The 70,973-nt window shown below is 43.7% G+C and overlaps 3 protein-coding genes across 8 annotated transcripts; all 3 read right to left on the minus strand.

The window, feature by feature from the left end:
- Positions 1-19,416: 19,416 nt before the first annotated feature.
- LOC121279257 (cytochrome b-c1 complex subunit 7) lies at positions 19,417-29,046 on the minus strand. 2 transcript variants are annotated; one of them, XM_041190351.1, is made up of 4 exons: positions 28,971-29,046; positions 22,131-22,202; positions 21,068-21,234; positions 19,417-20,375 (listed from the first exon to the last, which is right to left on the minus strand). In XM_041190351.1, the coding sequence occupies exons 1-4, from the start codon at positions 28,987-28,989 to the stop codon at positions 20,298-20,300; spliced, it is 336 nt and encodes a 111-aa protein (XP_041046285.1). In that variant the 5' UTR covers positions 28,990-29,046; the 3' UTR covers positions 19,417-20,297. The 2 variants fall into 2 exon arrangements, with proteins under 2 accessions (XP_041046285.1, XP_041046286.1); XM_041190352.1 differs by lacking the exon at positions 28,971-29,046 and adding an exon at positions 28,939-28,961.
- Positions 29,047-32,509: 3,463 nt separating this feature from the next.
- Positions 32,510-56,786, minus strand: mterf3 (mitochondrial transcription termination factor 3). 5 transcript variants are annotated; one of them, XM_041190279.1, is made up of 8 exons: positions 56,650-56,786; positions 51,416-51,765; positions 48,885-49,037; positions 46,828-47,017; positions 41,702-41,849; positions 38,727-38,798; positions 34,495-34,656; positions 32,510-33,571 (listed from the first exon to the last, which is right to left on the minus strand). In XM_041190279.1, the coding sequence occupies exons 2-8, from the start codon at positions 51,741-51,743 to the stop codon at positions 33,377-33,379; spliced, it is 1,248 nt and encodes a 415-aa protein (XP_041046213.1). In that variant the 5' UTR covers positions 51,744-51,765; positions 56,650-56,786; the 3' UTR covers positions 32,510-33,376. The 5 variants fall into 5 exon arrangements, with proteins under 5 accessions (XP_041046213.1, XP_041046214.1, XP_041046211.1 ...); XM_041190280.1 differs by lacking the exon at positions 56,650-56,786 and adding an exon at positions 55,473-56,480; XM_041190277.1 differs by lacking the exon at positions 56,650-56,786 and adding an exon at positions 55,415-56,480.
- On the minus strand, positions 52,125-55,257 carry LOC121278835 (tigger transposable element-derived protein 2-like). The gene has a single exon (XM_041189294.1). It carries the CDS (start codon positions 55,255-55,257, stop codon positions 53,461-53,463), a length of 1,797 nt encoding a protein of 598 aa, XP_041045228.1. The 3' UTR covers positions 52,125-53,460.
- Positions 56,787-70,973: the final 14,187 nt, after the last annotated feature.

The raw sequence follows: 70,973 nt of genomic DNA on the forward strand, positions 1-70,973 counted from the left end.
AAAAGACTTTCTTTCCTTAACGTCCCCTGCTGCCTATTTTTGACACCCCCGTTTATTTCAGGTTTTTCGTTTCTTTTTATTCATACTGTATTTTATGTTCAACCTCCTGGATGCAGTTTTTCAATACTTGCCCTGTGACACTTCCTTGCAATAAGGATACATCGAGCGAATGGGGTTTCTGTGCAGTTCTGCTCTTGTACACTGGAACTGCTGATAGCACAGAATGGACTTTAACCTGATTTCTGTGGTCTGGTCGCAAATTGAATTCTCAGTTATCAGTTTTACACCTGAATACTTGGGTGGATGGCCGGAGTTCTGCTCGTTGCCATTCGTGTTTTCAATCTCGAGAGCACAGATTGGCGCTTCCACGCGTTCAAAACGACCGAAAGAGTTCTGTGCACGCACATGAAGCGTTCAGGAGAACAGGGGTAAGACTGAGGATTTTTTATTAAAAATCTGAATTTGATACCGCACCCAAGTGTATGTGAGCAACCATCACATCTCGGGCTTCCTTCACGACTCGGCACCGCTCATGTTTTGAGTGAGCCTGGAGTTATACTGCCAACTTGTCCACTCAGCAGCACAAAGGACGGCGGCATGACCTTACACTTAATAACTTGCTGGGGCTTCTAACCTGTGCAATGGAACATAGCCAGTTTAAACAGATCAACCGAGACTCGTAGGCGCGGGACATTTACACGGCAGATTTCTCTGCATTTTCAGCTCTGATTGGACTTCACCAGACTTTGGGAAAGAACAGGAGATTGGGAATCATTAGATGGTTCTTCCAAAGAGCTGGCATAAGCATGATAGGCCGAATGACTTCCTACTATGCTGTGAGATTATATCATAATTACAGGAAAACGTAGAAGTACAAAATTGGTGCAAGGGGCCTGATGTGGTGGCGACTCTCCATTCTAATCCCATTGCCATTACCCTCTTCCCACATACTTTTATACTGGTCCGTTTCAAACTCTTAAACCGACTCCTTTTAAAATTATATTACATGCTCAAGACTCAGTTGTGGTGAAGCATTCTCTGCTCTAACCCCCTCGTGGGAAGGTATTGCTTCCAATTCCCGCCACCGTTTTTCCAGCATATTCTTCAGTCAGTCTGCCAGTGTCGCCAAATCGCCAACCAGTGGAAGCAATCTCACACTATTTGCTCCCTCGGAACTTTTCATCAATTTGAAAACCGCCTCCGACTCCCTCTCTTCAAACTTTTTTGTTCCGGTGAAAGAAGCCTTTTATTTTTAGGTTTTCTTCACAGCTGTAACATAAATTCTCGTAAATTTTAATTGCACTGCCATATGGTTTGAACCCCTCTCTTCAGGTCTCATGTTTTACAGCGTCAGCGATTATGACTCCAATTTTCGGGGTCTTTGATAGCAGCCGACATAGTGCTGTTCCTGTACTGTTCTGCTTCTTAAACTGTCCGTGTATTCCCTCCTTTGTCTCCCTCTTGCCCTGCTATCTTCCTATTATAGTGTACCCAGAATCGCTTATAATAGTATTCCAACTGTGGCCTAACCAATGGTTGCTCACACCCAATATTAATTTGTAACTTCTCTCAAACTAAATAGTTTAATCTAAAATGAAATTATTTTGCAATCAATTAATAAATCATTCGAACACTATTTTCCTATATTAATAATAAATAAATCTCTTGGTTTTCGTTAATAATTGTGGCGTTTCTGAAAAAATTGGCATCTGAGTACAGAGTAAACACCAGTGTACTTTAAAAAGGACTCTTAGTGGAAGCGATCAACTGTGAACAATGTGCGAATTTAAAAAAAAACTCATCGTGTTCTTTCTTAATGCCAATAGTTTTACCATAATCCTGATACATTTATTACATAGTCATCTTGGCTCGTAAAGCACATTGCCCCAAGCCCAGGCGTAGACGGTGTTGTGATCACAGAAGCCCACAGGCAATATTTAAACTGAATTACAGTATCATTTAAGGTGAATAGCTTGGGGTCTTGTCACATGGAACTGTTTCCTCTGTAATAGAACTAACTGCCTCGAACACCTACCAAGTCAGTGACTGTACGTGAGACGTTCATGCAGTGCTGTTCAATTGCAGGCATTTCTTTTGTACAACAACGTTTGCTGCCATAACGGCCACACCAACTCAGCCAATCCACAACAACCTGCATCCATACAGAGCCCGTAACTAGTAAAACGTCCACCATCTGGGAAAAGTTGAATTCTCCTCGTTCCAATAATATTTATTCCTGTTCAGTTATACACAATCCTTCACAGTTTACCATGATTTTAATTAAGGCGCACAGCTATATTCTGGTTTGATACCAATTCAGCAATAGAGGTATATTTAACATACATATACTTCCATATGTTAAATATGCCTGCACAGTTAATGTATTCACTGAATGGATAAGCACAAGACACAGCTATGTCGGATTTGTATCACATAAATGCATTTATATAGAAATATCCACGCAGCCCCAACACTCGGGTGCTTTGCCTAAAGCACAAGATAACCTACTTTCAATAGTTACCAAAGACTGAAAGTCAACTGGTTATGTTAACATCCGAATCCCAATGCCACCCTTCACTTAAAATTAAAATATATACTAAACTCGTCATAAAGTAGCCGGCATCATTTTGAAGTTAAAATAAACACGTTGTCTTCACCATCTGCGAAGAAAAATACTTTCCTCGACAATAAGTTTCCTCTGATAAAACAAAGGCCAATATTTCACACCAGCTGTAAGCCGAGCAGCAGATCAGGGAATGTTGGCTCTCCTAAGACTGGGAGCGACGGAGTGTGCAGAGGTATGGAATGTACAGAAGCACTAGGAAGGATCATGGGGTGTGGAACAGTGCAGTGCAGGTGGGTCATAAGTCATTTTCGTTTCTGGCATTAAACTGAATCATTCGGTTTACGTAAGCGACCAGAAACATCGGACCGATTTTTACTAAATCCTCAGATCTCGAAAAAGTGAAAACCATGAAAATTCCCTGGTTTGATAAAGACGTGCATGTTACCATTAATTGTAAAAAGAAACCATTTATGGCTGGCATCGACAAAACTGAGAGCACAGTAACTGAGTGCTAAAATGTACTCATACGATCAATATTAATATACAAGTATTGTCTGAGTGCCAAAATATTTGCCAAAGTATTACAAAAGTTACATTTGAAAATATAACTTCAGTAAAACTTTGGCAAATATTTTGGTACTCAGATAATACTTGTATATTAATATTCATCATTTTACATAATTACCCCATTCCCCCACCAGATATACACTCTCCACAGTCTGTGGAAGCGTGACTTCCGTTGTTCATATAATAAAGTTCAGACCGAAAAATACATTTACTGGCCTGTTCAGTTTCAATTCTCCAAATACAGCGCCTCGCACAATGACTTTACACCGATTCAAAACAACATGAAACGCATCCTTTTCTGCCTAAACTCGAATAGGTTGGCAATAAACTAAATGTGATTCCTGAGTGCAGCAAGCAAAGAGAAAATCAATCGTTTCCGGGCTCACTAAGTCGATTGACACTGATAGCTCCAGAATCCGATCTAAAAGTTGGCTGCGTCTAAAGTGGTCTCAGTCTGCAGACATTATTATCACAGCGTCTGCATGGTGACGCCGTAACGCTTGGGTACACTGACCAGCAGAGAGAAGCTGGTACAGTATTGAAAACATCCAGCTTCAAATCACTGGGTCTCTCTGTAGTGTCAGAATAAAATCCTCATTTTAGGTGTAGTAGGGGAGCTTGACCGCCCGGTGATGTCAGCGCATTACGTCATCGCCACGTCATGTGCCATCATCAGCTCTCTCTTTACCCACCCCCCCCCCCCCCCATCACCCCCACCCCACCCCCAACGACAAAAGATCAGGTTCATTGCCATCCGCAGATCAGGTGTCAAATTATGCAACACTGGGGTTGCAGTTCCCTGTTTTTCTTTGCAATGGCGTTAGTCACTATTTACACATCAACCTTTGCATGGAGGCCAAGTGGAAGCCAATTGGCTTGGATCCTGAAGTTAAACCAAAGCATTTAGAACTTAGGAACAGGAATACATTATTCTCTTTGCTCTCTCCCAATCAATGAGGTCATGGAAGATTTTAATCCTAACTCCACCCGCCCCTTTTAACTGCATTTCCTGAAGTACCTTTGGTTAGCAAAAATCTATCCATCACAGGTTTAAATTATTAATTCAGCTAGCATCTACAGCTTCTTTGTAGAGTTCCACACTTCCACCACCCTTTGGGTGAAGAGATGTTTCTTACATTCTCTTCTGAATGTTGACTCTTGATTTTAAACTTATGTTCTTTTCTCCTAGATTCTCACTGGTGGAAAAAAAGTTTCTCTCTACCTAACCTATCAATTCTTGTCAATATGCTAAAAACCAGAATCATATCAACCCCTAATCTATATATTATATTCCAAAGATTAGAAGGGAGGATGGTAATTTGATAGTTATGTTACTGGGCTCATAATTCTGATACCTGGATGAATGAGTTCTGAGTTGAGTTCAAATCTCACCACAGGAACTATAGAATTCAAATTCAGTTGATTAAATCTGGAATAAAAAGCTAGTAATGGCGATTATTAAGCTGTTGGTATAACAGTTTACCTGGCTCACCAATGTCCCCAGGGAAGGAAATCTGCCGTTCTGACCCAGGATGGCCTAGAGATGACCCCAGGCCTTTGCAAACTCTTGTCTACCCTCTGATATGACATAGCAAGCCACTCAGTCAAGTTTTGAAGACAGGTATGCACTCAAATTGTTAACTTCTCTGTTTCTTTCATGAATGCTCACTAATTTGCTGTATGCTCCAGCATTTTCTGCTTTTGTTTCAGAATTTCAGCATCTGCAGTACTTTCCTTTCCTTTACCATATAGTTTTGAATAAGGATACACACCTGAAATGTTTACATGTCTGTTCTCTTTACAGACGGTAAGTAACCTGCAGTGGGATCCCAGCATTTTTTTTGTTAAAATTCTAATTACATCAACAAAACACATATGGTAATTAAAGATTTCAAAATTCAACTCATTGACTTTTTATTTTAAAAAATTCAAATGAAATAAGGAAAGACACATTGCCTGAATAATGATTTTGAAATAGCTCCTCTATTAACCTTGATAATGCTCTGAGCAGGAACTGCTACAATCTTCTGTAAGTGCAGCTGACTGAATAGTACTAATGTATCCGAGGATATTAGGCTACATTTATTTAGAATACAGATTTAATTCAATTCACAGAGACACAGCACTTGACAACAATATCAAGTCCAAGCCTAAGCTCTGGGAGGAGGCTGAGAACTTTGTGTTAACAACTTAATAAAAGCATTAAAAGACAATTCAGTGGATAAATGCAAGCATTGTTTTGTTAAATAAAAATAAAAACTTTTAATGTTTTACTCTTTATTTTCAATGTTAGAAACTTCAGTTACAGGAAAAAAATAGCAGTTTTGTTCAAAAATGTTTAGAGTGATTTGTGAGAATCCAGTGGCAGGTTTGCACAATAACAAGGTCATATACTCTCACTATAAAATAGCAGCTATTGTGTGTAACATAGGATGTGACAAGTAAATGATACCTTTAACACTGAAAATTTCTATCACAGTGACATCTACAAGAGTAACAGGTACTTGAGGTATTTATGATTTGTTGTCTATGAAATGTGCTCCCATCCCACATATCATAAGGAATATCGTATACAGTACCTCAAATATCTATATTAGACAGCCCAACACAATGAATTCATCAACTGCTTTGTGACTGCTTCAAAGACTAGCACCTATGCAATGGCACACACCAGTTTTCAATGCACATTAATTCCCCACATAACAATGCCATTGAAATATTTTACTCTTTAAAGTAATAACCTGGTTAAGACTATAAAGTCTGAGACATAAAAGAAAAAATTGCATTTAAATAGTCACAACCACTGAACATCTCAAAGCACTTTACTGTCAATTAAATACTTTTGAAATGTAGTCACAGTTATAATGTAGGATGTGATATAATAAGATTCATAGGAACAGGAGTAGTCCATTTAGACCCATGACCTAATTCCATATACCTGCCTTTGCACCATTTCCTTTATTACCTTTGGTTAGCAGACATCAGACAACATCTCATTGAAAAATGTATAATTGATCCAGCATCAACTACCATTTGCGGAAGAGAGCTCCAAACTTCTACCACACTTTGCATGCAGAAGTGTTTCCTAAGTTCACTCCTGAAATGCCTGGTTCTAATTTTTTGGCCATGCTCCCTAGCCCTAGATACCCCAACCAGCAGAAATAGTTTCTCTTTATCTACCCTATCAGCTGCCCTTAATATCATGAAAACTTCAATTAAATCACCCCTTAACCTTATAAATTCCAGACAATACAACCATAACTTGTATAATTTCTCCTTATAATGCACCCCTGGAGTCCAGGTATCATTCTAGTAAAGCTACACTGCACTCCCTCCAAGGCCAATATATCCTTCAAGTATGATGCTTGAAACTGAATTCAGTGCTCCAGGTGTGGTCTACCCAGGTATTTATATTGCTTCTACCCTCACCCTGTGTATTCTGGACCTCGAGCTATAAAGGCCAGCATTCTATTAGCATTTTTCATTATTTTCTCTTCTATGCCCATGCTGATATGCATTGACCTCTGGTCTACCTTCGGCCTCCACTTCTTCTGACATTTCCCTATTTACATCAAAAGAGGATGATCTCACACTTGCCCATATTGAAATTCATTTGCCACTGTTTTATTCATTTACTTAATCTATTGATATCTATGTACTGTTTTGCTTCCATCTACAGTACACTGCTTACAATGCTACCTATTCTTGTGCCATCAGCAAACATGAAACTAAGTTGTTAATAAATACCATGAATAGTTGAGGGTCTGATACAGATCCCAGTGGAAAACCACAAGTCACATCCTGCCAATTTGAGTACATTCCTACTATACTTACTCTTTGTCTCCGGCCTCCCAGTCAATCTGGTCAATAATTTGCCTTCAAGTCATGAGTTTCAACTTCAACCTGCAGTCACTTATGAGGGATTTTATTGAATGCCTTCTAGAAGTCCATATAAATAACCCTGTTCACTACTTTAAACACTTCTTCAAAAAATCCAATCAGGTTCTTCAGATATGACCTATCCTTTACAAATCCATTCTGCCTCTCTCTGATCAACTGAAAAATTTCAAGATGCTCAGTCACTTCATCCTTAATTGTAGGCTCTACTAATCTCCTGACCACAGATGCAGGGCTATCTGGTCTATAAGTCCCTGGTTTTCCTTCCGTAAATAACAGAGTGACCTGTGCAACTTTCCAATCTAATGAAAAAGTTCCTGAGTCAAGAGAATTTTGGATGATAATAATTAGGACATCTGTAATGTTTAATATCTTGGGATGGAAACCACCTGGCCCTCAGGATTTGGCACTCTTTAATGCCATTTTCTTTTTCAATATTGTTAGTTTGCTCATTGTTAATTTTGATGAGTCCCTGTCCCTGATACAATATTAGTCCCTTTGGGATGTCCAGAATGTAATACACTTGCTCTAATGTAAATATTGATATAAAGTAATTGTTTAACATGCCCATGATTTCCGTATTTTTATTCATTTTATCACCAGTGTCAGATTTTAAGGGCCCCAGATTGTTCTTAACCAGCTTCTTTTTTCCTTACAATTGCAAAAGTCTTTTGTGTTCATTTTGATATCCCTTCCAAGTTTTTCCTCATACTTCCTTTTTTAACTGTTTTGACACACAATCTTTGCTTCCTATTGTATCTCACCCATTTGCCAGGATCCATGCTTTGTTCATTCTTACATGCTTTTGCATTTAGTTATATGACATTCCTTACCCTTTTAGTCATCCATGGCTGTTTTTTTTTCCTTTGGGAAGTAGAGTTCTTGACTCTTCAGTGTATAAATTAGGTCTGCATCGCATTAAATTATTTTTTTGAACATCTATTGATTTTCTGCTGTTTTACCCATTAACAGATTTTCCCACTTTACTGTGGACAATCATTGTTTTATCCTAATGAAGTCGGCCTTTCCTAAATCGAGAGCCTTTGTAGCTGTTGTGCATTTTCCCTTTCAAACACACTGTTGAATTCAATCACATTATGCCCACTCAACATTATGCTGTTTACTACATCTGGCACATTGCTCATTAATAAATCTAACATGGCTGTCCTCTTGTTAGTTGCAGGAAACTATCCTGAACACACTCCATAAATTTACTAAGTTCCTGACAGTTTTTCTGCTTATTCCAATCTATAAGGAAGTTAAAATCCCTCATTAAAACCACCCTGCCTTTTTTATATGCCTGACTAACTTCTGCGTTGGTAGATTCTACCACTTCACAGCTACTACCAGAGGTCCATACACAACTCACACCTCCACCTTAAATACTTTTCCATTTCTGAAAAAAAAGACATGCTGTCAATGTTTTTCACCTTGTACTCAACAGGACAGAATCACCAGGATACCAAATTTCAAAGGGAACCACAATTTAGACTGCATGAGAAAAGGGTGCTGATTGGTTGACCAGTGGACATTTGTGTTGCATCATTATTTCAAGGAAATCTAGATGTACTGCCATTGTCTGAATCTGTATTCATTGAGCCTATGAATTTAGCAATTCATGGGGCTGTAACTTGCTCAGAGTGGAAATCAGCATTGAATTGTCACTCCATGCCCAATTACTTATGTAATTTTTTTTCTAAGCTTGTCTTGTCCAACCTTCTGATTCAGGCCAGACAAGATCCAGGCAATGAGGCTTGTCCTCGATGACCAGTCTCAAAGTGCAGCTCCATTGAATTGAAGGAGGACAGACTGGCTGCCATAAACCAGGTAAGTTAAAGGTCCTATAAAATTTAATGGTCCTTGACCAGCCAGGTAGAAGGTAAGTGTCTAAGGTAAGTGGATAGGATTTGGGGGATGGGAAGGATTGGATGTCGGGGGTTACTAGAGGTCAGGCAAGGATCAGAAGAGGGTTGGGTTGCATCTTGGGGGAGGGATTGGGGGTGGTGGTTCAGACCTTGGGGGGGGTGTCGGATTTTGGAGGGTAGTGGAGTGGTGGATGGGGGGGGCGGGTGTTGTCGAATGTCGAGGGGTAGGTAGGGGGGTCAGATCTTGGTGGTGTGTGGGGTTGTGGGGTCGGACATTGGTGGAGGTGGGGTTCAGGAGTGGGGTGGGCATTAGGAAGTGGTGGGGAGGTGGTTCGGACCTGGGGGGTGCTGGGGGTGGGTCAGACCTTGGTGGGGCTGGGTATGGGTCATGTTGGTGGGAAGGTTGGGTCTGGGGAGGGCGGGGTGCTCGGGTATGGTTGGGGCTGTGGTGGAGGGTTCAGGCTGGGCCACGTCTGGTTGGGGTGTTTTTGGGCCTGCGCGGGTGGTGGTCCAGGGGCTTGGGTATTGGGGTTGCCAGGTCAGTCGGGCCTGCAGGGGGGCAGGGGAGGTCAGGTTGGGTCAGATTGGGCCTGCGGGGTTGGATAAGGGGGAGCTCAGTTCAGTGGGGGAGGGTGTTGAGCCTGCAATAGGATGCTCAGGACGGGTCTAGTATGGGTGGGAGGGTCGGGTCTACAGGTGGAGAATGCTGCGGGGGTTGGTTAGTTGGAGGCTTGGGGGCGGGGGTGGGGAGTCCCCTTGGGGGTGGGGGGGGGGGCGCTCAGAGATGTTGGGGGAGTCCCGTGGGGGTGGGGGGAGATCAAGGGGGGTTTCAGTGTGGTCTGTACAATAGTTACCCAAAAATTCAAAGTGGTTTTACTTCTTCTAACCTTTTCTGGGTAACTATTTGTGTAACACAGCTGGAACCACCTAACGTTTGCGATTTAAATTGCATTTTCGAATGGTTCCCAGTGCAGGGCAATTACCCAGAGGACATTTGCGCTACTGGGCAATTGCCATGCAAACCGTTACTTAGGAACTTCCGAACAGGATTCCTCAGCACATCTTTGGGGCGCCCCCCCTACCCAAAATCCGACACTGGGGAGCTTGAATGTTATGGCCCAGATAGTGTGGCCATGGACCCCCTCTAGGTCAGCTCTTGCTAACATTTTCATCACAAGAAAAGCCTCCTTCCTACTCCTTGCATATTTCCAATATGTAAATTATACATTTACTATATTTGAATCTGCAGCTGCATGTAAAAATTTCCTTTCACACATTAATGGGCTCCATCCCATGCTCAAATTCACCTTTCAAATGAAGGAGTCCAATGAGTTCCCTTTCTTCGATGTCTTGGGTGAGAAATCTGCCAATGGGTTTTCTACTACTGTCTACCACAAGCCTACCTCACTGGTAAATATATGCATTGGGATTCCTGCTGTTCCATGAGGTATAAGATTGGCCTCATCAGCAACCTTGAAAATATGGCCCAAGCCATTTGCTCACCATACAAGCTTGAAGCTGACATACGGCACATCAAAACTATCCTGCGGGATAAGGCTACTTCGATCAGATCACTGCGTATTGTGCAAACTCATGAATGAGGCTAAGACCTTTCAGCCCTGAAAAGTGCCCAGGCTACCCCAGATTACCCTGGAAGGGTAAAGTGTCTCAAAAATTTGAGCAACAGGTGAAGCTAGCCATTTTACACTGCTACAACGCAGTAACAACACATGTGGTATTCTCCACTAACTGGATGCTGCTGTCAAAAAATGAACTGTCTGTCCTACAATTAAGTAATGTGGTGAGTGCAGGTGTGATGCCACGTATGTAGGCCATACATCCCAATATCTGGTGGATCATATCAAACAGCATGTACTTCCGGTTGTTCACATCAGGCAGAATACTGACCATACTCAACCAGCCCATGCTTGCAAAAAATTGAACATAATATCCAACATTAGATGTGATTCCACGATTGGACAACACTTACTAAACAATCCCAATTGTACTAAGAATTACACTTAACAAACAATTTAAGATTATCAGTCAGGCTTACAATGTGGCTCACTTACCCATGCTAGAAGCTGCATATTTACACAGGACCTTGCCCTTTGCAAACAGAAAGAACATGTCCAGGCATTGTGTCTTTTTCAACTAAACAAAAGATTGGGGGACAACTAATCCCTGGTGTATTCCCCATGGCAATGCTTCAATCAATCAGAGTGGACTTGCCTGGTTTGAATTTACACAAAAGCTTGGCAGATAGCTGTTCCCTAGTGCATTCTCTATGGTAACACCTCTATCAATCAGAGTCCATTTGCCAACCAATCAGCATCCTTTTCTCATGCAGCATAAATTGTTGTTCCCTTTGAAATTTAGTATTCTTGCGATTCTGTCCTGAATGCAATATGAATTGCTTCGACAGCATTTCTCTTTCTTCTGCAATACTCAAGTCTGTGCTACCAAGCGATTACTTTTTCATTTCTTATTCCTTCCTATTGTTTTCACTGTTTGTTTACTTCTCCTTATGTCATCTATTATCATGGAAGCTATTTCATCCTTAACTGGTATGCTACTCCTCCCCTAGACCAGATTCTCTATAATTCCTATAATTCACAACACTAAAAAAGCAAAAATATATTATAAAGCAGAGAACATGGTATGGAACTTGATGGTTTATTCAAAGCCAAAATATTGAGTGACATCAGGCACAAAACTCAAAAACCCAAAGAGCAGGTTGAGTGTGAAGGCTTCATGTATTCAATGGTATCTTTCCTGTAGACCTCATGAGCAGACTTTGTCATTCATGCTCAACTTGTTCTTTGATGTTAGCTGAGAGATAAATATTGGCCAACACATGGAGTGAATTATGCTGCTTTAAGTGAATTACGCTGCTTTTCTCTGTAAAGTGCCATGAGATCTTTTATGCCCACCTGAGTGGACAGCTGGGATTTTAGTTTAATGTGTTATTCAAGAGGTGGCATTGCCTACACTGCAGTACTCCCTCAAAACTGCACTGGAGTGTCAGCTTGGCTTAAGGCCAGCTCAAGTGTTTGGAGTGGAACTTGAACTTGTCCATCTTTGCACTGTCTGCTACCACTAAGCCAAGGCTGAGATAACACTGCTACTATATTTATACAGTTATAGAGAATTATTTTAATATACCATATTTGAATTATATTGTTCTCTTGATTTTGTGGTACGCTGCCACTTCTGTTTTTAAATATTTTAGGGTTGTACTTCCGTGTTTTCTATGTTCATTTTCTTATTTTGTGATAAGCATTTTAGGATCACTATTCTATTTTTCATTATGGGATTGCACCATTTTACTTCATTTTCCTGGAATATTTTTGTTTATATACCAATGTCATTGATTCTCCTGAATAATTTGATACTATTTTAGCAACGTGTTAATTTGTTTTAAGAACAAAGCGAAACTTTTAGACCTGCAGTTGAACATGATACCCTGCAGAAACTTCATGATATAACCATTTTCTGTCAAGATCTCGATTAGTATTTTATGATATTGGTGTGGTCATTCTATGTGGGTCTTATAAACAACAGTCAGATTCCCTGCTGAAACTCTTCTACAGCAGAATTTCACCTTACCCGTTTCAATGCGGGAAGTAGAAGGGATGCGATTTATCTGTTGGATAGAAGTTATTGCTTTCCATCCGAATGTCCGTTTCTCCAACACACCGCTGTTCGAGAGAACAACATCTTTTCTATTGATTTCCAGATCTGTGAAATTAAATGCAGTATCAAACTGCAGGTGTATTGTACTAGTTATTTGCAGCCTTCTATTATTCGTACTGTCTCTGCAATGCTTTGCTTTTAACCTGTTTGCTTCCTCAGCTAAGCTGTCCCTTACGTGCATTTGACAGCTGGCTCAAAAAAGTGCGCACACGTTTTCTACACTCTTCTAGCGACACCTCGTGGGCAAAGCGTACTTAATACACGCTGTATCCCTCAGCAGTTTAAACTTCATTTAGCAGCTTTGATATTCTTTTGTGAGCACTATGTAATCAAATCATAAACGTCTCTTTATTTACAAAGTTTATGATTTAATAGCAAACAGAGAACGGGGGCGGGGTGGGGGGGGGGGGTGGAATCCTCCCCCAATGTTTACATTTTTAGCTATTAGTACTGTTGAAAGAGTTAGAAAACCGAGAAGACGAGATAACTTTCTTCGTCCTACAGTGAAACACCTGCATATTCTTTTCATATTCAGGTCCTGCCATAGCTAGTTTCCTTTCTTACCTCCAGAAAGATCTTCATCTAGAATGAAAGGATTTACTTTAATACCAATTTATATTCTACTCCTAATATGATTAAACCTTCCTCTAAAAGCTTTACTTTTAAATGATATGCTTTCCATTTTGTTTCCACAAGAACATATTTTGTTTAGAAACAAGAGGTTATCTGACCTGCATTTTTGCTGTATTCTACAATACTTGCAGAGACCACAGAGAAAAATCATTTTTTTTACTGAATCCATTTACAGCCTACATCAGTGGTCTTCTCCATCACTCTAATACCATTTAAGTAAAACATTTCCATCTGGCTTTCCTTTATCCTCCTAATTTTCTTTTTAAACTTGTGTTCTTTGGTACTTAAAGCATTCAATACATTAAACAATTTAACTGGACCAGTTTGTCAATTTATTCTCTTTGTTATCTTGAAAAAAGTCAGCAGGCTACCTTGAAATATCTTTTAAAAAACAGCCAATTTCTTTAACCTCTCCGGATAACTTAAAATTTCTGATTCTCAGAATAATTTTCTTTCACACCTCTACACACTTTTAAGCACATTAATAGTATGACTATAAGGTAACCTGAAATGCATTGGATACTCCAGATGGTGGCCAATCAACTCTCGTGCAGAAATAATAATTCCTGTTTTGATTTTTACTCTATCCCTCAGTTTTTTTTTACTTCCAATAAACATTTTACTGATGGTTTCATTTATTTATCTTCTGCAACAGATGTTTTTCCTTACTAATATGCTGCATACTGTTCCTTTTGAAACATACTCTCTCATGTAATTTCTTGCTCTTGCATTAATTACTTTACACTTATTCACATTGAAATGCACCTGTCACTTAGATCTACATTGCTGTGAATATAGTTGCATTGCTCTTCATTATTTGCCCTGAAACCTATTTGCAAACTTTGACAGTTTGCTTGTTATATCTTCACCAAGTCATTAATACTACATACGTAAAAATAAGAATTCAAAGCCAGTACTTGAGATACTCCGTTCTTTCCGGTTTGAAAAGTTCCTGTTCATGGCTACCTCAGTTTTCTATCCAGCTATGCATTGCCCTCTATTCCATGAATCCTGAACTTAGTCACGAATCATTAATGTGAAACATTGCCTTAACCATTCTGAGAATTCAAATATACATTATCAGCTGCAGGACCCCATGTCCATTATGTCAGTAATGTCAGAAAAAGTCCATCAGGTTAGTTAAATGTTACCTTCTTTCTTGAATTAATGCTAACTGTCAACATTCCAACACGTGGAATGAGGGTCGTAATGTTGCCTCCACACTCAGACAGTAAGGAAAGGGATAGAGAAAAGGTTTTACAGTACAGAGACTGCTAAGAAAATAAATATTGGTTCATGTTGTGTTTTTCCAAGTGAGTACATAATAGATTTTCCCATTTGATAATCACAATGACTTCTGTTATGGATAGGAGGGGGGTTAATTTAAACAGCTGGTTTACTTAATTCCTCCTCTCACCACCCATCCATAAACAGAAAGGTGTTTTGATTTGTTTCCTGCTTTATAGGTAGTGGTGTATTTCTTAACCCCTCACCTTTTGTGTGACCCAATTTTCTATTAATAACCCCACAGCAAACTCGAGATAGGATGAACTAAAAAAGGATTAGTTTGTTGCACGCATCCAACACGTGGAATGAGGGTCGTAATGTTGCCTCCACACTCAGACAGTAAGGAAAGGGATAGAGAAAAGGTTTTACAGTACAGAGACTGCTAAGAAAATAAATATTGGTTCATGTGAGTTCCAGAATCCAGAATCAAAGTCCAATTAGATATTCATTCGCAGAGGTCAGTGAGCTGAAAACCAGTGTTGTATAATTCAGTTTTCTGGTTGTGTGGACTTCACAAGATGGGATAAGCACGCAGTGATGAATTGGTCTTGTAAGTGATGGTACAGAATTTCCAGCAAAAGCATGGTAGATGGGGCCAGGTGTCCAACCTGGGCCAGAGCTCCTTTGGTGTGGCCTGCTAGTCAGATGTTATAAAAAGCAGACTAAACTTTTCAGTTCAGCAAGGCAATTTTACTTGTTCCACAAACCAGAGGCCCATGTCAAATGATTCCAAATGCTCTACCATCTTTGACGAAGATGTATCCATTGTCTGGATTCCATTGACTGTTAAATGCCTCATCCGTTAGGAATTGAAAGGAAGGTTGAGGGGTCTTTGTCTTAGCAGATGATCCATCTCCTTCTGCCAGCCTGGGTTATCAAATGCAACTGGCCTTTGTACAATTCTCTTTGAAGTTGGGCTGTAGAGTCCACAAGAGGTCGTTAGTGACTCCTCAGAGATAAGAAGGTGTGAATTTTCCTAAAAGTGCTAAGCGGCTTCTTTTATTCAGGGATCACAGACAGTCACAGTTTCAGCCATTTTAAAGCCTTTGTTCAGTTTCAACATTTTTAGAAATAGCAATGGACATATCTATATATATTTTATTAAAATATAGTGTGAGGTCTTATCAATCACACCTCCTTGGCAAAATTAGCACAGGAAGAATTTCACCTGTTAAATCGGAGATTTTCTATTTAACAATATCACAACAAATGTCTCAACACTTTTTTTTAATAATTGAATTTTGTTGGGCAATACCAAGATTTTGATTCCTGGCTAAAACGTGAACAAAAGAAAACATTTCTGGCCATTTAGTAACAGAATATATTTAGTAGACTGCATCATCTTGCAAATCTATTTCTGATGACAAATTGAAGGCTTTCCTTAATCCTTCAATGAAAAGCAGTGTGTGAAAAGCAGAGAACAGTCTTTTTATGCTGGATGAAAGCTGATTCTATGGCATAACTCCCAGGGCTCTATACAATGCAGTAGTCAGAGGTCATGTGTGGCACCGCCTATCGCAATGTCAAGCTGACATTTTCATGTGTGCTAAGCACATGGCTTCTTATAATCACTCAAGTTAGACTTTATTCTTGAAGTTTGGGAGGAATGTTAATGAAGAAAAATGGTGCATGATGTGTCAATGCTAGGAGCCAGATTCATACTCATAGGGAAGTAGGGGCATCAATGCACAACATATGCAACACAATAAAAATACACAACCAAATCAATATGTTTATTGAAAGTGATGCCATCAGGAGTGGCAAGAGATCTACAACTCTATACTATGATTTCAGCCACCACAATCAATGCAGAAGTATAACAAGTATTAAAACATTGTTGAGTGTGTGACATTTAAATTGCAATGCTTTTTAACCATTAATAATGTTGTGTATGGTTCTGTAACAGCAACTGGAAAGTATATTTAATCATCTCTTGCTTGTTTAAAACTATCGTTGATCTTTTTCTTAAAGTTCTTATGTAACACATTGGGCAAAATCTTACTGCCTGTTTTTAAGCGCAAGCCAGGACCATTTCCAGGTCCTTGCTCCAATGGTTTCTGAAGTTTACCAGCTTGCGCAATATTCCCAAAGGCACCCAATTAAGAAGCTGCTTCTAGGTTGTCCAGATGGGAGGGCCAATGGGTGTGTTTGAGGCTCTGTGGGGGTGTCCCACCGGGAGAGATGGGCGCTGCCACCATGGATAGGGAAACCACAAGGATGTCTTAAGATCAAGGTGCTCTCTGAAGGATTTTAAAAGCTTAAACTGTGGCCACAGCTGCCACACCATTATGGAAGGGGAATCTTGTCACATGATTGGCCTGCAGCTGCAGCCCTCTGGCATCTGTAGCTCTGGGTGGATGAAGAGGGGTGGGAAGAGGCTCATATGGATTTTAAACACTAACATAGATTAGTTGGGCTGAAGAGTGTTTCTGTACTTGATTCCATGCAAGTAAACCAGCAAGAGGCCCGTTTCTCTGCTGCCTTAGCTAATGATCACACACCTCTCTGCTCTATCCTTGTAAATCAAACAATTCTAGCACACCTCTTAGTGATCACATCCTGGGCAGTAGTACAGGAAACTCTCATCCTCTCAGATGCTGCAGAGTCTAGTCAATCGCTCCTCAGAGTCTCTGTTCCCGAGTTTTTCAAGTTATCGCAAAAATGCTATCATTGGATCTACGATGGCGATTCGCACAAATCAAGAGCATTCTCTGCACTGTCATGCCAGAATGTGTGTCTAATTTGAAAACATAGTATTGGCCTGAAATGCACTAGCATCAGTCAAAAATTGTGCTCATTTTGCATAACAATGAATTATTGAAAACTAGAACTCTCTATTGTATTTGAAAGCTGAACTCCACACCCTTGGTTGAATCACTCAAAATGCTTTTTGGAAAATAGTAATTTTTTTCTGACATTTCTAAAGTCCAAAGTAAGTTTTAAATACATACTACACCAATTGAACTGATTTTTAATACCTTCAGATATTTTTTAAACTTTGGCTATTTTTTTTTTAAAAGTTGGACAGAGCTTTGAATTACTGCTGTGCATTCTGAGCAATTTGCAGAATTTCCTAGCAATCTCTGCATCAAACCTGAGGATAAGACATTTCTGCTTTTATCACAATACTCAGTAATAAAATGGAGATTAAATTATAAAAGCTTTATTTCAGCAAGATAACATCTTAATATTTGCGGTGTAAATTTAACATTTCCCAAGAACTCCTCACAGATATGACTGCGTTGCTTTTCTAGTGTTAGAAAGTGAAGTGCCTTGAGAGGGTTTTTAGAATTTTTTTTTAACGTTATTTGCCTGCCTATTTGAAGTTAAGTTTTAAAAAAAATTCAAACACTTGGAAACGGAAGTTTTCTACAAAAACTCGATTATTTTTTGAGGTAACTTCAGTTTCTTCACGGACATTTAAATCTATTAAAAACATGGTACAAGTCAGCAAACTCTGTGCATTAAAGGGAAATTTCCACCCCTTTCAAATATGCCAGGAGAATAAATCAGGAAATAGTGCAAGCTAATAGTTCTTCATCCATTTACCTGATGGTTCAAAAAGAAGCAAAAGCTGTTTTCTTCAGTTTTATTTTTATTCATTCATGTGATGTGAGCATTGCTGGCAAAGCCAGTATTTTGCTGCCCATCCCCAGCTGCCTTTGGGGAGGTTCTTACACATCATAGCCACCTGCCCCCTGCATGCTCTGTAACTTTCTTTCAATCTACTGGATTTCAGGACCTCCTCCTCTGACTTTGACCACTCATTCCCTGTTCCCAATATTTCTCCACAATTCTCTAGATGACATTCCCAGTACTCCCTGTTCCCCAGACCACCCCTAATGCTCCCAAACATCGAGACCTCCCTGCCCAATTCTCCCAGGACCCTCTTTTCTCAGCAATGACAGATTCTAGGCCATCCCCATATTCTCTCCGGCATTCCAAAGTTTTCACTATTGGTTTTCTCTATAACAGGGCTCCCTTCAATGTTGCCAAATCTCAAAATACCACTTCTAATTTCCTATAAATTCCAGAGCCTTCCTTGTAGTGTTCCATGCTCCCCCACCATCCCCATTACCTGGAGATCCTGGCAAACCCTCAAAGGCCGAGACCCACCCAAGTACGGTCAGCCTGTTTCCCAGTGCTTCCAAATCCCAGAACCACCACCAATCAATATTCTGACAATACCAAATGGCATAACACTTCTGTTCTTATGAGACTTCCAAAGCATGCAAGCTACTCCACTGGAGATCTGCTAGATTTTTTAAAGAACTTTAATACTTTATCATATCAATAAAGGTCAAATTATATTGTTTGAATTTATTAGGCTGTGAATAACTTGCAAGAGTGGAAGTTTCTGTGATCCATTTAAAGTCACTCATGTGAAAGGTGGCAGGGCTGTTGTGAGTCTTTAAATAAGAATTCTTGCCCTAGGAATACAAGGACTTAGGAGTAGGGGTAGCCCATTCAGCTCTGCTCTGCTGTTCAATAAGATCATGGTCGGTCTGATTATGGCCTCAACTCCCCTTTCCTGCCTGCCCACCATAACCCTCAACTCCCTTGTCTATATTATGTGGGAGAAAAATCACAGCCTGAATTTTTCAGTCCGTAGTGAAGCACAGGCACTCGTCAATTACCTCAAAGAAAGCTGTGCTGAGAAATCCAGCAACCTCTGTGGCAAGAACTTTAACATGCATGTTATTGATTGTAGCATTCTTCAATAAGGATTCCCAATGTCAAACTGCAGTAACGTCATCAAGCAGTACAAGCAGCCAATCACATGAAAAAATTCTCATAAACATAATAATCATCAAAACACTTCTTAAAAAATGTTTTACAGAGAGTGAAATAAAGATTGGGACATAAGCATGGATTTGAGGTAGAAGCTGAAATAACATGAACAAATTTTAAAAATAGTTTTTAATTATTTTTATGAATCAAATTAATCAATCATCATGGAGACATTTAAAAACATTCCACAAATTTTTTTTCAGGATCAGATCAGTTGCTCAGCAGTCATTAGTACTCATAACTGTTAAAAACCCAATTATGCCTTTACGAACATTGCTCAATCTTTTAAGGGGTTTCTAACATTAATGAAAGTGGAAAAGGAAATGCTCTGACTAATTCAATTGATTTTGTTGATTGCTGGCTTGGGGGCAGGAAGATTGGGACCTCAGCACAGTCTGTGGTAGGGGAGTGAATGACAGGCCACAACTTCAGAATTTCTTTGCTAATCTGCAGCACAAAATCCTGAAGTTGTAGTCAGATTCAGAGGCAATGATGGTGAACACAGATGGTTTGTCATCAAAAATCTTGCAACTCCCAGGCCAAAATTTATAGCATGACTTCACAATTGTAACTTGGTTACAAATACAAGTTGTAATTATTCGTTTAAAAATGTTCTTGAACAGTTAATTATTTTCTTAGATGAACCGATACTAGTTATGCAACGTAATACAAGTTGCTTTCCAAAAGCTATTTTTTTGTATTAGTCAAGTGCATGAGGGCAAAACTTCATTTTACTTTCGATTTATTTTTAAATCTACACAATTGCGAGTAAAACTGCCCATAACAGAAGTAATCAGAAAATGAGTTTTAAATTATTCTGTACATAAACAAAACAAATTGCACTAATATGGTTTTACAGCACAATTTATTTCTTCAAGAAGGGAAACTGTTAGCCTGGCTGCTGCCAAAGGCCAATAACAAAAGAATGAGTTTTAAATTTGCATGGCTAGATATTAACAGGGAATCAAATACCAAGTCAAAAACTAACATGCAAATCACTTCTTCTTCCATTCTTCTTTTTCCTTTTGTTCGGAGACAACTTCTTTAAGGTATGGCTCTAGGTAGCGTACATCCTGGAACATAAAAAAATCTGTTCGATTCAGACTATCAATTATAAATGTAAAATTTCTTATATCTAACTAAATATTTACATAAATAACTTATCTTTACTCCTTTAAGGAATATTTAATAATAAATTTGACAAGGTAAAGGTAGGGAAGGTGTTTCCACTTGAGGGAAAGACCAAAACTAGATGCTATAAAATATAATACATACATCAGGGAATTCAGGAGAAGCTTTTTAGTCAGCACGTGGTTAGAATGTGGAACTTGCTACAACAAGTAGTTGAGGCAAATAACATTTAAGCAGAAGCTAGATAGGAATAGGAAATTATGCTGATTGGGTTAAATGAAAAGGGGGTGGGAGAATGGTATGGAGCATAAACACCTATTTATGAAATAAGGCCTGGTTCTACGCCTATACATTCTATATAATGACACCCAGCGACAAGTTCCTGCAGGGTCGAGCCTACACCTTTCCCCATCAAAGGGCCGGAGAAAGAAAGAAAAACAAGATAAGTAAATCAATCTATTGCTCATGGGCATACCTAAGCAATAGGCTTTTGGCAGCTGCTTGGGTTAATGTCAACTGTCAAGGCACTTGCATGGCTGGGGGGACAAGAAACAGTGCAATGGATAGAGGGAAGAAAACCCTACTGTCGAGAATATTTCCCTTTTACAGAAGTCAGCACCAATGCTCAAATTACCTGCTCGTACTTTGTCCACATTTCTTTTGGAAGGATTTGATGCTTCATGCTCAGATCCAAAGCTCGTTTTATGCGGAATATTCTCTCATTGTAAAGGTTTTCAGGCAACCTTCGCACAGCCTCTTTCACGTCATCATCTTCAATGAGTGTGTCATCTCGCATAAGACCTGGAAACAAAAACGTACTTAAAGTATTTATTTCATTCATGATAAATTCAGAAAATGTATTTATCTAAACATAATTTCTTTAGAACCAAAAACCACCCATACTGAAGCAGAACTGATTTGCAGGACCAGAAAGGATAATGCATAATGAAAGCAGACCATAAACAGAAACTGGATCAGCCATGTTTAAAAGTTGTATTTTGTCATTGGCATGGCAGGTTTCCAGCAGGCTATATCTAGTAGTAGATTTTGCTTTATTTCAATTATTTTGGGGTGGTGTTTAAAAAAAAACATAGAAGTTCAGCAGTAGAAATTACATCATCCACAATGGGGTTAGCAAAAAAGGAAGAGATAACAAATGGTTTCTCGAAAGGATATTAACAGATGCCTCGGAAGAGACTGCTACTTATAAGTGCCACTTGGATTTGTAAAGTGCTGTTATGTTAGTGAGCTATTAATCCAAAAAAATGCAACTTCAAATCCCATTATGGCAGTTTGAAAATTTGAATTAAGTTGGAAAATCTGCAGTGTTTACTATCTACGGGATACACTACAAAACTTGCAAAGATTTCATCAGCACTTCTTAAACTTGTGACCTCCATCACCAGGTGAGGTGATTGGAAACATGAACACCTCATGTTTTCATTCAGCTCACACACCATCCTGACTTATATTATTTCATCATCATCGTTGGGCCAAGATCTTAGAAACTACTATTTAACAGCATTGTGGGAGTATGTTCACCCTGCTAAATGAATGTATTCAAGAAGGTGGCTTACCACCACCTTCTAAAAGGCAATTAGGGATGGGCAATAAATACTACCCATAGCAGCAATGCCTATACCCTGAGAATGAAAGAAAATATGGAAAAAAAAGTCAGAATATAAACTAAAACTTACCATATTTGTTGAACCCTGCAGCATTGTAGTACCACTTCCGTAGGCTCTGAAGCAAACTGCTTGTTGCTTTGACTAGGGGAGGGAAAAGATACAAAACACATTACTCACCTACAGAAGAAAAACTCCAAATTGGATTACCAAATTTTTGACTTAAACTCAGTGCACACAGAAATACTCACTGGAAGAAAATCATCTAGCCAGACCACCTTTTTAAAAATTTGTTCTTGGGATTTGAGGAATAGCTTCATTTTTTGCTGTTAGTTTGGGATTTCTGATAGCATTTTTCTACAAATGATTTGGGAATGATTTACGCTCAAGGGTTTCAAAGGTTGTAATGTAAAGTGAATTTAGGGATCAGCCCTGGCTTATCCCCAAAGTAGTAGCACTCTTGCCTCCACCAGATAATTGTGGGTTTAAGCCCCACTCCAGGGATTGGTGCACAAAGTCCAGGCTAATACTTGGAGTGCTGCATTACTGGAAAATCTACCATTTGATAGCGATGTCAAACCAAGCCCGGATAGTTTTCTAAAGTGGGCATAAAAGAACCCATGGTGGGGACGCAATGTCGTAATGGTGTTGTTGCTGGATTAATAATCCAGAGACCCAGGGTAATGCTCTGGGGACCTGGGTTCAAATCCAATCACGGCAGAGTGTGGAATTTGAATTCAATAAAAATCTGGAATTAAAAGTCTAATGATGACCATGAAACCATAGTTGATTGTTGTAAAAACTCATCTGGTACACTAATGTCCTTTAGGGAAGGAAATCTGTCATCCTTAGCTAGTCTGGCCTACATGTGACTCCAGACCCACAGCAATGTGGTTGACTCTAAAATGCCCTCTGAAAAGGCCTAGGAACTTAGAGGCAACAAACCACTACAAAGTCACAAAAAAGGAACGAAACCTGACGGACCACCCAGCATTGACCTAGACACTGGAAACGACAACGGCAATCGCAGCCCTGTCAACTCTGCAAAGTCTTCCTTACTAACATCTGGGGGCTTGTGCCAAAATTGGGAGAGCTGTCTCACAGGCTAGTCAAGCAACAGCCTGACAGTGTCATCCTCGCGGAATTATACCTTACAGATAAAGTCCCAGACTCTATCATCACCATCCCTGGGTATGTCCTGTCCCACCGGTAGGATAGACCCAGCAGAGATGGTGGCACAGTGGTATACAGTCAGGAGGGAGTTGCCCTTAGAGTCCTCAACATCGACTCCGGATCCCTAGTCTCATTAGGTCAAACATGGCCAAGGAAACCTCCAGTTGATTACTACCTACCACCCCCATGCCAACCCAACCTTGCAGCTGACAAATCAGTACTCCTCCATGTTGAACATCACTTGGAGGAAGCACTGAGGGTGGCAAGGGTGCAGAATGTTCTCTGGGTGGGGGACTTCATTGTCCATCACCAAGAGTGGCTCAATAGCACCACCACTGACCGAGTTGGCCAAGTCCTAAATGACATAACTGCTAGACTGGGTCTACAGCAGGTGGTGAGGGAACCAACAAGAGGGAAAAATGTACTTGACCTCATCCTCACCAACCTGCCTGCTGCAGATGCATCTGTCCATGACAGTATCAGTAGGAGAGACCACTGCGCAGTTACTGTGGAGACAAAGTCCAGCCTTCACATTGAGGATGCCCTCCATCATGTTGTGGCACTAACACCATGCTAAATGGGATAGATTTCAAACAGATCTAGCAACTCAAGACTGGGCATCCAAGAGGCACTGTGGGCCATCAGCAGCAGCAGAATTGCACTCGAGCACAATCTGTAACCTTATGGCCTGACATATCCCCCACTCTACCATCACCACCAAACTAGGGGATCAACCCAGGTTCAATGAAGAATGCAGGAGGGCATGCCAGGAGCAGCATCAGACATACCTAAAAATGAGGTGTCAACCTGGTGAGGCTACAACACAGGGACTACTTGCGTGTCAAACAGCATAAGCAGCAGGGCAATAAATACAGTGGTTGAGCTTCAGGTGCCTTACACACTGGCCCTGTACAACAGGAGTTATGTACTGGATATCAATGAGGGCAAGGAGAAAGACTGCAAGAAGGACAGTCACAACCCAGGCAAGGCACCATAGCTGGGGGAGGGAGGAGGAAGAGCAGAATAGTAATGATTCTATAACAAGCGGGATAGATACCCACTCTGCAGTCATGGACATGAATCCCATAAGGTGCTTTGCCTAGCAGTGCCAAAGTAGGGGATAACTTGTGATTGCTAGAAATTTGGAAAGGGAGGGAGATAATCTAGTTTCTTTCATTTGTTCATGGGATGTGGGTGTCACTGGCTAGGCCATTATTTATTGCCCATCCCCAGTTCCCCTTGTTCAGAGAGCATTTAAGAGTCCTCACTGCTGTGGGTCTGGAGTCACATGTAGGTCAGACCAGGTAAGGGTGGCAGAATTCCTTCCCTAAAGGACATCAGCGAACCACATGGATTTTTATGGCCATCAGCAATGGTTTCAGTCATCATTGGGCTTTTAATTCCAGATTTTTATTGGATTCGAATTCTACCATTCGAACCAGTCTCTAATAGATGTTTAACTATAAAAAAATCCAGTGAAATCATCCAAGGTAAACTACTGTAGCTTTAATAAAGGCATGCCACAAGACTTTTCTGGCTGACTGGATGGCTGATTGAAAGTGCATCCTCTCCCAGCCCACAGCTCCAGCTGCTACATCTCACAGCTACAATTCAGCTGCCCAACATCTATAGCAGCTCAAACAACTCCCTTAAACTCTCCCAGGTAACACTAAAATACCTTTTATCCCCCTTTCATCTTAGGTTCCATTGTTTTCACACCTTTTTGAAACTCAAATCTTTCCAAATATGAGATCTTTCATGCTTTCATCTTGCTTTACTTTTGGGTCAATAAAATATAATATCCCCACTTCCATTTACATATGAAGCTCCTGTAACATGCTTTTTGCACCTCTGACTCTCCTTTGATATTCAAACTCCCAACTCATCAAAAAATGCAAATGTTAGAGCTAACTTATTTACATGTACCTCAAACCTAATGCCGCTACCCTTTTCAAGTTTTAAACCCTCCCAATCTAGTAATCTCTGCCCAGCTTAATTAATTCAACACACACAGTCCTTTTCACAGGATAACATAATATTCCTCAAAAGTATTTTTAAAAAATCAATTTCTCGCAATATACTTACATATATAAATTCAATTTAAAAATTATACATTGTTCATCACAGATCTCAAGGATAATCATCTCTATATTATTGGTGAACAAAAGACCTGCTAACAAAGCTTTTCATCTTGCACTCTTCAGGATAACTTGCCAAGAAATTCCCAACTGTAGCAGGGGAACAATTTATATTGCTAAGTGTGCAGATTGGTTGGCAAGTGGACCCTGATTGCAGGAGACATTGCCATGGAGAATTCAACATGGGGCAGCTAACCGCCCAGCTTTGCTCAAATTCAAACCGGCAGGTCGATTCTGATTGACCAAGACACTGCACTGAGGAATGAACCAGAGAATGCCTGTTCCCTAAGCTTTTGTTTAGACGGAAAATGTGTAAGTTCCTTTTGTCTGCAGAGGGCAGGGCCGTGTGTGTGAATATATGTGGTTTCCAGCATGCATAAGTGAGCTACACTGCAAGCCCGACTGACAATCTTAAATTGGTTTTCAGTGTAATCCTTAGCAGAATCAGGATTGTTCAACAGGTGCTGTCCAATTGCAGAATCCCATCAATGTTGACACACTGTTTTGAGTTTTGCAAGCATGTTCTGGTTGGGTATTGGCAGTACTTTGCCTGTTGTGAACAGCTGAAGGGCATGCTGTTTGATATGATCTAATTGTTGGGACATATGGCCTATATACCTTACCAGCAGTGAAATTCATATACCACATTGTTCATTTGTGAAATAGGAAAAACATCTTTTTGACTTGATGGCAGCATCCTGTTAGTGGAGAATACCACTCATGTTGCTACTGCATATTAGCAGCATGCAATAGCTAGCTTCACCCGTTGCCCAACTTTTTTGAAACACTTTACCCTTCCAGGGTAACGAGAGGCAGATTGGACACTTTTCAGGACTGAAAGTGGTGGCCTTAAGCCTGTTCATAAGCTTGCGTGATATACAGCAAGTGATGATCTGATCAGAGTGGCCACTATACTACAGAATGGTTTTGATGTGCCCTATTTCAGCATCAAGCTTGCACGGTGAGCAAATGGTTTGGGCCCTATTTACGAGGTTGCTTACAAGGTCAACCTATAGTGCATGGAACTGTAGAAATCCCAATGCATATACGGAACAGTGAATGTAGGCTTGCAGTAGATAGTAGTAGAGAACCCTTTGGCAGATTTCTCAACTAGAATGTTGAGGAAAGGAAGTGTGTATGACTGCTCCATTTCAAAGGTGAATTTGGGCTCAGGAAGAAGCCATTAAGATGTGCAAGGATGTTTTTACATGCAGCTGCAGATTCAAATACAGCAAAAGTATCATCTACGAATTGGAAGTATGCAAGGGGTAGGAGGTTAGGTGTCATTCCATCGATGCATTTCTCGTGGAAGCCAACAAAGATGTTTGCGAGAGCTAAGCCTAGAGCGGATCCCAAAGCAACACCATCTATTTGTGCAGGCATGGTGTCATTAAAACTGAACAACCAGGCAAGTTGCTGAATTTATCTCTGGATTACTGCCTGAGCCACATGCATAATGACATAGAAACAGTCAGATCAGAAGAATTAGCATGGAACTGCAATATAGTGGCAATAACAGAGACCTGGCTCAAACAAGGGTAGGATTGAGGACTTAACGCTTCTGTCACAAGGTATATAGGAAAGAAAGATCAAACAACCTATTATAGCACTGCAGAGGGATGATATAGTTGGAGGTCAAAGATAGGGTCTATTTAGTTAGAATTAAGAAACAATAGGAACTATTATAGTACAGGGTGTATACTATGGGCCACCAAATAGTGGTCAAGGGGCAGAGGAGCAAATTTACAGGAAAATGCAAGAACTACAGAAGTGATAATTGGAGACTTCAATTAGCCTCGTATAGACCAGTATGGTAACAATGCAAAGAGGGGGAGGTATTCTTGAAATGTGTACAAGAATCTATCATGATTACTGTGTTTCTAGCCCAACAAGGGAGAAAGCTGTGCTGGATCTCATAGGGCATGTTTCAGTAGGAGTGCATATGGGCAAGATCATCAGGTTTTGAATAGATACGGAAAAGATGAAGGAATAATCTGTGTAAAAATATTTAAGGGATATGGAGATCAGACAGGAGGAAGGTGGAGTCAAGGATAAGCCTTGATCTTAAATGGCAGAACAGACTCAAAAAATTATGGTGGAATCTTGATCCTATGGTTTATGTTATGATAACTGGAGGAGGGCTTACTTCAGCAAGTTCAAAGGGGATCTGGCCCAGGTGGATTGGAATCGAAAATTGATAGGCCAAACAGAAATTGAGATTATCTGGTCATTATCACTTTGCTGTTTGTGGGTGTTTGCTGTGTGCACATTGGCTGCTGTGTTTCCTACAACAGTGACTGCACTTCAAAAAGCACATCATTGACTGTAAATCACTTTGAGATGTCTAATGGTCATGAAAAGAGCTATATAAATGTAAGTTTTTCTTTCTTGTTATTTCTCAAAGGCTGGTATGAGGACCATTGCACTTTGTGATATGTATAAATGGCCTGAACTTGGATGTATGGGGCATAATTTTAAAGTCTGTTTAATACATTTGAGTTTTGTGTGATCTGCAATGAGGAGGAAAATAACACACTTCAGGGTAACACAGACTGATGAAATGGACAGATACAAGGTAGATGAAACTTAAACAAAAAGATGTGGGGATATATTTTGGTAGGAAGAATGAGAAGAGAAATAAATGATAAAATTTTAAGGAGGATGTGAAAACAGAGACTCAAGGGCCACATGTGCACATATCTTTTGAAGGTTGAGAAGGTTACAAAAAAAAAATCAGGATCCTTAGCTTTATAAGGATAAGCAAGAAAATTATGCAAAACATTTATAAAACATTGATTAGGCCTTAGCTGGAATGTTGTGTATAATTCTGGACAACAGGAAAGGAAGGATGTCAAAACCTGAGAGAGAAGTTTACTAGAATTTACCTAGGATGAGAAACTTCAGTGATATGGAGAGAAGCTGGGGTTGATCTCCTTAGAATCAAGAAAGTTAAGAGATTTGATAGAGGTGTTCAAAACCATGGAAGAGTAAATAAGGAGAAAGTGTTGATACAGATTTAAGTTAATTGGCAAAATAACGAGAAGTGACGCAATGAAACAGTTTTTATGCCAGTTATCATCTGAAATACTCTATTTGAAAGTGGTGAAAACATATTCGATAGTAATTTTCAAGGGAGTATTAGATAAATACTCGAACTAGGTAAATCTGCAGGGCTATAGGAGTATTCCAGGATGTTCCACCAAAGATGCAGCACAGGCACGAGTGGCCGAAAGGCACCATTCAATAATTTCACGCAGGTCACCTTGAGCAACGCAGGCTGGATATAAAGACAAGATTTTCCTTTCCTCTCCACTACTGGGTCTCAATGTCAGAGAGACACAGGCCTCAGAGCGGGAGCCACGCCTCCTGTTAGAGTTCGTCACAGTGACCGGGCTGGAGCTCAGCCCTGAGTGGGCTCTCCCCACTCCAATGACCGGCGGCGGATCGCCCCATATCCCCTTCAAGGACAGGCAGACTCACCCACCCTTCACCTTCACCAGCAGCAGCACACCACCCAGGAGCCGCTCAAGAACCAACACAGGTTTTACCACGGCCGGACCCTGCCTTACCGAAACGACGATTAGAAACCACCAGCGCTCACCTGGTGCCCTGGCCGCCATCTTCCCACTCAGGAGATCAGTGCGGCTGCGCGGTGCTCACCGTCCAGAATAACCGGCAGGGCGGGGTGGAACGTAAAGACGTTGCGCACGCGTTTCCGCGGCACGGCGCAAACACGCGTGAGCGCGCGTCCACATGCTCGATGTCTGGAGTAATTACAAACCGCGTGCCCGACGTAGAACGCAAACACGTTCTGCGCGTGTCCGTGTTGATGGCAGGAATCTGCTCTTGATCTCTCCCCGTGCACTGAGGGAAGGTGCGGCATGCAGTTAGTGAATGGGTAAAGTGCAGGCTTTTTATTCGAGATTTCTCCACGTTGGCAAAGTCGGGAAGAATAACTCTCAGATAAAAGCAAAAAACTGCGGATGCTGGAAATCCAAAACAAAAACAAAAATACCTGGAAAAACTCAGCAGGTCTGGCAGCATCTACGGAGAGGAACACAGTTAACGTTTCGAGTCCATATGATCCTTCAACAGAACTAAGTGAAAATAGAAGAGGTGAAATACAAGCTGGTTGGGGGGGGGGGGGGTTGTAGAGCTGGATAGAGGGCCAGTGATAGGTGAAAGATAACCAAAAGATGTCACAGACAAAAGGACAAAGAGGTGTTGAAGGTGGTGATATTTAAAAAGCCGGTTTTAGTAAACACCTTGTCAAACACCAGGATAGAAATGGAAAGCAATGAAGATGAACAAGGCAAAAGAGAGATACGAAAATCCTGATAGAAGAACAAAACTTCTTCAAGGTGGGCATTCCTTGAAGAGAAGTATGGCAGCAGTGTTAGTGAGGAAAAAGGTGAAATTCACAGATCCGGCAGTGCCGGAACTGCAGTGCTCCGGCCACGAACTGCATCAAAGAAAACATAAATACAAACAAAGTCCACAAGCAGCATTATTGTCTTTGACCAGAGGACCGACATTCTTTGTGGAAGTGCGATCCCTATTTCCCTGTTGCTTGCCACATTAATTTTTCAGCTGATTCTGAACTCAGTCTTTAGCCTTCTACACTGTTTCAACAGGGGTCAATGCAAGGTCATCTGCTAGGTATTTTTGCAGCCTTCACAGTGACTTCTATAAATTCATACCATAACTCACTTTCAATTTTCTCTCCTGCCAGTAGAGACAGGAACCACCACAAAACACGAGGACAGACAGAGAAACGGAGGACTTTTCCAATCGTCTATCAACTGCCAGCTGCATAGGTGGTCGCGCTGCTCATCAGCAAAGTTTTGGCATTATTGACTGATGGGGAGGTCTCACAGCTACCTGATGACAGAATTAAATATCAGAAAAAACAGCCCTCTGGCGTACAAGTTACTAACGTTGACAATGTCAGCAGCCAGTGAAATGATCGTGCATAATAACCATTTAAAACATTTTTATGTTTACAGCTCATCTTTAATCTCCCAACTGGTCTTCAAAAGTCCAACAGGAGATGGTGCAGACTGACAACTCCTCAGAGAAGGTCACACATTCCCAGGGTGCACCGTCACAAGACTCACAGACTCAGATACTTTTACTTCAGTTGGTCCAGTAAGAAGATAGTTGGGTTTTCATCTTGTAATTCACATATCACAAATGAGCAAGAGCAGATGGTGGAGACAGGGACAGAAACGGAGAGTCCATGGCGGTGGCTGCAGAAAGCACCAAGCTTGGCCCAGCTGGATGCAAATGTTGAGTCTTGGGGCTGTCAACAAAAGGGTATACGTCTGGAGCAACGATGGGCAAAGTACTAGCAGGGGTTCCAGCTTCACAGTGCACACTTGCGGACAGATTTATAAAGCATCAAACATGGCCTTCACATAAGTGCATGCAGGCCTTCACCACTAGTTTCTGCACTATAAAGGCCACCTTAAATAGGATTCGTCAAACCCTAACCTTGGCCATTCATCACCTTACTGATCTGCAGCAAAATGCTTTCTTACTCATGTTTAGGTCTGACTGCTGCCAAGAAAATCAGTTTAAATACATTTGACAACTTGCATGTAAGTAGCACCTTTAAGAAAGTAAAGCATTCCAAGGTGCTTTACAGGAGATTTTTTGACATTGAGCCACATGAAGATATTAAAGCAGGTGGTCAAAAGGATCATATTAAAGGAGGAAATAGACATAGCGAAGTTTAGAGGAAGAATTCCAAAGCTTTACGTCCTCAGCAGTTGAAGGCACAACTGCCAACGACGGATTGATGAAAATCGGGAACGTGCAAGAAGCCAGAATTGGAGGAAGACAGAGATCTCGAAGGGTTATAGGGCTGCAGGTTACAGAAGTAGGGAGGGGTGAGGTTATGGAGAGTTGTGTAAACAAGGATGAGAATTTTAAAATTGTGATGTTGAATTGGCAAGCACAGAGGTGATGGGTGAATAGGGCTTTGTGAGAGTTAGGATACAAGCAGTACAATTTTGGATGAGCTCAAGTTTATGAAGAGTGCAAGGTGGGAAGCCAACCAGGAGAGCATTGGACTAGTCAAGTCTAGAGATAACAGATGCATGTGCCAGCTGTGGTTCAGTTAGTACTCTCACTTCTGAGTCAGAAGTTGTGAGTTCAATTCCCACTCCAGGACTTGAGCACAAAAATAAAGGCTGACATGCCAGTGCAGTAGTACTGAGGGAAGTACTGTCTTTCAGATGAGATGTTAAACCAAAGCCTGGTCTACCCTCTCCAGTGGATGTAAAAAATCCAATGGCACTATTTTAAAGAGCAGAAGAGTTGTCTCCAATGTTCTGGCTAATATTTATCCCTCAATATCACAGATGATCTTGTCATCATCATTTTGCTGCTTGGGGGAGCTTGCAGTGTGCAAAATAGCTGCCATTTTTCCTACAATAGTGATTTCACTTTAAATCAAAAGTATTTCATTGGCTGTAAAGTGTTTTGGAATGTCATGAAAAATGCTATACAAATGCAAGTCTTTCAAATCTTTATGGATGAGAGTTTTTGCAGATGAGCTGAGACAAGTGACGTTAGTTGGAAGCAGTAGTCTTGGTGATGGAGAGAACATGGGATTGGAAGCTCAGCTCAGGGTCAGAGCACACCACGTCTAATTCAGCCTCAGACAGTGACCAGGGAGAGGGATGGAGACTGGCTATGGAATGAAATTTGTGGCAATGTCCAAAGACAATGGAAGGCAGGAAAAACACTGGATACTGGGAATCTGAAATAAAGATCGAAAATGCCGGACATAGCGGTCTGGCAGTATCACAGAATCACAATGCAGAAAAGGCCCTTCAGCCCATCGAGTCTGCACTGCCACATGAGAAGCACCTGACCTACCTACCTAATCCCATTTACCAGCACTTGGCCCATATGTTAAAGAGAAAGACAGAGTTAATATTTCAAGTCTGTGTTCTATGAAAGGTCACAGTCCTGAAACATTAACTCTGTTTCTCTCCCCACAGATGTTGCCAAATCCAAAGACAATGACTTCAATCTTCTCAATATTTAACTGGAGAAAATTTCTGCATATTCCCTAATGGACAAGTAGTGTGACAAATCAGAGGCAATGGAGGGGTCAAAAGCTGCTTAACATAAATATCACAGTAGTTTATTCATAGGTTAAAAACCTTCAACTGCTGACTCTGAAATAATAGCAACCATTGGATAAACTGAGTAGGTCTGTCACAATCTATGTACAGATCCTGAGAGATGCTGTGTACTTCCAGCAGTAGTTTGGTAGATTGATTGCAAGCCAAAAATGTACAAAACTCAGGATTTATAATATTACTTGTAAAGTTATAGTCTATCTACATTCAGGGTTAATCGAGCAACACTGCATAGTTTCACAAAGATAAATGTTTGCAACAATAAACTTATTGCATCTTAATATGATGGTTCACAAAAGAATTTACATGATTTTCAACATCATAAGCAGAAATCCTTAGTCCAGTTGCCATGAAAATATTATTAGCAAATGTATGCTGTATTCACCACCCAGTCCTGTATTCAATCCTGCTAACACGGAGTGAATAAAGGTGGCAACTTTCTGGCAAGCACTAATGGCAGATATTAGTTCTAGGAAGATTAAATCCATTCCAATGAGGGTTGATTCAGAGCATACAAAACCTCATCTACAGTCAGATTCAGAGAAGTATCCCTAAAAGCACTGTGGATGTACCTATATCGCATAGGCTGCAGTGGTTCAAGAAGGTGACTCGCTACCATCTTCTCAAGGGCAATTAGGGTTGGGCAATAAATGCCGGCCTAGCCAGCGATTCTTAATCCCGTGAAAGAATTTTAAAAAGTACGTAATACAGGTAAAAATGATTTTTTTTTGTTCATTGTCAGATAGCTCTCAGCAAACCACAATGATCTGGAAGTAGTTTATGTAGTCATTGGATATACAGGAAAAATATTCATGACCCTACATCAGCGCATATTGAAACTTTCTGAAATAATTTAAAGTGTCTTTTGGAATGACTCAAAGTCCAGCAATGTGCCTTTTGCTATCTCTACACAGAATACACAATCAGGTGTTACAACCAATTTATCCAGCGAGATGTAGTTAGGCTGAGTTGGATCATATTGGGCTCGTCCCAAGTGTTCAAGAAACAGATGTCTGTCTTTAATTCTCAGAAACTTTGTATTAAATACCTAGGGCAAAAACAAAATTCTTTACTAGGTGCAGCAAGTTAATTCTCAACATACACAGTTATACGAATGCTTTTAGATAACTCAAAGGCACATTCTTTTATAATTAACAAAGTCAAAAAGTTAGTACCCAAGAAAATAATAATACTCAAGTCATCAGTTGAACTGTCCCTAATGTGACAAGAAAAGCTATCAATCCATATTAAATTTAGTACATGAAATATTTTGAAAACTTTTAAGTACCTATGCCACACACAGTAGTGTTATGATGTTAATGATAGAGGACACGTGTTCCCCCACCCTGTGGAATTGAGAGTTTTGTTTTTCATTCCAAAGACTTGGAAGGAAGCTGGGGCAGATAGAAGTGGAGGAGGAAAGAAAAGGGAATAAAAATCATTTCTGCATCAATACTGCACACAAGTCCAAGGAGAGAGGGAATCTTGATCACCCACCCAACCTCTCAAAAAGGAATTCAAACACAGACCCCAGTGAAAGATGCAGTGAAGAAACAAAAATATCCTGAAAAGTTCTATTTGATGACTGTGACCCTTAACCTGATTAGTTTTCACAATAATGTCAGGTTGTTCTTGGGAAGATTGCCAACTTCTTCATGCACTCCATCACTACAGTATTGTAAACTAAAATGTAACGAAACCTTTATTATCAGCATGTAGAGTCATATTGCAGAGTATCATCAAATGAGACACTGTATAAGGTAACTAATTTCGAAGACTGTTTTGGTACAATCCGAAGAAGAACATTGTGATAATGCAGTTTTAATTTTAAAATGTCATTGTAGGAAAATTGATCAATATTGACAAGCCAATAAAAAAAGCATTCCCAATAAAGATCCTGCATTAATTTGAATATTGCTAAGATCAATAACACTCTTAATATAAAAAGGTGAAATAAGCAGCTATATTTACCTGAGGAAATTTTGTAATCAGGTGGTGGGGGATACCCATAGTATTGTGCAAGTAATCAAACAGTCTAGTCACTTTTTTCTTACTCGCCAGGAGAAGTTTGGGGACACTGGTTACCATGTGCTGGATTTCATTTTCACGAAATCCCAACTCAATCCGGCAAACCTGAAAAACAACAAAGTTGCCTGTGGGAGAGGTTTGCAATGATAAAATTGGCATAACTAGATGGAAACCTAGCCACTACAGCCATTAGATAATAGTCAAAGCTAAACAAGTTCCATTTTAGTCTAAAAGCAGAATATTGCAGATGCTGGAAATCGAAAATAAAACAGAAAATGCTGGAAGTACCTCCTGAGCATTTCCTGTTTTATTCCATTTTAGTCCATAATGACATATAACTGGAAATAGTCGACTTGCTTTCCTTCTAAGTAAGGAGAGTGTACACCAAATATTTTTGAAACACAAACTATATAAAATACATTATTTAGAGCCCACTTCTTGCCAACTGTTTTCATTATACATTCCGATGTTCATATTTTTTAATGGAAACTGCCCTTGTAAGCTTAATTTTTATTTCCCAGAATGCAAGAAGATTGGCATGGCTGCTTTTATCGCCAAACCCTATTTGCCCTGACAAAACTTCTTAAACGTCCGCACATCTTGTGGTGCTTCCAAAATGATTAAGTTAGGGAGTTCCAGGATTACGAACCACCGACGAAGGAAAGGTGATAAATGTCCACATTAGGATGTTCTGACTTAGAAAGGAGATTGCAGCTAATGTTGCTACTCTTGTCCTCAGTGGTATTGGTTGCAACCTTGTTGCAGGGCTGCAGTGTTTCCTGAACATACTACATATTATTACCAAAATGCACTATCGGTGGAAGGATGAATCATGAGTTAGTGGCACAGGCAGTAATGAAATGGAATGTGTTATTCTAGGTAATGTCAAGCTTCTTGAAAAAATGCCATCACTTCTCACTTGAACTTTGCAGGTTGTGGAAGGCAAGTAAAGGGTCATTTGTCACAGACCAACTATTATCTCTTATCTGGAAGATGTTGATGGTGGGGCCTTGGCAATTGCCATTGAAGATCATGGGAAAGTGGTTATGTGTCTTCTTGTTGGAGACAGTTATTGCTTGGTACTTAAATAGCATAAATATTACTTGCCATTTGTCAGACTAACCCTGGATGCTCTCCAGGTTTTGCCATAGATTGTTCCATTATTGGAGAAGTTGTGAATGGATTGCCTACGCTATAGTTCCATTGGTGAACAATTTCATCCTGATTTTCTGGCCTAATGCCTTAGTGAAGCAGCTGAATTAGGTTGGGATAAAGATATTGCCTTGAGGAACTCTGGCAGCAATGCCCTGAGGTTGGCCTCCAAAACATGAACATCTTCTTGCATGTTAAGTGATTCCAGCCACTCCAGGCTTTTAGAAATGACCTCAAGTTTAGCTCTGGATCATTAGTGTAATACTCTGTTGAATGTTGTCTTATGTCAATGGTAGATACTCTCACTTCTATGGAATGCAGTTTTACATCCATATTTGATGCGGTCAGCTACAAAGCAGTTCTGACAGAACCCAGGCTGAGCACTGGTGTTAGTGAGGTGTCACTTAATAACTTTTTACATCAGGAGGTGGCTGATGAGTGAACAGGACAGGACAGGACACTGGGTAGCAGTTCTGGATGAGCCTAAGGTTGTAGGAAATGGGACAATGTCTAGGAATTTGGAAGCTGGGAGAAGGAGCCAGTGACTAAACATCCACAGTAAATATGACCAATGCCAAGTGAATTATGGCAAGTCAATTCTTCGAGTCTCTTAATTCCTGGATGTGGGATCACAGGCTATTAAATGCCTCATTCACATATATGAATATAAGAAATATAACCACGGCCATGGAGCTAAAAAACTTCAGAGTCCACAGGTAAGAGTAAAACCCTTCACCACTATACTGCATACACTCCAGGGGGAGCTGCAACTACAAGGCACAGTATTGCAGGGAGCAAATGAAGGGCTGATCAGTAGAGTTATTGGGCTGGGGAATAAGATAGTTGGGCAGGGAGGGAGAGAGCACAAGTGATAGAGTGACAGAGAGTGCATGTGTCAGAGCCGTTGTATGATTGTGATTGTGACTGATTCAAGTGTGTGTGTGTGTGTGTGTGTGGTTTAATCAAACTGCAGATGGTCAGGCTGCAGGATTTGAATCAGCAAAAGGGGTTAGATGTAAAACAGGCATTTGAAATGGAGATGGGTAAGCTAGGATGAAGTTTCAGGAGATACAGTGTGAATGGAATTTGCGTTTTTAGATAAGTTGAGAGGTTTAATTTTCAAAGGGACATGATTAGATGTTTGTAACTGGCAAAATAAATAAGGCAAAGTTATTAAGTTTATTTTTCCCCAAAAAATGCTGACCATAATAAAAACATGAAAGATTTTTATACTCTGGGAAAAATAACTTCCAAAGACAGGTTGAAACAATTGGATTTCCAGATCAAAAGGGAGAAAATATATTTAAAGAAAGATGGAAAGTTGGGTGGGATGGGATCTTGAAAGGTGTACTGTGTGAAACAGACTTGTGGGAAAAGACCCTCGCCACCGTGGGGAAGTTTGCTGTTCCAGTAACCAAGGATTTATTAAAAGCCATTGGAGTTCCATTTTTGAGTGAAAGGGAGAAAGAAGCGGTGAAATCCCTCCCTTACAGCAACAGTGAGTGCTTGTGGTAATATTGCTAGATATTTTATAGATTAAGTGTTTAAGTTACAGAAAGCAAATATTCTATAAAAGGAAAAATACTTAAATGGGTGAAGAAAAGCATTAATATTTACTTTCTACAATGTTAAGGAAAAGCATGATGACAACAGAACAGGGAACAGATAGTTTATCTATTTACACTATTTCTGTTGCTTGTGGAATCCAGACCTAGTAGACATAGCATTAAATTTAGAGCCAGGTGTTTTTTTTTTATTTGTTCATGGGATGTGGGCATCACTGGCTAGGCCAGCATTTATTGCCCATCCCTAAATGTCCTTGAGAAGGTGATGGTAAGCTGCCTTCTTGAACCCTGCAGTCCATGTGGTGTGGGTACACCCACAGCACTGTTAGAAAGGGATTTTCAGGATATTGACCCAGTGACAGTAAAGGAAAGACAATATATTTCCAAGTCAGGATGGGCTGTGGCTTGGAGGGAAACTTTAGGGTGGGGGTGTTCCCATGCATCTGCTGCCCTTGTCCTTCTAGATGGTAACGTTCGTGGGTTTGTAAGGTGCTAAGTAGTATTGATGAGTTTCTGCAGTATAACCTGTTACTTAGCCTTCTGGCTTTCTCAAATGTTAAAATCTCTTTGATACATGCATCTTGGAGATGGTACACACTGCTGCCACTGTGTGTCAGTAGTGGAGGGAGTGAATGTTTGCGGATGGGGTGCCAATCAAGCGGGTTGCTTTGTCCTAGATGGTGTTGAGCTTGTGAGTGTTGTTGGAGCTGCACTCATCCAGGCAAGTGGAGAGTATTCCATCACATTCCTGATTTGTGCCTTATAGATGGTGGACAGGCTTTGGGGCGTCAGGAGATGAGTTATTCGCCACAGGATTCCTAGCCTCTGACTCGCTCTTGTAGCCACAGAATTTATATGGCTAGTCCTGTTCAGTTTCTAGTCAATGGTAACCACCAGGATGTTGATGGTGGGCATTCAACAATAATAATGCCATTGAATGACAAGGGGCAATGGTTAGATTCCCTCTTGTTTGGAGATGGTCATTGCCTGGTACTTGTGTGGCACAAATGTTACTTGCCACTTGTCAACCTAAGCCTGGATATTGTCCAGGTCTTGCTGCATTTGGACATGGACTACTTCAGTATCTGAGGAGTCATGAGTGGTGCTGAACATGGTGCAATCATCAGCGAATATCCTCACATCTGACCTTACAATGGAAGGAATAAAGGAAGCTTCAGTAGTAAAGGCAGGAAACACTACCACACACAAAGGGTGATAGAAGTTTGGAACTCTCTTCCGCAATATGCTGGGACAATTGCTGATTTTAAATCCAAGACTCATTGGTTTCTCTTAACCAATCAAAGATCCGTCACAATCCCACAATAGCAGAACAGGCTTGAGGGGCAAAATGGCTAAGTGACTTGCTCAAAGGATCACATACTTTTATTTGGGACGTTGACAGGGATACTTGGTGTCTTATAAATACTTTTTCAGGAAAAATATCGCTGTTTCACCTACTTTGAGATTTTCTTTGACTGGCTCCAAGCTGCCAGTTAAGAGTTTGGGGAATCGGGTGACCAGATCACGAGTCTAGCAGAAAAAAAAAGACACTAAAATTACAATTTAAGGTAAAAAGAGAAAATAACTGCAAATTCAAAATTATAAGCAAAAACTGAGTCTCTGAAAACAAAGATGTTAACATTTCAGATAAAGATCCATCATCAAAACCCAATCTGGTGAAAGGTTAATGTTGAATCCCATCATTTTTTTAATCTGGTGGACAAAGACCTGCTGTGCATTTTCAAGTAGTTTTCTTTCATTTAGAATTAATGGGCAATGAGATCACTTGAAGTCGTCCTATAACTCTTCTCTAATTTGGTCAAATCAGTTCACTACAAATCAAACTAGCACACAGTGAGTGTTTCCAGCATTTTCTGTTTTTACTCCAATGTAACAGTTTTCTACATAGTTCAAGAGAAAATCTGAAGTCTGAACTTTATTGAATTAAGCACTAATACAAAAGCAAAGAACCATGTGCATGCCAGAAACCTAAAATAAAAACAAAAATGCTGAAAATATTTCATCATGCAGCATCTATGGAGAGAGAAAGAGAATCATCACCAACAGCTCCAGCAGACTCCAACTCTGATCTCTCATCGTCTGCCTCCTACAATCCTACAATTCAAGTTAAAGGAATAACACTTCATTTTTAGTATAGACACTCTATAATGTTCTGGACTCAATGTTGAGCTTAACAATTTTAGATCATAACCCCAACCCCCATGTTTTACAATGGTGGCTGCTGCTGATGATTCTGTGCTTCACATTTACACCTGCTCTAGACTCATCCTTTGTTCCTTTATTTTACCTTTTGCCTTAAACCACCTTCCCTTTTGTCATTTAATTTCTCTTGCCTTCCACTCACTCTATTACAGTACTTCCCTTTTCTTGTTCCCAACATCCCTCTTTTCCCTGCCACTGCAAGCTTAAAATTGGTTACATCTCTAATTTTTTGCAGTTCTTTTAAAAGGTCCACAGATTGAGAAACAGAGTTAACCTTTCAGTTCGTTGACCTTTTGTCAGAACTGCCTGACCTATGGAGGATTGCCAGAAGTTTCTGTTTTTATTTCTATTGAGTTGAGCCTGGCTTCTCTAATTCTGGCCTAATAATCTTGTGTATCTACAAGTTATCACACTACCATTTGCTGCCCAAGCCCTAAAACTTTGCAATTTCTTCCCTAAAACTTCCCACTTCTCCCTCCTCCTCCAAGATGTTCCTTAAAACCTACCTCTCTGACCAAGCTTTTGGTTACCTGCCATATTCTCTATACATGGCTCAACGTCAACTTTTGTTTGAAAACCCTCCTGTAAAAGTACCATGGGTCATTTTAGTACCAGTTCAATGAACTTTATATCTGTTACCTAAAAGAATGCAGAAGAACACCATCTACAGTCCCTCATGCAACAGAAGCAAACAGTTGCACTGATGAAGAATGGTCATAATTTCATTTCAATAATTGAAAAGGTATTTCAATGTATGATAGATTCACATAAGAGTGAGCTTGCAAAAAGGTTCAAATCTACTTTGCTTTTACTATCATAGCAAAACAAAAATTATTTCATTAACTGCATATTTCCTATAAATTATTAGTAAATTATGCTATAGTAATATAAGTTGACAGTAGGATCATAGATATATCAGCAACTTCTTTTTAAAATAAAAGCTACTTGCTCTGCAGTTCCAACCTGCTGAGCCATAACAATTGGGTGTAATTTCATATTCATGATTTTCCACATGTTGAATTTCACTCTGCTATGATGTTGGGATGCTTTGAATTTTGCAAGAGGGAGGGTGTTGGGAAAGGAGGGGAAGGTACTAGTACTCATTCCCTAAGTTGTTCTCACGCATCTAGAATGGTGATTGCAGAGAATGTTCTGGAGAAAGTTGCCTTGGAGCCTTTTCAACCAGATTCATTTTCCGGGAAGCAGAGGGAAGAGAGGGAGAGAGATCTCATTTTTTTTTCACCACTACAGGTATTTCAGGTAGCAGTTAAACAGCTAAATCTCAGGCATTTTTGTGTAGATTAATAAATGTTACACCATGGACACTTAACAGAATTTCAGCATGAATCTGTAAAAACAAGCATCTGTAACTAGTGTAAAAGGGAATTCTGTCTGTGAATCTCATTTCTCTGTGAATTTGTACTCCAGTACAAATAGAAACAGCGTAACTTTGCCCTCGTACAATGCCAGCTATTCACATCACAAGGGAACTGCTATCTCAAACAAAACACACTTATCTCGTGTATACCTTACTTGTCACAGCTGTAGTTAGGCTCAGTTTATAACATTCTCACCTTGGAGACAGAAAGTTGACATTTCAAGGTATATTCCAAAACTGAAGCACACATTTAAACTGGCAGTCCAGTGCAACACTAAGAAAGCCTTACATTATCAGAGTGCAGTCCATTTGGCTCAGCGATTTAGGTGCATTTTAAAGATTTCATGATGTAATGTGTGAACAGCATGGAAATCTTTTACCATACTGGTCAATTTTACTATACTGGTCAATCCCTCCACACCACCAAAATGACATTAATTAATCATCCATCTCATTGTTCTTTGTGGTATCTGTTGTGCATAAAAATGGCTGCACTTCAAAGAAATTCATGAACTATTCTGAAACGTGGTAAGGTGCCAAGTACAAGATTTTCCTCTTTCAAATGCCAAAGTAATTAAGCACCACTTTAAAATCTCCATTAATTGGCCATTCCAATTAAAAGTCTCACACCATGCTTAACATCAATGACTGATGGTAATGATCAAAGACATCATAAGTGGCACTGAGGTTGAGTTATTCTGGGTCTGTGACTGGCATACAAAGACAGCAGTTACAGAAAGTCTCCTCATCTCATAATATCAAGTCTCACCACATGCAGCTGCACTTCCCTCATGAGAACTCCACATTCATAGCACTGAATTCATCACATTACCTTCTGCATATTTAGCCCCAGTTCTTTCTGGTAGAACCCCAGCCTATTGTCCAGTCTTTCCACACTGAAGTTTAACAAATAAGGGGCCCTTGACACCATCCTTGAAATGGCTCCTTTGTTGAATTTCTTGGATTGCAGATACTGCACTCTAAAATAAAAAAAACGTGTTGAATTAAAAGACTTAAAACCAATATGTTACCAAATATTTGCTGTATTTTGCAACTATATTTGGATTGTAAAAAAATTCATAGAATATTGGGGAACATGTATAGCTAAGTATTCAGTACAATGACTAATGAATAAGGTTAGAGAATATGGAGTCAGGACAAGTGGCAGAATAGATTGTTAGCTGGCTTCAAGACAGAAAGCAGGGAGTGGGAGAAAGAGGTAGCTATTCAGTGTAATAGTAGGACAAAAATCAGGGTTGAGACCACTGTTGTTCACAATTTACATTAACAATTTGGACTTTGGAATCAAAAACCCTATTTCTAAATATTGGGATGATAACAAATTGGGGAGGAGGCAGGGGTGATAATAGTCAACACTGAGGAGTGCAACAAATTATAGGAGGACATTAATAAACTTGCAGAATGGGCAAACAATTGACAAATGAAACTCAAAAAAGATAAATGTGAGGCAGTACATTTTGGACAAAGACTTGCTTGGAAGGTGCAAGCCTAGGTGAGGTGGAGGAACAAAGAGGTCCCTCAAAGTACAAATTCACCAATCGCTAAAAGTTGTGCCACAGGTTAGCAAAGCCATAAAAAAGCAATCAAACACCAGGTTTTATTCCTAGAAGGATAGAATTGAAAACTAGGGAAATTACGATAAACCTGCATCGAACCTTGGTTAGGTCACACTTAACAGTACTGCATAAAAACAAAAAAACTGTAGATGCTGGAAATTCAAAACAAAAACAGAATTACCTGGAAAAACTCAGCAGGTCTGGCAGCATCAGCAGAGAAGAAAAGAGTTGACGTTTCGAGTCTTCATGACCCTTTGACAGAACTTGAGTTCGAGTGCAAGAAAGAGTTGAAATATAAGCTGGTTTAAGGTGTGTGTGTGTGTGTGTGTGTGTGTGTGTGTGTGTGTGTGTGTGTGTGTGTGTGTGTGTGTGTGTGTGTGTGTGTGTGTGTGTGTGTGTTTGGGGGGGGGAGACCTCACCATCCTGACTCAGAAATATTTCGCCATTCCTTCACTGTGGCTGGGTCATAATCCTGGACTCCCTCCCTAACATCACTGTGGGTGTACCTACAGCACATGCATTACAGTGGTTCAAGAAGGCAGCTCACTGCCACCTTCTCAAGGGCCATTAGGGATGGGCAATAAAAATGCTGGCTTAGCCAGTGACGCCCACATCCCATTAAAGAATAAATAAAAAGAGGCATTAGGACGACAAAAAACTTGCTCAAACACTTTAGGTTTAAGGGGCTCATAAGAGAAGAAAATGGAGGTGGAAAGGTTTAAAGAGGGAATTCTTGATGACTAAAGACATAGTAGCCAATGGTTAGGGCAAAGGATATGCTTAGAAGTCTGGATCCAGAGGAAAAGAGTTTGATGGGGTTTACAGTATTGGAGGTTACATGGATCGGGAGGGGTAAAACCATAGAGGAATTTAAATAAATGACAATTCTAAATTTGAAGCACTGGAGACTGGGACCCAAGGAAGTCACTGAGGTCCGGTGTGACAGGCGATCAGGACTTGTTATAGGAAAAGATACAACATTTTGCATGTGCCAAAGTTTACAATGTGAAGGATATAACTGGAACAAGAGGTCATTGGAACACATAAGTCTGCAGTTAATGAAGGCGTGGGTGAAGGTCTCAGCAGCAGATACACCCATAGTACTGGAGTAATTGAAGGAACAAGGTGGCCCTGATGACCTGCATCCTAGGTTTTTAAAAGAGGTAGCTGCAGAAATAGTGAATGCATTGGTTTGGACTTTTCAGCATTTCTTAGATCCTAGAACATTTCCCAAGAATTGGAAGGTAGCAAATATATCCCCACTATTTAAGGAGGAAGAGAGAAAAAGGGAAACCAAAGGCCAATTAGCCTAACATCAGTAGCAGGAAAAATGCTAGATTCTATTATTAGGGAGGTGGTGACTGGGAACTTAGAAAATCATATGATTAAACAGACATAGATTTTCGAAAGAGAAATAATATTTGACAAATCTGTTGGCAAGATTTTTGAGGAAAAACTAGTAAGATGGATGAGAGGAACCAGTGGATGTAGTATACTTGGATTTGCTAAAAGCATTCAATAAGGATTGAGAATTGGATAGAAAAGACAGAGTAGGAACAAATGGGAGTATTTTTAGGTTGGCAGGTTGCAAATTGCAGGGTACCACAACCTTCAGCATCAACAGTATTTGGGCCTCAGCTATTTATTATATGTATTAATAATTTAGATGAAGGGACTGATATGACATATCCAAGTTTGCTGATCCAAGTTAGGTGGGAAAGTAAGCAGTGAGGAGGGCGCAAAGAGGATGCAGTGGATATGAAAGGTTGGGTGAGCAGGTAACAATATGGTAGATGGAAGACAATGTGGCGAAGTGTAAATTTATCCATTGTGGCAGGAAAAAATAAAAAGTAGAATATTTTTGAATGGTGGGAAACTGGAAAATGTTTTCATTCAAAAGGACCTGGATGTCCTTGTACATGAATCCAAGAAAATTTACTTGGATCCAAATTGTTTAAAGCTTTTATAATAGAAATGTTTAAAATTATAATCTCTCAGTCTTTTCTTTTCAAGCTAGAAGTGACCCAGGGTAGTTAATCTTCCCTCTTATGTCTAAAATAAAAAACAAAATACTGCGGATGCTGGAGATCTGAAATAAAAACAGGAAGTACTTCAAGACTTTTACTCTATATCTCCCTCAGCAGATGTTGCCAGATCTGCTGAGCTTTTCCAGCACTTTTTGTTTTAATTCCCTCATATGTCATTCCCTAAAATTCTGAGATCAACTGCCTGGCTCATCTCTGAACTCCTACTAATAACTGAATAGCCTTTTTAAGACAGAGATGCCAAACTTTCACAGTGCTCCAGATGCAGTCTCATCAGGACCAAGTCCAGTTTTAAAATGGCCTCTCTGGATTTAAACTTCGCTAACATTGTCAACGTTTTTTTAAAACAATTTGGTAATGTTGTGCCGGTTGTTTTAGTGACCTGTCCACTAAAACTCCGAGATCTTTCTTTTGTCAGACTTCATGTATACCTCAAGTATACACCTGTTTAGCACAAAATTCACATTGACCATTCTTCTGCCAAATCTTATAATCTTATGTTTTCCTACATTACACTTTATCAGGCATTTCTTGACCCACTGATTGTGATTGACAGGATCCTTTTGAATGTGTGTGTACTGAAATTCATCATTTGCCATGGTCCAAATTTGGCATCCTCTGCAATTTTGGACACAATTTCTTTCTCCAAATCATTTGTAAAAATTATAATCAACTGCTGCCCCACCACAGAAACTCAAGACACTCCACTGGTAACAAGATACCTGCCCACCTCTGCTACCTGCTGTCACCTTGTTACCAACCATCTACATGGTTACCATTCAATTCTAATACATTCTTGTCTATCCTATTGACTTGCATCTCATATAGTAACCTATCTTGAAGGTCAATGTCAAATGTCCTGAAATCTAGGTAGATAATATTTATTGTCCCTCCCCTATACAGTAGGTATGTTGTCATCTCAAAGAAATCCAATAAATTCTTCAAACATGACCTCCCACTCCTAAAATTATGCTGACTGTCTCAGATTAGCTCTTGAACCTTATATTATCCCTCATAACAATGGAAGTAAGCCTCACAGGTTTATTGTTTGATATTTCATCCTTGTCCCCTTTTTTGAAGATGTGAATTACACTTACAATTTTCTGCTGAGATTTGGCTAAAATCCAGTGAACCTTGAAAACATTTTTGTAAGAACACATGCAATCAGTCAAGCCAAATACTTCAGAATCTGGAATTAAAAATTGTCAGAGCCAGGTAGCTTATTTGCCTTGAGATTCAACAGCCACCCCAAAATGTACTTTATTGATCAAAGGATAGAGAGAGACAATATAGAGTTAATGGCACAGTTCTAAAGAGTGCAGGATCTGGGGGTTCATGTGCTTAGATCTTGAAGATGGCAGGGCATATTGAGAGAGTAGTTAACAAAGCATATGGGACCTTGGGCTTCACCAATTGAGGTGTTGAGTAAAAAAGCAGGAAAGCAATGCTTTAACCTTTATAAAGCTCTGGTTAAGCCACAAGTTGAGTACTGTATCCAGTTCTGGTCGTCACACCTTAGGAAGGATCTGAGAGCCCTTGAGAAGGTGCAGAGGAATTTACCAGAATGGTTGCAGAGATAAGGGATTTTAGCCAAAAGTTTAGGTTGGAGAAGCTGTTGTTCTCTTTGGAGCAAAGTAGATTGAGGGGAGATTTGATAGAGATGTAAAGATTATGACGTTTAGAAAAGGTAGACAAAGAAAAGTGGTTGCCATTAGCTGATGATACAAGGATTAGGGGACACAGTTTTAAGGTTTTTGGCAAGAGATGCAAGGTGAATGTGAGGAAAAACTTCTTTATGCAGCAAGGGGTAATGATCTGGAACTCAACGCCTATTGGGGGTGGTGGAAGCAGAGACGATCAAAGATTTCGAAAGGAAATTGAATGGCTACTTGAGGGAAATAAACTTGCAGGGCTATGGGGGATCAAGTAGGGAAATGGGACTGATTGGATTGCTCCCCAGACAGCAGGCATGGACCTCAATAGGTCGAATAGCCTTCTCGACTGCCTTAATAACTCTACATCAGGCTACATTCATCTTTAAACTGTAGTCGCAAGTCTTGCATTTCTACCACTATTTTTTTCCATAAGCATTTAAAAATCAATGGTGAAATGCTTCAGTTTTCTTTTTCTATCTTTAGACATCACTTTGCCATTGTAATTTAGTGGGCCAACATCTCTTTTTCCCCATTATTTATTCTTGCCACACTTGAAGAATGTTTTAGGATTCTGCTTTATGTTTCTAGCTATGTTTCCCTCATGATTTCTCTTTGCAGCTCTCATTAGTTTCCTGACATCCCTTGGGCTATCTTTAGAGATCTCCCGATCCTTTTCTTTACCTCATCTGTAGATTCTCCATGTCCTCAGTCAAAATGAAGGGGTTTCTGGTGAGGAATGCTCCAAGGAGATGATCGTCCACTCCCACATCTTTTAGGAATAGAAGTCGCTCTTTTACATCTCTATCAAAATCCAATCGTAACAGCATATTAGCCACATTCGGTCGCCCTTCTAATTTAGAAAGATCCACACCTGTAAAAATAAAACAAATTAACAGTGTAGTGTCAAATAGTTATGTCTTAACAGCCATTTCTTTGTGTCTGACTGTAACAATTAGTCATAAAACTAAAGTCATTATGCCTTTTCACATGTTAACCATATACTCTTGTACAGAGCAATGCCACTGATCCCAGAATCCTAACAATGATTTATGCATTTTTGGAAGTTGAGAGAATGTGGTATACACATACCCAGACAGGGATCGTACCATGTGATGTAGGGTATCAGGGAATTATTAATATCAGAAGAGAAAATATAATGAGTGTACAATTTCTCCTATTTCAATTTTCCCCATGGATCTCTAAAAGTTTATGATCTGTTCCATCAGACTTTAATAAAGGCTAATAGAGTACTGGGATGTATTACACAGATAGTCTAATGTTGCACGAAGATCATTATAATATTATTACACAAGAACGTAATGAGGGTTCACTTAAATATTGTGTCCGGTTTTGGTCCCATCACACGATAGAAGATTTAGAGGCACTGAGGAAGGCCAGAGGAAGGCCAATTGAATAATAACACACCAAACCTTTAGGTCTCCGGATCATTGGACACTGGGCATACGACTGAAGATGTGCGTCGGGACTCTGTGGAAGTCCTGACACAGGGATCTACGTGGGCATTGCCCGAGTAGTTTCAACTTCTGATGGGCAATTCCCCTGCTCCCTGGGACCTGCTGCAAATGTCTCCAACTATAAGTTGGAGTCTGACAATTCTGCAGTATTCGCCTAGGAAGTTATCAGGAAATGTTAGGCAGTTTAAAACTTGGTCTAACACCTGGGTAAATCTATAACTGACTTCCCCAATCACCTGACTAACCCCAACCGATTACCCCACTACCCACCCGACCCAACTACCACCCTTCACCTGACCTGATCACCCCCGACTTGGCACAACTACACCACCAGCCCCCCACTCTGACTACCTGACACCCCCACCTAGACCCCTCACTCCTCATCTGGACGTACACGAGATGCTGATTAGCAACAAATGTTCAAATGACAGCTGGATAATTTCCTGGCTGAGTTTGTTATCACCACTATGTAACAAAAACTTGCATTTATATAGCACCTCTAATGGAGTTAAGACATTACAAGAACACTGTCAAACAAAGTTTGGCACTGACACAGATAAGGAGATATTAGGACAGATGGTCAAAGGGGTAGAGGTAGAGTCTAAGGAGTGTCTTAAAGAAGGAAAGAGAAGTGGAGGGCAGAAAGGTTTAGGGAAGGAGTTCAAGAGCATAGAGCCTCAGCAACTGAAGGCATGGCCAATAATGGTGCAGCAGGTAAATTTGGGAATGATCAGGAGGCCAGAATTGGAGAAGCACAGATATCTGAGAGTTGTGGAGCTTGATGAGGTTACAAAGATAGGGAAGAGTGAGGCCATGGGGGTCTTGTGAATTTTGAAACAAGAATGATGATTTTAAAATCAAGGCATTGCTAAACCAGAAACCAATTTAGTCCACTATGGCCTCCTAAATTAAGTTTGACTGTGTTTAGGAATCATTTCTTCACCACTAGATTGTTTTTCTGTGTTTTGCCCCTCCTAGGAGTTGCTGATAGGTGGGACCATTTTGGGGTCATAATTCTTAATAACTCCATGTTTTATTGGAACGACTCGATAGACCAAATGTCCTTTCCCTTTCTGTCATTTTCATATGTTTGTAGAGCAGAGAGATTCAATTCTTGAATGACATAACTAAAAGAAAACTAACGATGAAGCTTGTATAAATAAAGGTGCTGTGCACATGTGCGTAACAGCTAGGATAGCCTGCTGCATCAATATCTAAAAAGCTGGAATTATTTACAATTCTTTTAAAAGAATTATTACATACCCAGGAGCACCAGCTTGGTTAGAGTCTCAGACTGGTCAACATAGTCACGCAGGGTAAAAGAGGTTGGAGGGAGTGGAGGATGTGCCTCAATTCGCAAAGCTTCTTCTTCAGATATTTCTTCAAATGGAGAATGGGGTGGGGCACCATCTAATACTGGGATTTACATAAAAATACTAAATTAGCCAAAGATTACAATTCCAGAGCAGAACTGATGAAAGGTCTTCCAGCTGAAGTGTTAACTCTGTTTCTCTCTCCACATACATTAGATTCCGTAGGATATACAGGCCAATCTATGCTGGTGTTTATGCTCCACTCGAGCTTCCTCCCCTTTCCTTATCTAAATCTATCATCCATCATATCACCTTTATTCCCTTCTCCCTTATATACTTTCTAGCTTCCTCTTAAACACATCTATACTATTCACATCAACCATTCTCTGTGGTAGCGAGTTCCATATTCTCACACTCTTTGGGTAAAGAAATTTCTCCTGAATTCCCTATTGGATTTCTTGGTGGCTGTCTTATATTGATGGCCTCTGGTTATGCTCTTCCCCATAAGAGGAAACATTCTCTCTGTATCCACTCTATCAAAACATTTCATAATTTTAAAGACCTCTAGTAGGTTGCCTCTCAGGCATCTTTTTTCAAGAGATAAGCGACCCAGCCTGTTGATCCTGTCCTCATACGTATACTCCCACATTTCTGTTATCATCCTTACAAACCTTAACTGAACTCTCTTCAGTGCCTCTCCACCTCGCTTTCCTCTGATAAGACACTTCTTAAAACCTACCTCTCTGACCAAACTTTTGGTCATCTGACCTAATATTTCTTTGTGTCCTGGCATCATACTTTATTTACAATACTCCTGTGAAGCACCTTGGGATGTTCCATTACTTTGAAGGTACTATATAAGTTGTTGTCGTATAGTACTTTTTTTAATATGGCGACCAGAGCTGCATGCAGTACTCCAAGCATGGTCTAACTAAGGTTTAGTACAGGTTTAGCATGACATCCCTACTTTTCAATTCTATGCTTGGTTTGTTTTCTTTCTCATGGCCTTGCTAACATGTGGCACAGCTTTTAGCAATTGGTGAATTTGTACTCCAAGATTCTTCATTCCTCTACCTCACCTAGACTTGCACCTTCCAAATAATAAGCGGCCCCCTATTCTTCCTACTAAAATGTATTACTTCATACTTATTGGTGTTGATCTTAGTTTGGATATTATTTTCCCATTCTATAAGTTTTATTATCCTCCTGTAATTTGTTGCAGCCCCTCAGTATTAACTATCCCCCCAAAATTTGATGTCAGCCCCAAATTCAGAAATTGTTTTTATTCCAGACCTGCTGCTTATTTCCAGCACTCTTAGTTTTCATTTCAGATTTCCAGCATCCGCAGTATTTTGCTTCTGTGATCTCCCCTTCCTTCTTTCCTATCAATCATTACACACTTTCCCTCTGTTCAATGTTGCAGACCTTCTTAGCCTCAATGAGATATTTAACACTGTTCAAAAGTAAGACTTGCAAGTACGTAACCAGGAAACTCCATTATGAGTAGTACATAGGCCCGTTGAAAGTGACTGGAACTGGCCAATGCATCTTTCCTCCAGCTGAATGGTTAAAAGTGCTAAGTGATTCATCAGTCATTCATATAAATCAGGGACAATACAGGTATCACAATATGTAATACTGCCATTTAAAATTTTTTTTAAAATTCAGTCATGGGATGTGGGCATCGCTGGCCAGCATTTATTGCCCATCCCTAATTGCCCTTGTTCAGAGGGCATTTAAGAGTCAACCACATTGCTGTGGGTTTGGAGTCACATGTAGGCCAGACCAGGTAAGGACGGCAGATTTCCTTCCCGAAAGGACATTAGTTAAACTGATGGGTTTCATGGTCACATTAGACTTCTCAAATTTGTGGCAGGATTCGAACCCATAGCATTACCCTGGGTCTCCAGATTACCAGTCCAGCGACAATACCACTATGCCATTGCCTCCCCATGTGTTGAATTGTACAGCAGAAGTGCAATCTCCGATTTGGATTTAGCCACATCACAACTATACAGAAGTGATTGTAACACAAACAGAACAGGTTTAGACTCAGTTGCAATGACCTCAGTTAGTCAAGTAATCCATGGATACTCAACCTAGGCTTACTTTTAAAAACAGAATTGATATTTGGGCAAAGCACCAGAAGACAATTGAAATGTGTTCCCAGTTCATTATGAATAACTGTTTCAAAGGCTGGCTCAACTACAACAAGCAATTATACAACACTTTTAACGGAATAAAATATTACAAGGCGCTTTATATGAATGCCATCAAATAGGATTTGACACAGAACCAGTAAACAGAATGGATTAAAGGAAGATGAGAGAAAGGTAGAGCTTAGGGCTCTACTGCAGAGCTTAGGAGCCAGCCAGCTGACTGTTGGTGAAATTCAGTTTGATATTAAAATGAATGTTATGTTAATTTATATTTTATTTTACTGGTACTCAACAAAAAAAAATAGCTTTTTTATCTGCTTACCCACAGGTTGTACGTCTATGGCCAGATTAGACGGTTCTGCTTCGCCATGGTTTTGGTTCGTGTTTAGCAAAATACTGCTTTCTGTGAACCATGCACTGCCATCTTTTTCACTTGGTGGTGAGTCTGCTGCTGAAGAACTCCAGTTAGAACTTTTCAACCTCCAGAGCTTTTCAGTTAAGAGGCATCGATATATATCGAAACGAGACCGAGATTGAAGGCTGTACGATGCTATAGGCAACACCTTTGTTTCTTGCTTTGAAGGCAAAACTAGGCCAGTGATTCTCAATAAAGACCATCGGTAACAAATGCGATGACACAGTGAGGACATTTTTGTTCAATTTAATATGATCCTGTAAACAACAAACTTAATGAATAAACAGTACGTTGTATTAGTAAAAACATTGGTGGAGAATATGTTAATGACAATTTTAAATGTTTCAAAGCATTACCCCTTTGAATACTTACAGATTTGAAACAGTAAAGCAAAATATGAAATGGAAACCATAGGCTGAATTTTCTGGGGTCACAACACTGGCATGGGTACATTTTCAGGTCCCGACCCCACGTCACATTGGCGGCTGATGCCCAACATGGGAGGAAGGGGGGAGAGAGTTTGGGGGGGCGGGGGGTTGCAGGAAATCTCATAGGAAGACGGAGTACTGGCCCCTAGGTTAGTAATGGAAGTATTGGTGAAAATTACAGGGGCACTGGCCACAATCTTCCAATCCTTCTTGTATATGGGAGTGGTGCCAGAGGATTGGAGGCTTAGAAATATATCCTTGTTCAAAATGGGGAGAGGGTTAAGCCCAGCAACTGCAGGCCACATAATGCCATTGATGGGAAAACTAGACAATAATGAAAGAAAATTAGTTGGTACTTGGAAATATATGGGCTAATGAACAAAAGTCCACTCAGATTTGTTGAAGGCAATCATGTTTGACTAACTTTATTAAGTTTTTTGATAAAATAACAGAAATGGTTTATGAGGGTATGTAGCTGACGGATATAGATCCTTAAAAGGATAATAATGCAGCACGTTATAGACGTGTTAGAAAAATTGAATAAGAATTAAAGGGATAGCCGCTCATGGATACAAAATTGGCTAAGGGACAGACAGGGGAGTCCTGGTAAACAACTGTTCTTCCAGACTGGAGGAAAGTATGCAGTGGTGCTCCCCCAGGAGTCAGTGTTAGGACCACAGCACTCTGATCTAGTCAATGCAGAAAAGTGATAGGAGGGTCACTGTACACCTGGATAAAAAAATTGGCTTATGGACAGAAAACAGTGAGTTATGGTAAATGGTTATTTTTAAGTCTGGAGAATGGTCAACAGTGGTATTCTCCAAAAAGTTAGTGCTAGGACCACTGCTTTTTTTGCGATATATAAACAACTTAGATATTGGAATACAGAGTAAAATTTCAAAATTTGTCGTTGCCACACCTCCATGTTTGATATCAAGCAGTGAGGATGATACCACAACAGGACCTAGAGAGGCTAACAGAATGAGCAAACAACTGACAGATGGAATTTAATATAGAGACCAGGCAGAAGAGATAGGAAAAGGGAGTAGGCTTAATGACACAGTTTTACATTGTGTACTGGAACAAAACATGAGGATGCATGTGCATAGATCTTTGAAGGTGCCAGGACATACTGAGAAAGTGATTAGTAAAGCATATGGGATCTTGGCCTTCATAAATAGAGGCATTCAGTACAAAAGCAGGAAAGTTATGCTGCATCGTTATAAAGCTCTGGTTAGGCCACAACTAGAGTACACTATAACCTCTCCAGTCCCCAGTGCTTGGGACCAAGCCATTTCTGGATGACAGAACTTTCTGGACTATAGAATTACATTAGAATGTCTAACCACAAGTGTATGAACCAGAAAATACTGTAGATACAAATATTTACCTGAAACATAAAGCAGTGATAAAATGTTATCAAGCAGTAAATAAATTTGTTTTACTTATCCAAATATTGTATTTTCCATGTTTCTGCCCCCAGATACCGTAATAAAATTCTGCTGATGACTTTGACAGAACAGGTTATTCCATACACTGTTTTATTTTACCAATAGTTAGAAGGGGCATAGAAAGAAGTGGCTGATGATTAACAGCAAAAGCAGCTAATTCAGGGTCCTTTGTTTCGTCCAGCCTGCTGGTTGATGGGATTGGGCTCGGTGAAGTTGACGGTGTGAGTGCACAGGATTTTCCAACTTCATCAAACATTTGCTGCAACCTCATTCGTGTTATGTGTTTTGGCTGCTCCTTTATCAATTTCTCCCGGATCCTGTGCACATGCATTACATCTTGCTGGCTTATAAAACTTTGTTGCTCTAGAAAGTGAATGAAGCGGGAGGCTAGATTTATCCCCTCCTCCATTTTAATCTGGTCAGGAACATTATCTTCTTCATCACTGTTGTCAGTGTCCTCAGACTTGGGCTGTAAAACTACCTCAATTATCTCTGAATCGGTTACTTGTTGCACAAATGAAGCATCATCTTCACAGTTTAGCCATGTCACAATGTCTTGCTCATCTAAGTCAATACCTATGTCACTTTGCATTCGCTTGGCATAACGCAAGAGGTCAGCTGCCTTCGCCTTGTTTTCATTAAAGCCTTCAATATTTTCCATTGCATCCTCATCATTAAACATAATTACAGGACACAACTTATGCCATGCATTTTGCAAGGTTCTCCGTGTGACACTGTCCCATGCATTTGCCAAACACCAAATAGCATCTTTGATACTGAAGACCTTCTTAAAAGCATCAACACCACCAGTACTGTAGCTGTTCACAACACGACGCAAGAAACTGTTCCTGTAGTGGCTTTTCATTGATCTAGTAACTCCCTGGTCCATTGGTTGAATTAAAGGTGTGCAACTAGGGGGTAGATATGTAGGGAAGACATTGTCAGCATCTAATTGTTCAACAGGGGGGTGAGCTGAACAATTGTCCAAAAGAAGCACAATTTTGCAGTCCATAGCCAATCCAACCTTTTGACAGTGTGCACGAGCCTCAGGGACAAAATGATTATGGAACCAGTTTTTCATGATCTCCTGGGTGACCCATGAACATTTGTTGGCCTCGTAAAGCACTGGCATGATTTTCATCCCTTTAAAAGCACAAGGTTTAGCACTTCTACCAACAACCAAGAGTTTACACTTATGTGTTCCAGCAGCATTTGCACATGTGAGCACGGTGAGCCTTTCTTTTGACTCTTTGCAATCACGCATCACTGTCTCCTCTGCGCAAGCAAGCGTGCGTCGCGGCAAACACCTCCAGAAAACATCCGTCTCATCCGCATTATATACCTGCTCTGGGGTAAGTCGCTCATTCTTCATTAACTTTGCAAAATCAGTTATGTAACATTCGACAGCCTTTCTATTAGCAACAGTTTGCTCACCAGTAGCCTTCAGGCGAATCCCATGCCTATGTTTAAACTTTTGCAACCAACCTTGAGAGTACTCACAAGCAGAACTAATTCTTAATTCTGTATGAAATTGTTTGGCCTTTTCCATAAGCATTGCCCCCGAAACAGGGAGCCCCTCACTACGACGTTGTCGGAACCATTCATACAGCACATTATCATGGTCAGCAGACTTAGCGCTATGCAGTGTTCTACGCTCACTAATTCCTTCAACTGTGTCACTTTCTGCACAGAATTTAAATAGTTTTTCACGCTGCTTCCTGATGTCGTAAATTGTTGAAAGACCCACGCCATACACTTCACACAAATTTTTCACTGAAGCACCCTTATCTAGTTTCTTTATGATTTCCACCTTTTCTGATATTGTAAGTGTAACATGCTTACGTTTTGCTGCACTTTTCTTAGAGGTCATGGTGAGGGTTTTAAAAAAAAACAAACTATACTCTGGGAATACTTGGGTCTGCTCCAAAGCGCTTCAGCAAGCAGACTGAGGGTAGAAAATGGCAGGTGATGGGTGACTGTATAGCGCGGGAAAACACAGCACAAGGTTACAAAGTCAATCAGCTCACAAAGTCCCGTGTTTCCGTAGATCAGGTAAGCCCATGCCTTCTCGATTTCTTGCAGTACCTCAACAGTCAAGTGGTGAGTCTGAGTTGCTTGGGTTTACTCAAAAAATATCCAGCCAAGTGGTTTTTCCAAACAATGGATTTCCAGACAGGAGAAGTTACAGTGTATTGTGCCCAGTTCTGGTCACCACACGTTAGGAAGGATGGGAGAGTCCTTGAGAGTGCGCAGGGGAGATTTGCCAGAATAGTTCCAGGGATGAGAGATTTTAGCTACAAGGTTAGGTTGGAGAAGCTAGGGTTGTTCTCTGTGGAACAATGGAGTTTGAGAGGAGATTTAATAGGAGTTGTACAAAATTATGACAGCTTAGATAAGGTAGACAAGGAAAAGCTGTTCCTATTAGCTGATGGCACAAGGACTAGGGAACACAGATTTTGGGCAAGAGATACAGGGCAAAAGTGAGGGGAAACTTTTTTATGGAGCAAGTGTAATGACCTGGAACCTGTTGCACACAAGGGTGGTGGAAGTAAAAGCAATCAATGACTTCGAAAAGAAACTGAATGGACACAAAGGGCTTTCAGAGCTACCAGGATCGAGTAGAGGAATAGGATTGACTGGATTGCTCTGCAGAGAGCCAGCACATACTCCATGGGCCAAATGGCCTCCTTCTGTGCCGTAAACGACAACGTACAATGTTGGTAGGATGTATGAGAGGCAATATAAATGAAATGGTGCTACTGTAAAGCCGGTGTAGGAACAGAAGCAAGTCCTTAAAGGGCCATAAGTTGAGAAGGCCGTTAAAAAGGTGTTGGGGATCCTTGGCTTTACAACAGGAAGTTCACTGCTAGGCCTTTACCAAGCCTGATTAGGCTAAAGCTGTGTCCATTTCTGGGCACCAGACTTTAGGGGGATATCAAGGCGTATGAGAGGGTGCAGAGATTTACTAGAATGGGGGGGGGGGGGTGCGGGGGTAAAGACTTCAGCTCGAATAACTAAGGAAACTGCGGTGAAACCTGCCAAACAGCGAACAGTCCAGTCTGAAGCTACACGCTCACCAGTCCCCACCTTAATGATTCCGACCAGGAAACACACAGCAATGTTTCTGCACTGCTCCGGGGAGGGGGAAACACAGCGCACTAAACACACTGACTGAGGCAGCTCTGCCTTCACACACAACACCCAACAAACAGCCTCTCTAACATTTACAGCACAGCCTCACCGAAACCAAGCACACCCGTACCTCAGCAAGTAGAATTTAATAATCAACATCAGGCGAAGATTTTTGTATTTAAACTCGGCGGGAATGTTTCAAGGCCACGGGAAGTGTGAGTGGCTCGGATCAGCGGCTGGGCTGGGAAAAGCGCCGCCCGATCAATCACAGCGTCATCGACCGCTTCCCTCAGTTCCGCTGCTGCTGCTGAGCGAGCAGACTGGACTGGGGTGATGCCCCCACCCCCTCTATCAGTCAGCTCCTCTCCCTCTGCTGAGCGAGCAGACTGGACTGGGGTGATGCCCCCACCCCCTCTATCAGTCAGCTCCTCTCCCTCTGCTGAGAGAGCAGACTGGACTGGGGTGATGCCCCCACCCCCTCTATCAATTAGCTCCTGTCCCTCTGTTGAGAGAGCAGACTGGACTGGGGTGATGCCCCCCTCTATCAATCAGCTCCTGTCCCTCTGTTGAGAGAGCAGACTGGACTGGGGTGACGCCCCCCCCTCTATCAATCAGCTCCTTCTGTCCCCCTGCTGATAGAGCAGACTGGGCTGGGGCTGGTGACCCCTCTATCAGCTGCTTTTGTCCTGGTAGACTGCAGACGAGATTGGGTTATGTATAAACAATAGTTCAAAATCAGTTATTTCTCTGTCCACTCTCTTATCAGTTGTTTCTCTCTCTCTCCCCATCAATTATTTCATTCTCTCTCGCCCCCCCTCCCCCCCCATCCATTATTTCTCTCTTCCTCTCTGTTATTTCTCTCCTCCTCTGTCAGTTAGTTCTCTCGCTATCAGTTATTTGTCTCTCTCTCCCCTATCAGTTTTCACTCTCTCTCTCCTCCCTATCAGTTATGTATCTCTCTCTCTTCCCTTTTATCAGTTGTTTCTCTCTCTCTCCCCTCTATCAGGTATTTTTCTCTCTCTCTCTCAAACCCCCTCCCCCCAATCTCTCGGTCATTTTTATTCTGTCCCTCCCTGTCAGTTTTTTTTCTCTCTCTCCCCTGTAGGTTATTTTTTCTGTCTCCCTTTATCAGTTATGTCTCTCTCTCTCCCACCCTTAGTTATTTTTTTCTCTCTCCCCCCCCCTCTAACTTTTTTTTATTCATTCTCATGATGTGGGCTTTGCTTTCTCAGCCAGCATTTATTGTCCACGCTTAATTGGCCTTGAGAAGGTGGTGGTGAGCTGCCTTCTTCAACCGCTGCAGTCCATGTGGTGCAGGTACACACACAGTGCTGTTAGGGAGGGAGTTCCAGGATTTTGACTCAGCGACAGTGAAGGAACGGAATATATTTCCAAGTTAGGATGGTGAGTGACCTGGAGGAAACTTCCAGGTGGTGGTGTTCCCATCTATCTGCTGCCCTTGTCGAAGGAGCCTTATTTCATACACTTTCTCACTCTCCCCCCATCAGTTACTTCTCTCCCTTAAGTTATTTCTCTTTTTCTCTCTCTCCCTTTCTACAAGTTATTCCACTCTCCTCCTCTACCAGTTATTTCACTCTCCCGCCCCCCTCTGCCCACCCAGTTGTTATTCCGTCCCGCTCCCCCCCACCCACCCACCCAGTTATTTGTCCCTCCCGCCCACCCAGTTATTTCTCCCACCCGCCCAGTTATTTCTCCTCCCCCCCCCGCCCGCCCACCCGCCCACCCAGTTATTTCACCCCCTTGCCCGCCGTGTTATTTCGCCCTCCCGCCCGCCCGCCCGCCCGCCCAATTATTCCTACCTCCCGCCCGCCCAGTTATTCCTCCATCCCGCCCCTCCCGCTCGCCCAGTTATTTCTCCCTCCCGCCCAGTTATTTCTCTCTCACTCCCCCCGCCCACCCAGTTATTTCTCTCTCTCACTCCCCCCGCTCGCCCAGTTATTTCTCCCTCCCGCCCAGTTATTTCTCTCTCGCTCCCCCCGCCCGCCCGCCCACCCGCCCAGTTATTTCTCCCTCCCGCCCCCCTGCCCGACCAGTTATTTCTCCCTCCCGCCCCACCAGTTATTTCTCTCTCTCACTCCCCCTGCCCGACCAGTTATTTCTCCCTCCCGCCCCCTGCCAGACCAGTTATTTCTCCCTCCCGCCCCACCAGTTATTTCTCTCTCTCACTCCCCCCGCCCACCCAGTTATTTTTCTCTCTCACTCCCCCCGCCCACCCAGTTATTCCTCCCTCCTGCCCTCCCCCCCAAGTTATTCCTCCCTCCCGCCCCCCCCGCCCGCCCCCCCAGTTATTCCTCCCCACCGCCCGCCCGCCCCCCCAGTTATTTCTCCCTCCCGCCCCCCCCAGTTATTTCTCCCTCCCCCACCCACCCACCCACCCATCCACCCATCCACCCAATCATTTCTCCCTCCCCCGCCCACCCAGTTATTTCTCCCTACCAGTTATTTCTCACCCCCCCAGTTATTTCTCCACCCCCCACAGTTATTTCCCCCCCCACCACAGTTATTTCTCCCCCAGTTATTTCTACTCCCCACCAGTTATTTCTAACGCCCCATCCCCAGTTATTTCTACCCCCTACCCCCACCTATGTCTACCCCCCCACCCCCAGTTATTTCTCCCTCTTTCTCACTGGCTGGGACAACACTTATTGCTCATCTATGGTTGCCCTTGAGAAGGTGGTGGTGAACTGCCTTCTTGAACTGCTGCAATCTATGTGGCATGGGTACACCCACAGTGCTGTTAGGAAGTGAGTTCGAGGATTTTGACCCAGCGACGGTGAAGGAACAGCACTATTTTTCCAAGTCAGGATGGTGAGTGGCTTAGGAGGGAACGTCGAGGTGGTGGTTTTCCCATGTTCCTGCTGCCCTTGTCCTTCAGGTGCTAGTAGTCGTGGGTTTCTCGCCCCCTCGCTGATCAATTATCTCTCTCCCTCCTCCATCACCAGTTTCTCTCTTTCCCTCCTCCATCACCTGTTTCTCTCTCCCTCCCTCCCCCTGTCACCGTTTCTCGCTCCCCCCTCCCCCCGTCACCCGTTTCTCTCTCCCTCCCTCCCCCGTGACCCTTTTCTCTCTCCCTCCCTCCCTCCGTCACCCGTTTCTCTCTCCCTCCCTCCCTCCCCCGTCACCCGTTTCTCGCTCGCTCCCTCCCTCCCCCATCACCCGTTTCTCCCTCCCTCCCTCCCCCGTCACCCCTTTCTCCGTCCCTCCCCGTCACCCGTTTCTCTCTCCCTCCCTCCCCTTCACCCGTTTCTCTCTCCCTCCCTCCCCCCGTAACCCGTTTCTCTCTCCCTCCCTCCCCCCGTAACCCGTTTCTCTCTCCCTCCCTCCCCCCGTCACCCGTTTCTCCCTCCCTCCCTCCCTCCCCCATCAGGCGTTTCTCTCTCCCTCCCTCCCCCCCGTCGCCCGTTTCTCTCTCACTCCATCCCCTCGTCACCCGTTTCTCTCTCCCTCCCTCCCCCTGTCACCCGTTTCTCTCTCCCTCCCTCCCTCCCCCTGTCACCCGTTTCTCCCTCCCTCCCTCCCCCTGTCACCTGTTTCTCTCTCCCTCCCTCCCCCTGTCACCCGTTTCTCCCTCCCTCCCCGTCACCCTTTTCTCTCTCCCTCCACCCTCCGTCACCCGTTTCTCTCTCCCTCCCTCCCTCCCCCGTCACCCGTTTCTCTCTCCCTCCCTCCCTCCATCACCCATTTCTCTCTCCCTCCCTCCCTCCATCACCCATTTCTCTCTCCCTCCCTCCCCCATCACCCGTTTCTCTCTCCCTCCCTCCCTCCATCACCCATTTCTCTCTCCCTCCCTCCCCCGTCACCCGTTTCTCTCTCCCTCCCTCCCTCCATCCGTTACCCGTTTCTCTCTCCCTCCCTCCCTCCCCCCGTCACCCGTTTCTCTCTCCCTCCCTCCCTCCCCCCGTCACCCGTTTCTCTCTCCCTCCCTCCCCCCGTCACCCGTTTTTCTCTCGCTCCCTCACTCTCCCGTCACCCGTTTCTCTCTCACTCCCTCCCTCCATCCGTCACCTGTTTCCCCCTCCCTCCCTCACCCCGTCGCCCGTTTCTCTCTCCCTCCCTCCCTCCAGCCCCCGGCACCCGTTTCTCTCTCCCTCCCTCGCTCCCCCGTCAGGCGTTTCTCTCTCCCTCCCTCCCTCGTCACCCATTTCTCTCTCCCTCTCTCCGTCTCCCGTCCGGCGTTTCTCCCTCCCTCCGCCCGTCACCCGTTTCTCTCTCCCTCCCTCCCCCGTCACCCGTTTCTCTCTCCCTCCCTCGCTCCCCCATCAGGCGTTTCTCCCTCCCCCCCTCCCTCCATCCGTTACCCGTTTCTCTCTCCCTCCCTCCCTCCCCCCAACCATCCCCCCATTACCCGTATCTCCCTCCCCCCGTCAACCATTTCTCTCTCCCTCCCTCCCTCCCCCCGTCGCTCGTTTCTCTCTCCCTCCCTCCCCCATCACCCGTTTCTCTCTCCCTCCCTCCCTCCGCCCGTCACCCGTTTCTCTCTCCCTCCCTCCGCCCGTCACCCGTTTCCCCCTCCCTCCCTCCCCCATCACCCATTTCTCTCTCCCTCCCTCCCCCGTCGCCCGTTTCTCTCTCCCTCCCTCCCCCGTCGCCCGTTTCTCTCTCCCTCCCTCCCCCGTCACCCGTTTCTCTCTCCCTCCCTCCCTCCAGCCCCTGGCACCCATTTCTCCCTCCCTCCCCCCCCGTCACCCGTTTCTCTCTCCCTCCCTCCCCCCCCGTCACCCGTTTCTCTCTCGCTCCCTCACTCTCCCGTCAGGCGTTTCTCACTCCCTCCCTCCATCCGTTACCCGTTTCCCCCTCCCTCCCTCACCCCGTCGCCCGTTTCTCTCTCTCTCCCTCCCTCCCTCCCTCCCCCCGTCACCCGTTTCTCTCTCCCTCCCTCTCCCCGTCACCCGTTTCGCTCTCCCTCCCTCGCTCCCCCATCAGGCGTTTCTCCCTCCCCCCCTCCCTCCATCCGTTACCCGTTTCTCTCTCCCTCCCTCCCCCCGTAACCCGTTTCTCTCTCCCTCCCTCCCTCCCCCGTCATCCGTTTCTCTCTCCCTCCCTCCCTCCGTTACCGTTTCTCTCTCCCTCCCTCCCCCCGTCACCCGTTTCTCTCTCCCTCCCTCCCCCCTTTCTCTCTCCCTCCCTCCCCCCGTCACCCGTTTCTCCCTCCCTCCCCCGTCACCCGTTTCTCTCTCTCTCCCTCCCTCCCTCCGTCACCCATTTCTCTCTCCCTCCCTCCCCCCTTTCTCTCTCCCTCCCTCCCCCCGTCACCCGTTTCTCTCTCCCTCCCTCCCCCCTTTCTCTCTCCCTCCCTCCCCCCGTCACCCGTTTCTCTCTCCCTCCCTCCCCCCTTTCTCTCTCCCTCCCTCCCCCCGTCACCCGTTTCTCTCTCCCTCCCTCCCCCCTTTCTCTCTCCCTCCCTCCCCCCATCACCAGTTTCTCCCTCCCTCCCCCGTCACCCGTTTCTCTCTCTCTCCCTCCCTCCCTCCGTCACCCATTTCTCTCTCCCTCCGTCACCCGTTTCTCTCTCCCTCCCTCCCTCCCCCCATCACCAGTTTCTCCCTCCCTCCCCCGTCACCCGTTTCTCTCTCTCTCCCTCTCTCCCTCCGTCACCCGTTTCTCTCTCTCTCCCTCCCTCCATCGTCACCCGTTTCTCTCTCCCTCCCTCCCTCCGTCACCCGTTTCTCTCTCCCTCCCTCCCCCCGTCACCCATTTCTCTCTCCCTCCCTCCCCCCGTCACCGTTTCTCTCTCCCTCCCTCCCTCCCCCCGTCACCCGTTTCTCTCTCCCTCCCTCCCCCCTTTCTCTCTCCCTCCCTCCCCCCATCACCAGTTTCTCCCTCCCTCCCCCGTCACCCGTTTCTCTCTCTCTCCCTCCCTCCCTCCGTCACCCATTTCTCTCTCCCTCCGTCACCCGTTTCTCTCTCCCTCCCTCCCTCCCCCCATCACCAGTTTCTCCCTCCCTCCCCCGTCACCCGTTTCTCTCTCTCTCCCTCCCTCCCTCCGTCACCCATTTCTCTCTCCCTCCGTCACCCGTTTCTCTCTCCCTCCCTCCCCCCGTCACCCATTTCTCTCTCCCTCCCTCCCCCCGTCACCCGTTTCTCTCTCTCTCCCTCCCTCCATCCGTCACCCGTTTATCTCTCCCTCCGTCACCCGTTTCTCTCTCCCTCCGTCACCCGTTTCTCTCTCCCTCCCTCCATCCGTTACCCGTTTCTCTCTCCCTCCCTCCATCCGTTACCCGTTTCTCTCTCCCTCCCTCCCCCCGTCACCCGTTTCTCTCTCCCTCCCTCCTTCCGTCACCCGTTTCTCTCTCCCTCCCTCCCTCCCTCCGTCACCCGTTTCTCTCTCCCTCCCTCCTTCCGTCACCCGTTTCTCTCTCCCTCCCTCCCTCCCTCCGTCACCCGTTTCTCTCTCCCTCCGTCACCCGTTTCTCTCTCCCTCCGTCACCCGTTTCTCTCTCCCTCCGTCACCCGTTTCTCTCTCCCTCCGTCACCCGTTTCTCTCTCCCTCCCTCCCTCCGTCACCCGTTTCTCTCTCCCTCCCTCCCTCCCCCTGTCACCCGTTTCTCTCTCCCTCCCTCCATCCGTTACCCGTTTCTCTCTCCCTCCCTCCATCCGTTACCCGTTTCTCTCTCCCTCCCTCCCCCCGTCACCCGTTTCTCTCTCCCTCCCTCCCCCCGTCACCCGTTTCTCTCTCCCTCCCTCCCTCCGTCACCCGTTTCTCTCTCCCTCCCTCCCCCCATTTCTCTCTCCCTCCCTCCCCCCGTTTCTCTCTCCCTCCCTCCATCGTCACCCGTTTCTCTCTCCCTCCCTCCATCCGTTACCCGTTTCTCTCTCCCTCCCTCCATCCGTCACCCGTTTCTCTCTCCCTCCCTCCCTCCGTCACCCGTTTCTCTCTCCCTCCCTCCCCCCGTCACCCGTTTCTCTCTCCCTCCCTCCCTCCCTCCGTCACCCGTTTCTCTCTCCCTCTTTACCCCCATTTCTCTCTCCCTCTCTCCCTCCATCGTCACCCGTTTCTCTCTCCCTCCCTCCCCCCGTCACCCGTTTCTCTCTCCCTCCCTCCCTCCCTCCGTCACCCGTTTCTCTCTCCCTCTTTACCCCCATTTCTCTCTCCCTCTCTCCCTCCATCGTCACCCGTTTCTCTCTCCCTCCCTCTCTCCCCCCGTCACCCGTTTCTCCCTCCCTCCCTCCCCCGTCACCCACTCCTTCCCTCCCCCGTCACCAGTTTCTCTCTCCCTCCCTCCCTCCCCGTCACCCGTTTCTCTCTCCCTCCCTCCCCCCGTCACCCGTTTCTGTCTCCCTCCCTCCCCCCATCACCGTTTCTCTCTCCCTCCCTCCCTCCCCCGTCACCCGTTGCTCTCTCCCTCCCTCCCCCCGTCACCCATTTCTCTCTCCCTCCCTCACTCCCCCGTCACCCGTTTCTCTCTCCCTCCCTCCTCCCGTCACCAGTTTCTCTCTCCCTCCCTCCCCCCGTCACCCGTTTCTCTCTCCCTCCCTCCTCCCGTCACCCGTTTCTCACTCCCTCCCTCCCCCCGTCACCCGTTTCTCACTCCCTCCCTCCCCCCGTCACCCGTTTCTCTCTCCCTCCCTCCCTCCCAACATCGCCCGTTTCTCTCTCCCTCCGTCCCTCCCCCCGTCACCCGTTGCTCTCTCCCTCCCTCCCGCCGTCACCCATTTCTCTCTCCCTCACTCCCTCCCTCCCCGTCACACGTTTATCTCTCACTCCCTCCCTCCACCATCACCCGTTTCTCCCTCCCTCCCTCCCTCCCCCGTCACCCGTTTCTCTCTCCCTCCCTCCCTCCCCGTCACCCGTTTCTCTCTCCCTCCCTCCCTACCCCGTATCTCTCTCCCTCCCTCCCTTCCCCATCACCCATTTCCCTCTCCCTCCCTCCCCCCGTCAACTGTTTCTCTCTCCCTCCCCCGTCACCCGTTTCTCTCTCCCTCCCTCCCCCGTCACCCGTTTCTCTCTCCCTCCCTCCCCCGTCACCCGTTTCTCTCTCCCTCCCTCCCCCGTCACCCGTTTCTCTCTCCCTCCCTCCCCCGTCACCCGTTTCTCTCTCCCTCCCTCCCTCCCCCATCACCCGTTTCTCTCTCCCTCCCTCCCCCCGTCACCCATTTCTCTCTCTCCCCCGTCAGCCGTTTCTCTCTCCCTCCCTCCCCATCACCCGTCTCTCTCTCCCTCCCTCGTCACCCGTTTCTTTCTCCCTCCCTCCCCTGCTCCAGCTACCCGTTTCTCTCTCCCTCCGTCCCTCCCCGTCACCCGTTTATCTCTCCCTCTCTCACCCGTCACATGTTTCTCTCTACCTCACTCCCCCATTTCTCTCTCGCTCCTTCCCTCCCCCCGTCACCCATTTCTCTCTCCCTTCCTCCTCCCCGCCACCATTTTCTCTTCCTCCCTCCTCCCTGTCACCAGTTTCTCTCACTCTCTCCCCTCCCTATCGGCTGTTTCTCTTTCCCCTCCTCTAACAGCTGTTTTTCTCTCTCTCTCGCTCCTCTATCAGCTGTTTCTCTCTCTCTCTCTCTCTCCCCCCTCCACTATCAGCTGTTTCTCTCTCTCCCCCTCCACTATCAGCTGTTTCTCTCTCTCTCCCCCTCCACTATCAGCTGTTTCCCTCTCTCCCCCTCCACTATCAGCTGTTTCCCTCTCTCTCCCCCTCCTCTATCAGCTGTTTTTCTCTCTCTCTCTATCCCCCTCCTCTATCAGCTGCTGCTCTCACTCTCCCCCCATCAGCTGTTTCTCTCTCTCCCCCTCAGCTCTATCAGCTGTTTCTCTCTCCCCCCTCCCATCAGCTGTTTCTCTCTCTCTCTCTCCCCCTCCTCTATCAGCTGTTTCACTCTCTCTCCCCTCCTCTACCAGCTGTTTCTCTCTCTCTCCCTCAGCTCTATCACCTGGTTTTCTCTCTCTCTCTCTTCTATCAGCTGTTTCTCTTTCTCTCTCCCTCCTCTTTCAGCTGTTTCTCTCTCCCCCCTCCTCTCAGCTGTTTCCATCTCTCTGCCCCCTCCTCTATCAGCTGTTTCTCTCTCTCTGCCCCCTCCTCCATCAGCTGTTTCTCTTTCTCTGCCCCCTCCTCTATCAGCTGTTTCTCTCTCTCTCTCTCTCTCCTCTATCAGCTGTTTTTCTCTCTCTCCTCTATCAGCTGTTTCACCTCTCTATCTCCCCCCTCCTCATTCAGCTGTTTCTCTCCCTCCCCTCCTCTATTAGCTGTTTCTCTCTCTCCCTCCCTCTCTCTCCTATCAGCTGTTTCTCTCTCTCCCCGCCTCTATCAGCTGTTTCTCTCTCTTTCCCCCTCCTCTATCAGCTGTTTCTCTCTCTTTCCCCCTCCTCTATCAGCTGTTTCTCTCTCTCTCCCCTCATCTATCAGCCGTTTTTCTCTTTTTCCCTCATTTATCAGCTGTTTCTCACTCTCTATCTCCCCCCTCCTCATTCAGCTGTTTCGCTCCCTCCCCTCCTCTATCAGATGTTTTTCTTCCTCTCGCACTCTCTCTCTACCCTCCTCTATCAGCTGTTTCTCTCTCTCTCTCTCCCCCCCTCCTCTCTCAGCTGTTTCTCTCTCTCTCCCTCAGCTCTCAGCTGTTTCTCTCCCTCACCCCCTCCTCTATCAGCTGTTTCTCTCTCTCTCCTCTATCAGCTGTTTCACTCTCTCCCCTCCTCTACCAGCTGCTTCTCTCTCTCTCCCTCAGCTCTATCACCTGGTTTTCTCTCTCTCTCTTCTATCAGCTGTTTCTCTTTCTCTCTCCCTCCTCTTTCAGCTGTTTCTCTCTCCCCCCTCCTCTCAGCTGTTTCCCTCTCTCTGCCCCCTCCTCTATCAGCTGTTTCTCTCTGCCCCCTCCTCTATCAGCTGTTTCTCTTTCTCTCTCACTCCTCTATCAGCTGTTTTTCTCTCTCTCCTCTATCAGCTGTTTCACCTCTCTATCTCCCCCCTCCTCATTCAGCTGTTTCTCTCCCTCCCCTCCTCTATTAGCTGTTTCTCTCTCTCCGTCCCTCTCGCTCTCTCCTATCAGCTGTTTCTCTCTCTCTCCCCCCATCTCTATCACCTGTTTCTCTCTCTTTCCCCCCTTCTCTATCAGCTGTTTCTCTCTCTCTGCCCCCTCCACTATCAGCTGTTTCTCTCTCTCTCCCTCAGCTCTCAGCTCTTTCACTCTCTCTCTCCCCTCCTCTATCAGCTGTTTCTCTCTCTCACCCCCTTCTCTATCAGCTGTTTCTCTCTCTCTATCTCCCTCTTCTATCAGCTGTTTCTCTCTCTCCCCTCCTCTACCAGCTTTTTCTCTCTCTCTCCCTCAGCTCTATCACCTGTTTTTCTCTCTCTCTCTTCTATCAGCTGTTTCTCTTTCTCTCTCCCTCCTCTATCAGCTGTTTCTCTCTCCCCCCTCCTCTCAGCTATTTCCCTCTCTCTGCCCCCTCCACTATCAGCTGCTTCTCTCTCTCTGCCCCCACCACTATCAGCTGTTTCTCTCTCTCCCCCTCAGCTCTATCAGCTGTTTCTCTGTCTCCTCTATCAGCTGTTTCTCTCTTTCTCCTCTATCAGCTCTTCAACTCTCTCTCTCTCCCCTCTCCTCTATCAGCTGTTTCTCTATCTATCCCTCCTCTATCAGCTGTTTCTCTCTCCCCCCTCCTCTATCAGCTGTTTCTCTCTTTCCCCCTCCTCTATCAGCTGTTTCTCTCTCCCCTCATCTATCAGCTGTTTTTCTCTTTTTCCCTCATCTATCAGCTGTTTCTCACTCTCTATCTCCCCCCTCCACATTCAGCTGTTTCGCTCCCTCCCCTCCTCTATCAGATGTTTTTCTTCCTCTCGCACTCTCTCTCTCTACCCTCCTCTATCAGCTGTTTCTCTCTCTCTCTCTCCCCCCTCCTCTCTCAGCAGTTTCTCTCTCTCTCTCTTATCAGCTGTTTCTCTCTCTCCGCTCCTCTATCAGCTGTTTCTCTCTCTCCGCTCCTCTATCAGCTGTTTCTCTCTCTCTCCCTCAGCTCTCAGCTGTTTCACTCTCTCCCTCCCCTCCTCTATCAGCTGTTTCTCTCCCTCACCCCCTCCTCTATCAGCTGTTTCACTCTCTCCCCTCCTCTACCAGCTGTTTCTCTCTCTCCCTCAGCTCTATCACCTGGTTTTCTCTCTCTCTCTCTTCTATCAGCTGTTTCTCTTTCTCTCTCCCTCCTCTTTCAGCTGTTTCTCTCTCCCCCCTCCTCTCAGCTGTTTCCATCTCTCTGCCCCCTCCTCTATCAGCTGTTTCTCTCTCTCTGCCCCCTCCTCCATCAGCTGTTTCTCTTTCTCTGCCCCCTCCTCTATCAGCTGTTTCTCTCTCTCTCTCTCTCTCTCCTCTATCAGCTGTTTTTCTCTCTCTCCTCTATCAGCTGTTTCACCTCTCTATCTCCCCCCTCCTCATTCAGCTGTTTCTCTCCCTCCCCTCCTCTATTAGCTGTTTTTCTCCCCCTTGCTCTCTCTCTCTCCCCTCCTCTACCAGCTGTTTCTCTCTCTCCCTCAGCTCTATCACCTGTTTTTCTCTCTCTCTTCTATCAGCTGTTTCTCTTTCTTTCTCCCTCCTCTTTCAGCTGTTTCTCTCCCCCCTCCGCTCAGCAGTTTCCCTCTCTCTGCCCCCTCCTCTATCAGCTGTTTCTCTCTCTCTGCCCCCTCCTCTATCAGCTGTTTCTCTCTCTCTCTCCTCTAACAGCTGTTTTTCTCTCTCTCCTCTATCAGCTGTTTCACCTCTCTATCTCCCCCCTCCTCATTCAGCTGTTTCTCTCCCTCCCCTCCTCTATTAGCTGTTTTTCTCCCCCTCGCTCTCTCTCTCTCTCCCCTCCTCTATCAGCTGTTTCTCTCTCTCTCTCCCCCTCCTCCTCTATCAGCTGTTTCTCTCTCTCCCTCCCTCTCTCTCTCCTATCAGCTGTTTCTCTCTCTTTCCTCTATCAGATGTTTCAACTCTCTATCTCCCCCCTCCTAATTCAGCTGTTTCTCTCCCTAGCCTCCTCTATTAGCTGTTTTTCTCCCCCTCGCTCTCTCTCTCTCCACTCCTCTATCAGCTGTTTATCTCTCTCTGCCCCCACCACTATCAGCTGTTTCTCTCTCTCCCCCTCAGCTCTATCAGCTGTTTCTCTGTCTCCTCTATCAGCTGTTTCTCTCTTTCTCCTCTATCAGCTCTTCAACTCTCTCTCTCTCCCCTCTCCTATCAGCTGTTTCTCTGTCTCCTCTATCAGCTGTTTCTCTCTCCCCCCTCCTCTATCAGCTGTTTCTCTCTCTTTCCCCCTCCTCTATCAGCTGTTTCTCTCTCTTTCCCCCTCCTCTATCAGCTGTTTCTCTCTCTCTCCCCTCATCTATCAGCCGTTTTTCTCTTTTTCCTCATCTATCAGCTGTTTCACCTCTCTATCTCCTCCCTCCTCATTCAGCTGTTTCGCTCCCTCCCCTCCTCTATCAGCTGTTTTTCTTCCTCTCGCTCTCTCTCTCTCTCTACCCTCCTCTATCAGCTGTTTCTCTCTCTCTCCCTCAGCTCTCAGCTGTTTCACTCTCTCTCTCCCCTCCTCTATCAGCTGTTTCTCTCCCTCACCCACTCCTCTATCAGCTGTTTCTCTCTCTCCCTCCCTCTCTCTCTCTCCTATCAGCTGTTTCTGTCTCTCCCCTCCTCTATCAGCTGTTTCTCTCTCTCTCCCCCCTTCTCTATCAGCTGTTTCTCTATCTCTGCCCCCTCCACTATCAGCTGTTTCTCTCTCTCTCCCTCAGCTGTCAGCTGTTTCACTCTCTGTCCCCTCCTCTATCAGCTGTTTCTCTCTCTCACCCCCTCCTCTATCAGCTGTTTCTCTCTCTCTCACCCCCTTCTCTATCAGCTGTTTCTCTCTCCTCTATCAGCTGTTTCTCTCTCTCCTCTATCAGCTGTTTCTCTCTCTCTCCTCTATCAGCTGTTTCACTCTCTCTATCTCCCTCCTCTATCAGCTGTTTCTCTCTCTCCCCTCCTTTACCAGCTGTTTCTCTCTCTCTCCCTCAGCTCTATCACCTGTTTTTCTCTTTCTCTCTCTTCTATCAGCTGTTTCTCTTTCTCTCTCCCTCCTCTATCAGCTGTTTCTCTCTCTCCCCCCTCCTCTCAGCTGTTTCTCTCTCCCCCCTCCTCTATCAGCTGTTTCCCTCTCTCTGCCCCCTCCTCTATCAGCTGTTTCCCTCTCTCTGCCCCCTCCTCTATCAGCTGTTTCTCTCTCTCTCTCCTCTATCAGCTGTTTCTCTCTCTCTCTCTCCTCTATCAGCTGTTTCACCTATCTCCCCCCTCATTCAGCTGTTTCTCTCCCTCCCCTCCTCTATTAGCTGTTTTTCTCCCCCTCGCTCTCTCTCTCTCCCCTCCTCTATCAGCTGTTTCTCTCTCTCTCTCTCCCCCCCTCCTCTATTAGCTGTTTCTCTCTCTCCCTCCCTCTCTCTCTCGTATCAGCTGTTTCTCTCTCTCTCCTCTATCAACTGTTTCACCTCTCTATCTCCCCCCTCCTAATTCAGCTGTTTCTCTCCCTCCCCTTCTCTATTAGCTGTTTTTCTCCCCCTCGCTCTCTCTCTCTCTACTCCTCTATCAGCTGTTTCACTCTCTCTCTCCCCCTCCTCTATCAGCTCTTTCTCTCTCTTTCCCCCTCAGCTCTATCAGCTGTTTCTCTGTCTCCTCTATCAGCTGTTTCTCTCTTTCTCTCTCCCCTCTCCTCTCTCAGCTGTTTCTCTCTCTCTCCCTCCCTCCCTCTCCTATCAGCTGTTTCTCTCTCTCCCCTCCTCTATCAGCTGTTCCTCTCTCTCTCCCTCAGCTCTCAGCTGTTTCACTCTCTCTCTCCCCTCCTCTATCAGCTGTTTCTCTCTCTCTCTCCCCCTCCTCTATCAGCTGTTTCTCTCTCTCTCCCCCTCCTCTATCAGCTGTTTCTCTCTCTCTCCCCCTCCTCTATCAGCTGTTTCCCTCTCTCTGCCCCCTTCTCTATCAGCTGTTTTTCTCTCTCTGCCCCCTCCACTATCAGCTGTTTCTCTCTCTCTCCCTCAGCTCTCAGCTGTTTCTCTCTCTCTCACCCCCTCCTGTATCAGCTGTTTCTCTCTCTCCCCTCTTCTACCAGCTGTTTCTCTCTCTCTCCCTCAGCTCTATCATCTGTTTTTCTCTCTCTCTCTCTTCTATCAGCTGTTTCTCTTTCTCTCTCCCTCCTCTTTCAGCTGTTTCTCTCTCCCCCCCCTCTCAGCTGTTTCCCTCTCTCTGCCCCCTCCTCTATCAGCTGTTTCTCTCTGTCCGCCCCCTCCTCTATCAGCTGTTTCTCTCTCTCTCTCTCTCTCTCCTCTATCAGCTGTTTCACCTCTCTATCTCCCCCCTCCTCATTCAGCTGTTTCTCTCCCTCCCCTCCTCTATTAGCTGTTTTTCTCCCCCTCGCTCTCTCTCTCTCTCCCCTCCTCTACCAGCTGTTTCTCTCTCTCTCTCCCCCTCCTCTATCAGCTGTTTCTCTCTCTCCCTCCCTCCCTCTCTCTC

Source organism: Carcharodon carcharias, chromosome 6 (genome assembly GCF_017639515.1).
Source record: "Carcharodon carcharias isolate sCarCar2 chromosome 6, sCarCar2.pri, whole genome shotgun sequence".
NCBI lineage: Eukaryota > Metazoa > Chordata > Chondrichthyes > Lamniformes > Lamnidae > Carcharodon > Carcharodon carcharias.

Excerpts from the sequence above, each read along its gene's own strand:
- LOC121278835 (XM_041189294.1), bottom strand. The coding sequence starts at position 55,257 with ATGACCTCTAAGAAAAGTGCAGCAAAACGTAAGCATGTTACACTTACA.
- mterf3 (XM_041190279.1), bottom strand. The coding sequence starts at position 51,743 with ATGTCCTCACTGTGTCATCGCATTTGTTACCGATGGTCTTTATTGAGA. Across the intron at positions 41,850-46,827 it reads ATGGAGAATCTACAGATGAG|AGTGCAGTATCTGCAATCCA; the intron begins GTAAAGAAAAGG and ends TTTTTATTTTAG. Across the intron at positions 33,572-34,494 it reads TGATTACAAAATTTCCTCAG|GTATTTAATACAAAGTTTCT; the intron begins GTAAATATAGCT and ends TTTTTGCCCTAG.
- LOC121279257 (XM_041190351.1), bottom strand. Across the intron at positions 21,235-22,130 it reads TGCAGGGTTCAACAAATATG|GTCTTATGCGAGATGACACA; the intron begins GTAAGTTTTAGT and ends TTTTGTTTCCAG. Across the intron at positions 20,376-21,067 it reads TGTGGACAAAGTACGAGCAG|GATGTACGCTACCTAGAGCC; the intron begins GTAATTTGAGCA and ends TTTATGTTCCAG.